This window comes from Notolepis coatsorum (genome assembly GCF_963971535.1).
Source record: "Notolepis coatsorum genome assembly, chromosome: 17".
In the NCBI taxonomy this organism is placed as follows: Eukaryota; Metazoa; Chordata; class Actinopteri; order Aulopiformes; family Paralepididae; genus Notolepis; species Notolepis coatsorum.
The window spans coordinates 19,998,080-20,070,168 of record NC_140181.1 but is presented as its reverse complement, the minus strand read 5'-3'; the positions used below and the strand labels follow the sequence as shown (position 1 = coordinate 20,070,168).

At 43.1% G+C, this 72,089-nt stretch overlaps 2 protein-coding genes across 2 annotated transcripts; one reads left to right on the top strand and one right to left on the bottom strand.

Annotated features, from left to right (window-relative positions):
• Window positions 1-3,825: 3,825 nt before the first annotated feature.
• LOC311243639 (renin-like) lies at window positions 3,826-16,148 on the top strand (the record flags this gene model as incomplete). Its single annotated transcript, XM_084332942.1, has 9 exons — window positions 3,826-3,902; window positions 5,497-5,644; window positions 8,485-8,608; window positions 8,751-8,869; window positions 11,872-12,068; window positions 13,125-13,247; window positions 14,442-14,583; window positions 14,931-15,029; window positions 15,987-16,148. 9 exons carry the CDS (start codon window positions 3,826-3,828, stop codon window positions 16,146-16,148), a joined length of 1,191 nt encoding a protein of 396 aa, XP_084189068.1.
• Window positions 16,149-24,365: 8,217 nt separating this feature from the next.
• LOC311243512 (transcription factor CP2) lies at window positions 24,366-67,036 on the bottom strand. Its single transcript, XM_084332753.1, has 19 exons — window positions 66,752-67,036; window positions 66,018-66,215; window positions 62,009-62,160; window positions 57,656-57,732; window positions 55,839-55,944; window positions 50,476-50,582; window positions 48,190-48,342; window positions 46,055-46,165; window positions 43,569-43,654; window positions 43,384-43,473; window positions 41,617-41,665; window positions 38,450-38,491; window positions 37,997-38,026; window positions 34,606-34,699; window positions 32,346-32,436; window positions 31,270-31,379; window positions 30,175-30,317; window positions 27,603-27,654; window positions 24,366-24,606 (listed from the first exon to the last, which is right to left on the bottom strand). The coding sequence occupies exons 2-19, from the start codon at window positions 66,137-66,139 to the stop codon at window positions 24,569-24,571; spliced, it is 1,653 nt and encodes a 550-aa protein (XP_084188879.1). The 5' UTR covers window positions 66,140-66,215; window positions 66,752-67,036; the 3' UTR covers window positions 24,366-24,568.
• Window positions 67,037-72,089: the final 5,053 nt, after the last annotated feature.

Below are 72,089 nucleotides of genomic sequence, written 5' to 3'. Positions count from 1 at the left end.
GGGAGGCCTCTCAGAGGGTCTGTTCTCGGGGCCAGGGGAGGCCTCTCAGAGGGTCTGTTCTCGGGGCCAGGGGAGGCCTCTCAGAGGGTCTGTTCTCGGGGCCAGGGGAGGCCTCTCTCAGAGGGTCTGTTCTCAACAGTTAAAAGGTGAGGCTTAATAAAGGGGCACTTCACCAAAAAACAATGCTGATTTATGTTGCCCATAACCTCACACACGTCCAAAAAACGTGTGCACACATTTATTTAGTTTATTATTGAGAGTGATGTAAGCTCAATGCAATGCAAAGGTAGCAGTACCCTATAAGACAATGGTCAATGGTCTCTAACTACACACCCTCAAGACCCCTACGCTCTGCATCTTCTGGCCGCCTCAGACCTACTCCTATCCGAGCTCCGGGAGGGTCATCAAAGAGAAGTCGTCTATTCTCAGTCCTTGTCCCACAATGGTGGAATGAACTACCCACCCCAGTTAGGACAGCCGAAACACGTCCAATCTTTCGCCGTCGACTAAAGACGCACTTCTTCAACCATTATCTGAATTTTTTGAAGGAAAAAAAAGAAGAAAAAAAATATCTAACCCTAACTAACCTTACTGTCATGCACTTGTCCTAATATACTAACCTACACTGTAGCACTCAACACTTTGATGAACATTGTTACTCAAGCTGATAGAGTTGTGCCCTTCCTGATGACTTGTCGTACAGAACTTGTAAGTCGCTTTGGATAAAGGTGTCAGCTAAATGACTAAATGTAAATGTAAATGTAAGACAAGGTATTGCTATTTAAAAACAAAATTACATCATTTCATGGAGCTGTAATTACACAAGGATCACTGGTGGCGAAAAACTCATTTACTCTCAGTAACTGTCAAACTAAATTAATGTGTGCAAAACAGTTTTTGGATGTGTGTGAGATTATGTAGAAAATAAATCAGCATTGTTATTTTTTGCCCTTTTAATCCTTTAGGGGAGGGGGGCCCGGGGACACATCTTGTGAACAAGGCCCATCATTTCTTGCTATGCCCCTGCCTTATACCCACAGCCTTGTTTGTCCACAGTATAGTCAAGCTGGAGCGGTCTTTTGTTGTGGGGATGTATATACATTCTTACTGAAAGGTTTTCTCAGGTAATATAAACAGCAGACCACACTTGGACCTGACTGCTGAATGGAAGATGTTTTGGTCTGATGTAAAAAAAAATATAATAATAATAATAATAATAATAATAATAATAATAATAATAATAATAATAATAATAATAATAATAATAATAATAATAATAATAATAATAATAATAATAATAATAATAATAATAATAATAATAATAATAATAATAATAATAATAATAATAATAATAATAATAATAATAATAATAATAATAATAATAAAAATAAAAAAAAAGGCCTCAGAGTAAACACGGGTGAGATTCTTTACAAATAATATGAAGTTCAAGTAAACAGACCTCCAAGCTGGTGGTTGAGGTTTCCCATGACCACTGGTGGAGCCTGGCGTGCGTCAGAGAGGTGGGAGGCCAAGCAGGGGTGACGCATGGATATCTCGCTAGGCAGTGTGGGAAAGAGGCTGCAGGGCATCCATTTGACCCCACAGGTCCAAGTCAGGTGTATCCCTGAGAGTATGGAAACACGGCAAGACGTGCAGGAACACACTGGGCCTGTAGAATGCAGAGTACAATGCTACGCAGTGACAGGAGATCAAATCTAAACCAGATGATGATCAAAACCGCCATTAATCATTTACTGCTCAGAAACCCAAATGCAGGAGACGTTCACATTGTAAACAAGCATCAATGACATCAATGACGTCTTCTCATGACATCATCACCAGTGATATAATTTCCAATCAGCGTGCAGTCAAACCCAGGCTGCGATACAGAGCTCCCTACTGCCCCTATAAGCTGTAGCTGACCATGCTATCAGTGCCCTGGCAGCTCCATCCACTGGGAATATCTCAGGGGCCGACCTATGACCTCTGACCCCAGCCCACTATGGCTTGTCTGAGACTGTGCCTGACATGGGCTCACATATCTCTTGGCTTGACTGGGTGGTCAGTACAGTACCACGGCAACGTATGACCCCCATCCTGACAGGACAGATACTGTGGGAATCCTTTCTGAGCTATATGGACAATATGCAGCCAACAGAAAGAGATTAGGGCTAAGACCTCGGTTACCCTATAGACCTCAGCGAGAGCTATGAAGAACTGAATCTCTGCCAAGCCTCCCCCTCCCAACCGAGAACTGAATACCCTTACACAAGTACTTCTGTCTGGGATATGGAATGAAATAATAATTACATTTTAGAGACAGGTGTTATCTTGTCCCCATGGTTTAGTGTACTGAGTGCTTACATGAGAATCAATACTGAGTGAGGGTGAAGTGTGAGTTAGCTCTGCTGCTTCGCATGAGAAGAGGTGGCTCCCAGGAGCGTGTTGACAGATGCTCCACAGATACGCCAAAGGGCCGCGTGGCCGTGGGAAAGCTTGGCTCGTGGACGAGACAAAATATGAGGCCATAAAAGATTATCTGATTGAGTCTAAAGTGTATTATGGATTCTTAATTGATGTGGAATAATGGTGTCAAGCTTTAGTAAATGATTCATGGAGGCGGACAACCGAGTCTTTGGTTGAAGATGGAATTGAATGAATGAATGTGTGTGTGTGTGTGTGTGTGTGTGTGTGTGTGTGTGTGTGTGTGTGTGTGTGTGTGTGTGTGTGTGTGTGTGTGTGTGTGTGTGTGTGTGTGTGCGTGTGTGTGTGTGTGTGTGTGTGTGTGTGTGTGTGTGTGTGTGTGTGTGTGTGTGTGTGTGTGTGTGTGTGTGTGGGGGGGGGGGGGGGCAGCCCCGGGAAAACAGATATGCTCCAGATAAGGGATGTGTGGCTGTGGGAACGGTGGGCTCACAGACAAGACAAAACAAGAGGCCGTCAAAGTAGTAGTTCCACAATGGAGGAACGAACTTCCCACCAGTTAGGACAGCTGAAACCCGACCAATCTTTCGCCGTCAACTAAAAGCACACTTCTTCAATCAATATCTGAAATGATGAGAATTTTATTTGATCAAATAACCTTTGTACCGTCTTCTACTATCATGCTATCAATGCTACTATCAATTCATGTCTTCCACTAATTAATCTTCCATGTCTATATTACTACCTACTATAATATGTCTCTGCTATACTATGCACTCAACACCGCAGGGCCCGAGTTTCAACACTGTGTGATGAACGTTGTCACTCAGCTGAAAGAGTTGCACCCTTCCTGCTGACTTGTTGTGTAGAACTTGTAAGTCGCTTTGGGTAAAAGCGTTCGGCTAAATGACAAAATGTAAATGTAAATATAGTAAGTCTGTCCTCAGAAACCTCTGGGGTAGTAAAGCACCCGTTCTGTTCCTGTACAGCCTCTCACAGACCTGCAGCTCAGGGTGCTGCTCAGTATAGCCAACCTTCTCAAGGACCACTTGCTTTCTGTCTCCAAGACTCTTTTTTTCTTTTAGAGATCAAAGGTCAAAACCTCTCTCTGGGACCAGTTTATCAGGGAAGGGGTTGTGAGACCAAAACGAGAGGGGGGGCTTGTTTTTGGTGGTCACTTCTAGGAGAGCTCCCAGTCACACAGGCAGTGGCCCATGAAGGTATAAAAGAGTACAAGAAGAGAGCTGCTGGAGAGAGAGAGAGAGGAGAAGCGTTCACCTACTCGTAAAAGCGCAGAGAGATAACGTGACTTGGTGTGAAAACCTCTACTGTATATAACTTGCTCCGCTCGTTCACCGTGTATAACCTGCTGCTTTTCCCCGCCTGTCATCACAGAAGATCTCCATGGCCCAGTTGATGAACTACTGGATGTATGTGGTTGTACTGTCACTGACGACCACCATCGGGCATGCTTTGCGACGGTAAGAATTTTCTTTGTCCATATATAGCGCTAGCGCGTCTGCCGTGATGATATAAAGGTTACGGGTGGAGAAAGAACCCAAACTGTGTTGATCCATCGCTATCTGAATAGAAGGGTCTGCTGTGCAACATGATTGCTTTAGCTGCGCCCACAGAGGAACCCCACATGTTTGTGTTCATAAAAGTTAAAATATGTGTTTTATTCACATGTCAACTCTTTGATAACCTTTTTTGAAAGAAAGAAAAAAGTTGTCCTTTTATAAATTGGACACTTTTTTTGTATAATGTTGCAAAAATAATGTTGGTTCTGGGACGATGGTGGAATAGTTTATTATTGTCAGATTCTCAGCAGGAGAAAATGAAGATACCCCCCCTCACAGTGAGCTGTGGTGTTCCACAAGGAAGCATACTAGGACCATTACTGTTCCTAATTTATGCAAATGCAATGTCATCAGCTTGTGACTGGAACTTGTTCCTGTTCGCAGACGACTCAGCCCTGCTGGTCTCTGACAAGAACAAGTTACAGGTTGAACAAACCCTCAGCTCAGAACTCGGCAGAATCTGCATATGGCTCGCTGATAACAAATTATCATTACACATGGGCAAAACAGAGTCCATTCTCTTCGGATCAAATAACAAACTCAGCAAAACCAACGGCTTCTCAGTTACAGTGGGTGACAATATTGTCACAAGGAAAGATGAAATTACATACCTGGGTTCCATCCTAGAGGAAAATCTTTCCTGTGACGAAATGGCATCCAATGTAATCAAAAAAGTCAACCAAAGAACAAGATTCTTGTATCGGATCTCCTCTCTGGTAAACAAGAATACCCTGAAGACTCTGGCACTCATTCAAGGGTACTACGACTATGCTTGCACCTCATGGTACCAAAGCACCTCAAAGGCACTAAAAACAAGATTACAAACATCACAAAACAAACTGGTCAGACTACTGTTTCTCCTAAAACAATTATGCCACATCAATGTGGAACGCCCTACCCACAGCCGTAAAAAAAGATTGAATCCCTACCCACCTTCAAAACCACTCTCAAAGAGCACCTACGGGAGGCTGCAATTCGAAACTGGCCCCCGTAAATGTCTGAACCCACCCACCCCCTCCTAATGTACAGTTCCCTCCCCCTCGTATGTATATATTTATTGTTAGGATCTCTGTTTAACAGTACTGTATATTTGCATATCTTGTATGTCACAAATGTAACAGTACTGCATATCTGTATGTCATGTATGTCATAAATGTCATGATTAGTTTAGATTAGATGATTAGATTCGATTTGTATATCTGTATATTGTGTATGTCATAAATGTCATTATGAATTGAAAATAAAGGGGACCCTGATGTAAAGAAGACGAAAGTCTTTCTCTGGTCTGCACCCCCTTAACAATTGTGTGTATTGATCTGTACTGTATTGTACCCATTCTGCAATCTGTTAATTAAAGTTTTCAATCAATCAATCAATCAATCAATCAATCAACATCTCCCAGAGTACTGTATCCCCTGACTCGTAACACTTCTTCTGCACACTGACTGCTACCCACCGGGGGAGGTGCTTCATCCTGCGTCTGCTTTGTCTCCAGGGTCACCCTCAGGAAGATGCCGTCCATCAGGGAGACTCTGGTGGAGATGGGCGTTTCACCCGACCACGTGTTGGCCGAACTGGCCCAGAGGAGCGGAGACGACCCGAGCAACGGGACGGCTCCCACGCCCTTAATCAACTACCTGGACGTGAGACACTAATACTTCATGACCTTTATGACCTGTGTGATCCGTATGAGAATTAACCCTTTCACTGCCACACGACAGAAGGTTAGCCCTTTACTATCACACAACCGACGGCGATGCTCCATCATTAGCATCATTTACTATCACGGTTGTGTGATAGTAAAGGGCTAACCTTCTGTATTGTCACAGTGAAAGGGTTAACCGGCTGTCGTGTGGCAGTGAAAGGGTATTAAGGGGGAAAAAACGTATATATATTTAAATATCATATTCTTTAAAGGCTCAATCTGAGATACCATCTGTAAACAAAATGGTTGTCATACTAGAGAAGAAAAAATTAAGTTTAATTCTGATGCTGATTGACAGACCTCTTGGACATGAGTTTTATAAACATTATGAAACCGAGAAGGGTTAATATAGGCCACTGTTGATAAATACATTGGGCTACGAAAGTTACAGAAAGATTGTTTTTCATCTACAATTCCAACTGTCAGCTACTATAAAACATTCATGTGTAACTAGTAGGATTTTCTTTACCTTGACGTTTCGACGGTGAACTCCAGTGATGCTTCTGAGGAAGAAGGTAAATGTCACGGTAAAGAAAACCCTATTCGTCTACACATTATGAACGTTTCATAGTAATTTAAGTTAACTTAGAATAACCTTTTCCAGATGTTCAAGGAAGTGTTTCAATAAACACATAATGTATCTGCTGAAAACAACAAAAGAAGAACATTTCAGTCGATTCCTCACATCTCGTTGCATAAATGAGTCGTTTTAAAATGTCTCATGTCTCCCTAAATGAAACTTGGAATGAATGAATGAATGAATGAATGAATGAATGAATGAATGAATGAATGAATGAATGAATGAATGAATGAATGAATGAATGAATGAAAACTTTATTTAACAGATTGCAGAATGGGTACAATACAGTACGGCTCAATACACACAATTATTAAGGGGATGCAGACCAGAGAAAGACGTTTGTCTTGTTTACATCAGGGTCCCCCATTTTCAATTCATAGTGACATTTATGACATACACAACATACATGACATCATGACATTTATGGCATAGGGACATACATGACATACAGGTATATAGTACTGTTACATTTGTGACATATACAATATGCAAATATACAGTACTGTTACCCATAGATCCTGACAGAGTATATACATATGATGGGGAGGGGACTGTACATTAGGAGGGGGTGGGTGGGTGGGTGGGAGAGAAATATACATACGGTGGGGAGAGAATATATACATACAGTGGGGAGGAGACTGTACATTAGGAGGGGGTGGGTTGGTGGGAGAGAAATATACATACGGTGGGGACGTGTCCCTGTTTTATGGAGAGGTTTATTATGTGTGTGATTTGATTTGATTTGATTTTATTTTATTAGGGATCCCCATTAGCTGGTGCGATAGCAACCAGCTAGTCTTCCTGGGGTCCACACACAAAAAAACACACAAAAACAATCACTATTGCAAAAAACAAAATTATTAAAAGTCAGTACACACAATGCATAATGAACCTACTGTAACAATTAATATAGCTAAAATTACATTAGTGTAAAACAAAAACAAAAAATTACTTTACAGTGTTAAAAACAATTTAAAACAATTTAAGATTCTTTTTAAAAGTGAATCTACTGTAAATGCAGCAGAGGTTCCGAGGCAGGCCATTCCACAGAGTTAATGCTCTAAAAATAAAAGATCTCCCCAGAGCGCTGGTTCTAGGACCTGGCAATTCAAGCTGCCCACTACTGGAACCTCTAGTGTAATGCTTGTGCACAGTATTACTAAAAACAATCTGATTATGTATAAAAACAGGAGTCTTACTGCTCATGACCAACTTGAACAGCACAAGTATATTAAAAGACAATCTATTTTCAACGTTAAGCCAAGAGAGGCGGGCATGCATACGGCTCACATTAGACCTTAGTGAGCAGCCCAGTACCAACCGTGCTGCCCTGTTCTGGACCACCTGGAGCTTCCTAAGGTCACCACTGGCAGCAGATGACCACATCGCAGAGCAATAGTCAAGATGACATAAAACTAAACTTTTCACTATCTGACATAAAAGGGGACGGGCAACAAAAGAAGCACATTTCCTGGAAATACCAATTGCTCTTCCCATTTTTAAAACAATATAATTAATATGCTGAGACCAAGACAGAGTGCAATCCAGCATCACTCCAAGGAGTTTAGTACTTTCAACTTGTTGAACTGCTGAATTACACAAGTTTAAATTAAGCTTTGGATTTGTAGATAACCTGTGCCTTGTTCCCAGCACAATACATTTAGTCTTGGAGATATTAAGGACAAGTCTATTACATACAGATACTACCCAGTCATGCACAACTTTAAGTTCTCTACTCAAAACTTCATTAAGTACATTGCATGATGGTGCCGCGTAATACAATGTTGAATCATCTGCATAAAGAACTGTTGTAGCACATTTGGTAGCCCAAGATAGTGATGACTGGGGTGATGGCAGCTGCTGAGTCTCTGAGGAATTTGGAGGGGATGTTAGGTTGGAGGGCGCTCAGTTTTTTGAGTACCTCATCAATTGTTACCATTTCCAGTTTGAAGTCGTCTATGTTTGTGAAGAAAATGTAATTGCCTACATCCAGCTTGTCTGTGATGAGCGTGTTGTCCGTCTTTATGTTTATGTTTTTTTTTTTTACTGCAGCCTAGTTGATTATTGAGTAATTTTCACGTGGTTTGTTTTTGTTTTCCTCAGTTTAGTCATTGATGAAATTGGTGCATTATATATATATGAAAATCAGACCTGTGTTGTGTATTAATATTAAAACGTTTTTTGTTTCTCCATGTCAGACGCAGTACTTTGGGGAGATCTGTATCGGCTCTCCTCCCCAGATGTTTAACGTGGTGTTTGATACGGGCTCTGCTAACCTGTGGGTGCCGTCGCAAAGCTGCTCACCTTTCTCTACCGCCTGCTGTGAGCACGCGCGCACACACACACACACACACACACACACACACACACGCACAATCATACAGACAAAAATTCAAAGTCGCACAATATGTTTTCCCAGATACAATGTGATATTTACGACTCAAGTGAATTTTGAACGTCTCAGTCACTCACAACAGGTACGATGCCTCCAAATCTCGGACTCACATTGACAACGGGACGGGGTTTTCCATCCAGTACGCTTCTGGGAATGTTCGGGGATTTCTGAGTGAGGATGTAGTTGTGGTGAGTTTGAAATTAAGGACCTTTTCCAACGAGGGGTTTGTTGTTGTTGTTGTTGTGGTTGTTGTTATTTATGTCCACCACGGTAGGCGGAGCAGGAGGAATTAATTTACTGCATTTTCCATTGACTTTCATGTAGTCATTGGTTTAGTTCACCTTTTTACCACCAGAGGGCGACAACAACAGCTTCAAATGCTGCCACCGAGACCACTGCAGGGGGTGTGAACAATGAATGAATGAAAACTTTATTTAACAGATTGCAGAATGGGTACAATACAGTACGGCTCAATACACACAATTGTTAAAGGGATGCAGACCAGAGAAAGACGTTTGTCTTGTTTACATCAGGGTCCCCCATTTTCAATTCATAGTGACATTTCAAAATGACAACTTGTTCTTGTTCGCAGACGACTCAGCCCTGCTGGTCTCTGACAAGAACAAGTTACAGGTTGAAAAAACCCTCAGCTCGGAACTAGGCAAAATCTGCATATGGCTCGCTGATAACAATTAAACTATCATTACACATGGGCAAAACAGAGTCCATTCTCTTCGGTTCAAATAACAAACTCAGCATGACCGACGGCTTCTCAGTTACAGTGGGTGACAATATTGTCACAAGGAAAGATGAAATTACCTACCTGGGTTCCATCCTAGAGGCTAATCTTTCCTGTGACAAAATGGCATCCAATGTAATAAAAAAAGTCAACCAACGAACTCGATTCTTGTACCGGATCTCCTCTCTGGTAAACAAGAATACTCTGAAGACTCTGGCAGGAGCACTCATTCAAGGGTACTACGACGCATGGTACCAAAGCACCTCAAAGGCGCTAAAAACAAAATTACAAACATCTCAAAACAAACTGGTCAGACTACTGCTTGACCGTACTCCTAGAACCCACCTCACCCCTGCCCACTTTGACAACCTAGGATGGCTTAGAGTAGACGACAGAGTACAGCAACTTGCAATGGGTCTGGTCTACAAGATACACTACACGACCAAGGTACCCATGTACATGTCAAAATACTTCCCAAAGGTCAGTGAATACCACGATCACAACACCAGAGGGAGCTCCACAAATCATGTTAAACCCAGATTCGGCTCAAACAAGGGACTAAACACGTTTCGCAATTATGCCACATCAATGTGGAACGCCCTACCCAAAGCTGTAAAGGAATGTGAATCACTACCCACTTTCAAAACCACTCTCAAAGAACACCTACAGGAGACTGCAATTGTATGTAACAATAAATGTCCTAACCCAACCCCCTCCAATGTACAGTAAATGACCAAGTATGGTTTTGTCAATATTCCAATGTACAGTTTTGCTTGTACAGTTGTACAGTGTTCCCCACCCACCCCTCCTCCAACCCCCCCACCCCACCCATGAACCACCTCCAATGTACAGCCCCCCCCCCACCCACCCCACCTACCCAACCTCCCCACAATGTACAGTTTTTACGTCAAATGTATATACTCTTTTCTGGACTCTTTTTGTATCACAAACAGTACTGTATTTGCAAATCTGGTATGTCATAAATGTATAGATGTAGCAGTACTGTCTATCTGTATGTCATGTATGTCATATATGTCCTGATGAATTGAAAATGGGGGACCCTGATGTAAACAAGACGAAAGTCTTTCTCTGGTCTGCATCCCCTTAACAATTGTGTGTATTGAGCCGTACTGTATTGTACCCATTCTGCAATCTGTTAATAAAGTTTTCAATCAATCAATCAAATCAATCAATCACTTTAGGACATACACAACATATATGACATCATGACATGTATGGCATAGGGACATACATGACATACAGGTATCAGGGTCAGCACAGAGACATTGCAATACTAGACAGTTGGCCACTCCCTCCGTCCCAGCATGGTTTGGGCTTGCAGCAAAATGTGTGGTTTTAGTTGTTAAGTGTTGCAGATGTTATAATTGTGTGGTTTATTGTCTCTTTCCATGTGTTTACTTTAAACCCAGTTACACTGAGTTGCGTTTTGATGAATCAAGAATCAAGATGTTTATTTTGTCACATACATACCAGGGCATACAGTGAAATGCGGGTGGTCATGCCCGCATTGATTGTGCAAAATACAATAATAAAAAATAGGCATAGAAAAAAATAAACATAGAAAAATAAAATAGGTAAGACACAAGATATGCATGGGCTTGAAATATTGATGTGCTTTTCTTTGTATCCTTTATTTAACCAGGGTAACCACATTAATATGTAACCAGGGTAACCACATTGATATGTAACCAGGGTAACCACATTGATATGTAACCATGCAGGGTAACCACATTGATATGTAGCTAACCAGGACAATCACATTGATATTTAACCAGGGTAATAACATTGATACGTAACCAGCGTAACCACATTGATATGTAACCAGGGTAATCACATTGATGTTGTTTAACCAGGGTAATCACATTGATATTTCCACCTCTTTTTCAAGTGGACGCTGGCCAAGACATTTTAAAACAAACAAGATAGTGAGAGCAGACAGATACTAAAAAGAAAACATCATGCAAACAGGCAATATTAAACTACATGTCAAGAAGGTGTCCATTTCTTTCTTTAAAACGATCAATTCTAAAGAGGGACTCTAGCTTCAAATCAAAAGGCCACAAGAGACAACATAAAACGTATGTGTACATGTCATACGTCCTTCATTCATTGGGTGGAACTATTTATGATGACCCACTATAACATGTGGACATAATGAGCTTCAATGAGCACCCATTCTAGTTGTTGTTGCTGTAGTGGTGATAGTTCTTGTTGTTGTTGTTGTGGTGGTGATGGTTGTTGTTGTTTTTGTTGTTGTTGTTGTGGTTGTTGTGGTGATGGTTGTTGTTGTTGTGGCAATGGTGGTTGTTGTTTGTTGTGATGATGAATACATGATTTGACAGAATGTATAATAAACCATGTTCTCACCATGGCTCTCCACCCCCAACAAGCTACATTCCTTTGACCTTTCAGCACCTTCTGCGTCCCTAGGTTGGTGGTATCCCTGTGGTTCAGGTGTTTGCTGAAGCCACCTCCCTCTCCGCCATGCCCTTCATCTTTGCTAAGTTTGACGGCGTCCTGGGGATGGGTTACCCCAACGTGGCCATTGATGGAATCACTCCGGTGTTCGACCGCATCATGTCCCAACATGTCCTAAAGGAAGAGGTGTTCTCCGTCTACTACAGCAGGTGGGTTGAAGAACCGGTGCCAACTAACCCCTTACCCCCCTGACCTGAACCAGCGTTCATTTGATTGATTATTCAGATCCCCATTATCATCATCAGGGTCAAAGAAACAACTGTTCATCCTGAGGTCCATGCACATTAATGTTACATTGAGAACTCAGTAGAGCTCAGATGTCACCACTATGCTACACATGCTACTGAATGTGTGTTTACACAGCAAATGGTTTTTTTCCCGACCGCCGTCAAGTGCAAATCGGCAATAGTGTTATTTGTTCTAAAACGTTCCCCCTGAATGAATTATGATGATTCATAACTTCATCATTTGTTCCTATCCATCTTATGGGCAGTGGCCATTTATCCATAGTACAAAAAAACACTGACTAACCGAACGCATCTGGCAGCTGGGAGGGTGTTGCCTCAGGTAATGTGATGGTCTGTGCGGGGTCATCCCTATGTTCCCCGGGTCCTATGTTCCCCGGTAGCCGAACATAGGACCCGGGGAACATAGACATGTTCCCGTCTGTGCAGTCCCAGGCATTGTTTCAGCCCCCCACTGCATCTGAATGACTGAAGCACATTTAGCTGATTATCTTCTGTGTAATATATCAACAGTTGCATTTTATCCATGTCTGCATCCAAGTCTTTCCCGATGTACATGTCTGCTTAACCAAAAAATAAATATATAACCCCCCCCCCCCCCCCCCCCCCCCAAAAAAATCTCACCTTAAGCCTTACATAAGATAAGCTGTATAGGTATATAGCCTAGGCAAGCTGAACACCCTCCAGTTAGCTTAGCTGGATACCAGGACCCCTTCACCATGCTGTAATGTTAGTTTGACTGAATAACAAGCCACAATCGTCTTACGGGGGAGGAATATTTCCAAACTATCCGCAATGTAAAATGTAAATTGAGAGCAATATCTCCTAAACGTCTAAGTCAAAATGCCAACAACAGAAGGGCTGAAGTAGTCTCTGTGGCAGCATTTGATGATATGCAGCCATTTAATATACACTGTATCCTGGTTCTACATTGTGGTTTGAAGGCTGTTGTTTCTTCAGGGACCCAAAGCACTCTCCAGGTGGAGAACTGGTGCTGGGAGGGACAGACCCAGACTACTACACTGGAACATTCAACTACATGACCACCAGCGAGACCGGCAAATGGCAGGTCAACATGAAAGGGTGAGGGGTTCAGTCTACACTGTGTGTGTGTGTGAGTGTGTGTGTGTGTGTGTGCGTGTGCGTGTGTGTGTGTGTGACAGTCTGTGCCCACATCTTTGTACTGCCATGCAGCTGAACGACAAGGACATTCAAGTTTCTTTATTCTCCGCTTTACTCTCAAAGCCAGATTACAAGTGTTCCCAACCAAGTACAACTTGACCTTATGGTCGCCTGAGAACCATAGAAGGTTAACACTTTCACTACCACACTACAGAAGGTTAACCTTTCACTATCACACTACAGAAAGTTAACCTTTCACTACCACATTACAAACGGTTAACTGCCTATAGTGTAGTAGTGAACACGTTAACACTTTGTAGTATGGTAGTACAAGGGTTAATATCCCAAACTCCCCTGCAGTCCCTTTTGTCTATTAAGATCATAAACTGACCCAATATGAGCCCTCAAGGTGTCTTGGCTGCAGGGTGTAATACCGGTCAAAAAACTCCACCCCCGTCACCACCTCTGTGACCATTAGATCACAGCATTGATTGTCAAAGTAGGGTCTGAGGACCCCCAGGGGTCCTTGAGTGTGTCCCAGGGGGTCCCCCGGAAAGTTTAATTACAATTAATTGAATTAAGTAAAAGTTAGGCCATGAGCGAATATTTAAGAGTGACTATTGTGTTTTACTTCATCCACTGTTATCTCCTCAACTATAGACACAGTTATGGCAATACAATTATAGTACAGTAGAAGTAAAAAATAGGCAGTGTAAACAATATAATTAACTCTGAATATATGCATTAAATAAGAACATAAAATCTGCTCAGTCCCAGAGATGTCATCTCATCAAATGGGCGTCAGCTGCCTTATGTGTATCAATTCAGGTGTCGCCTCCCATCAACTATTGATATGCACCTCTGCAGAGGTTGTGTCCTGAATGCACACTCACACACACACACACCTACACACACACACGCACGCACGCACACACACACACACACACACACACAAACACACCTACACACACACACACCCACACACACACGCACGCACACACACACACACACACACACACACACACACACACCTACACACACACACACACTACACACACACACACACACACACACACACACACACACACACACACACACACACACACACACACACACAGCACTTCTCTCACTCTTCCTCTGCTCTTGTTCCTCCAGTGTGTCAGTGGGCGTCGAGATGATGTTCTGTATGGAGGGCTGCACTGCAGTGATTGACACTGGCTCCTCCTACATCACAGGCCCCGCCTCCTCTGTGTCTGCACTGATGAAGACCATTGGAGCCCAGATGGATGAGAGTGGGGTAACAAGCCACATATTGCCTTGTAAAAATGTGTATAGTGCCGCAGACAAAAAACCATATAACTCTGTTTTAAGTTTTTCACTGATTTCAAACGTTATCATCTAAAGATGGTAAGTAACAATATTGTCTTCATTCATAATTAAAAACAGTAGAGGTTGAGTATTGCGATATACCACATCCACACAAGTGGTTTGAATTTACTTTACAACTGCAAATATACACAAGGCTGTCCGAAGAAATGTAAAAACTGAGTTATATGGTTCTTCGGTGCAAGGGTTAATTTATTCCACCGTAATACATGTTGTAACTAAGTGATCCTAAATGGGTTGTTTTGTTCTCTTCTCCAGTACAAAATAAACTGTGATATAGTGCAATCCTTACCAAGCATCACCTTTCACCTGGGAGGCCAGGAGTATGCACTCACTCAGGAGGACTACATCTTATGGGTAGGTAGGATGAAAACGTTGCCAAAACGTTTTTACCTCATATAAATACCCAATCTGTAATTCAAATGTAAACCAGTTAGCCCCATCACATGAAACAAAAACTCAACAAAGATAGGAGACGTTTTCATTCTAGTTGATTGACTGAGCTTTTGATACAATGACTAACTTTAAACAAGAGGTGGATGTATTTTTAATTATATTTCCTGTGTTCTATTTCCTATGTTCTGATTTACATTAGTAGTAGTAGTAGTAGTAGTAGTAGTAGTAGTAGTAGTAGTAGTAGTAGTAGTAGTAGTAGTAGTAGTAGTAGTAGTAGTAGTAGTAGTAGTAGTAGTAGTAGTAGTAGTAGTTCAGTCATCATCACACATAATACAATAATGCACAATCATTCAACAACCTTTGATTTGGCATGACTGAAAAGGTACAGACTGAATTATAATGCTTATACATGCCTGTCCTATATTCTTAACAAAATGAAGACTCCAAAACAGTATTCTAAAATAAAATACCAAAAAAAGAAAATGTATTCACATTTGTAATCTTCAAAAATAGCTATACAAACCATTTTCTTAAAAACCAAAAGTGAATGACTCATTCTTAAATATATATCAGGATTGTTCCACAAGTTAACCCCAACAATAGAACCTTTGCACACCGTCCGGGAATACCTTTGCTTTAGCTCTGTACATTATTTGCATAATTTTATAATAAACCAAATCATAAAATTTCATAACATGAGACTTTATAAACAGTGGATTTGTGTGGTCATAGTAACCAGCCTTATAAAGGCTCCGAATGGCCCGAATGGCATTGATCTAAAGAAAGTTCCAATAAGCTTATTTTAAATTAATCGACAACTTAATTGTTGAAACATGTACCGTATATATGAATATAACCTGGCTATATGGTATTCAGATTGCATCTGGGCTTTACCCAAACTGTTCCTGTGTTTCTCAGCAGTCCCAGTTTGAAGGGGACGTCTGCACGGTCACCTTCAGGGGTTTGGATGTGCCGCCCCCTGCAGGACCTATCTGGATCTTGGGAGCCAACTTCATTGCCCGCTACTACACTGAGTTCGACCGCCGTAACAATCGCATAGGCTTTGCCACTGCTGTCTGACAGAACATCGCCCACCTACACTCTGGGCTTGTGTTCACTTGCCTTCATGAACACTTCCCTCATAATCAAACCAATCCCATTCTTCTAATTAGATAGTGGGGAATGCACAGGTGCACTACAAGGGGAAGAGGATTCGGATGTAGACTCATCATCGTTGTCCAACAGTTTTCCAATCCCTCTTTCTCCATCAATTATGGGAATGACATTTTATACCAGTTGCACTATTTTACTCACTGACTTCCTTTTCAACTCTTATTTTTGCGGTTTAAGTTTGTAAGCATTTTTTGGGAAATCACAAATGTCCTCTGTGCATGCTGATATTGACGACACGATACAGTAGCGTTTTGTTATAGTACCAATTAACTCCATTCTGTATTTGTATTGTGTTGTTGACGTAACAAGAATAAACTTGTTTAATGGAGTCAAAATCATTGCTGGCTGCAGAAATATTATTTCCAATTTGCTTTTATTTGAGGATGAAACACCACATATAAAATGGAAAACAGCTTGCTAGATACTCAGCTTGATAGGAACTCAACCTGCTAGATACTCATCCTGTTAGGAACTCAGCCTGCTAGATACTCAGCTTGCTAGGAACTCAGCCTGCTAGATACTCAGCCTGCTAGGAACTCAGCCTGCTAGATACTCAGCTTGCTAGGAACTCAACCTGCTAGATACTCATCCTGCTAGGAACTCAGCCTGCTAGATACTCAGCTTGCTAGGAACTCAGCCTGCTAGATACTCAGCCTGCTAGGAACTCAGCCTGCTAGATACTCAGCTTGCTAGGAACTCAACCTGCTAGATACTCATCCTGCTAGGAACTCAGCCTGCTAGATACTCAGCTTGCTAGGAACTCAGCCTGCTAGATACTCAGCCTGCTAGGAACTCAGCCTGCTAGATACTCAGCTTGCTAGGAACTCAGCCTGCTAGATACTCATCCTGCTAGGAACTCAGCCTGCTAGATACTCAGCTTGCTAGGAACTCAGCCTGCTAGATACTCAGCCTGCTAGGAACTCAGCCTGCTAGATACTCAGCTTGCTAGGAACTCAGCCTGCTAGATACTCAGCTTGCTAGGAACTCAGCATGCTAGATACTCATCCTGCTAGGAACTCAGCCTGCTAGATACTCAGCTTGCTAGGAACTCAGCCTGCTAGATACTCAGCCTGCTAGATACTCAGCCTGCTAGGAACTCAGCCTGCTAGATACGCAGCCTGCTAGATACTCAGCTTGCTACAGTAGATAGGCAGCTTGCTAGATACTCAGCCTGCTAGATACGCAGCTTGCTAGATACTCAGCCTGCTAGATACTCAGCCTGCTAGATACGCAGCCTGCTAGATACTCAGCTTGTTAAGTTGTCAAACTAACACATGTCAATGATGTCCTTGAAATAATCAATTGAATCTTCTTTCAAGCTGAGCTTAAGATAAAACACTGAGACACAGTTGGTAATAATAATAATAATCCATTTAATTTATAGAGCGCTTCTCAGTAACCCGAAGTCGCTAACAGTAGGCAGAAACAAAAGAAACAAAAGAAACATAGAATAACAGGGGAAACAGGGAACAATATGAAATACACAGGAACATAGAGCCACAATAACAACAGGATGGAGGAGGGTGGTTATGGGTAGGGAAGGTTAAATGCTAGGGAGAACAGGTGGGTTTTGAGACGGGATTTGAAGGTGGCGAGTGAGGGAGAGTCTCTGAGGGAGGGTGTTCCAGAGTCGGGGTGCGGCACGTGAGAAGGCCCGATCACCAAAACCTTTTAGTTTGGATGACGGGACAGTGAGGGAAGCAGTGGAAGAGGACCGGAGGGAACGGGTGGGGCGGTAGGGGAGAAGGAGGTCAGTCAGGTAGGGGGGGGCCAGGCTATGGAGGGCTTTGAAGGTGAGGAGTAGTATTTTGAAGTTTATGAGTTCCTTGATCGGGAGCCAGTGGAGGACAGGAGTGATGTGGTCACGGGACAGGGTGTTTGTGAGGAGGCGGGCAGCTGAATTTTGGACCATCTGAAGTTTATGGAGGGAGCGGGAGGTGATGCCAGTGAGGAGGGAGTTGCAGTAATCAAGGCGGGAGGAGATGAAGGCGTGTATGAGGGATTCAGCGGCAGGTGGGGAGAGGCAGTGTCTAATTTTGGCGATGTTGCAGAGGTGGTCGAATGAGAGGGTGGGGTCCAGGATGACGCTGAGGTTGCGAACTAGGGGGGAGGGGGTGATGGGTCCGGATCTGATGGGGATGGAAATATATAAGCTTTGCTTCTTCCATCTCCTTTTCAAACAGTGTATAGTTTTTGGCTGTTTTATTTTTAAACTTTTGGGGGGGGGGGGGGGGGTTCCTCTTTTCCCATTTCATTTATTTTCAAATGTTGTTTTGCCGGAAAATGGTAAATGTAGCCAAACTAACACTGTGGTTTGAAATAAAACGATTGAATCTTGAATCTTGAATCTTGATCTCCTGAGGGTGGTTTTGGTGCCGATGATGAATAGTTCCGTCTTGTCACTGTTGAGTTGTGGGGGGATTGTGTGCTGATGTAGATTTGGGTGTCGGCGGCGTAGCAGTGGAAGTTAAGGTTGTATTTTCGGATGATGTGACCAAGGGGGAGTATGTAGCAGATGAAGAGCAGGGGATACTGTTACTGTGGGACAGGATGGTGAGAACTATAGCCAGTGATGTACCTGAACGCGTTCAATGAACGATCGTTCATGAACTCGTTCATATTTTGGGCGAACGTGAACTGAACGTACTGTGTTTCCGCTAGAATGAACGTAATTGTGAACGCGTTTTTGAAACCATGAATGTTAGTTCAAAATGTTTTATTATGAACTATGAACTGAAACTGAACTAGTTAATTTTTTAATTTGTGAACTGTGAACTAAACAAGTTTACATTTACATTTAGTCATTTAGCTGACGCTTTTATCCAAAGCGACTTACAAGTTCTGTACGACAAGCCATCAGGAAGGGCACAACTCTATCAGCTGAGTAACAATGTTCATCAAAGTGTTGAGTGCTACAGTGTAGGTTAGTTTATTAGGACAACTAATGGTGTATGGTTAGTTAGGGTTAGATTTTTTTTCTTTTTTTTAAATTCAGATAATGGTTGAAGAAGTGCGTCTTTAGTCGACGGCGAAAGATTGGACGTGTTTCGGCTGTCCTAACTGGAGTGGGTAGTTCATTCCACCATTGTGGGGCAAGGACTGAGAGAAAGTTCATGTAGAAAGTGAACTTTCCCAACACTGACTATAGCCCATACTGTTACTGTGGGACAGGATTGATTGATTGATTGATTGAAAACTTTAGGGGAACTATTTTACTATTTCTTTCACTATTTGGGCAATTTTACACAATTCCTGTGAGTTTATGGAACACATCTGTAAGGTTTCTTTCAAAAAAATTCATTGTTTTGTATTTTTAATCAAGTACTCAAAAACAGCATTTTTCTACCTCAAAATGTTAAGCCGTTTGAGGTGGAGTGTGAGGGAGAGTCTCTGATGATGGTCTGTATTATCTACTTTCATTATACTACCGGTACTTATATTCAACCTCGATATGTAGACCCTCATCTGCACCTTTGTTTACAGTTTTTTTTCTCTCGTATATTTTATATTCAGATTTAATTAAATAGTTTACCGTTTATTTTTTCTCATATTTTTATATTCAGATCAAATTTTATTGCCTATATATATATAAAATATATGCCTATATTGTCTTTCTACTATTCCCCTGCCCATACCTGTACCTCCCATCAATAAAGGAATATCTTCTCTTCTCTACATCTTCTACAATATATTCAGATTTAATACCAGTCTATAGTCTAGTAGTGTTTAGTCACTGTTCATATCTATAGTTCATACCTCATTTTAAACACTGGCTACATTGGTTATATTATCCAGTGTATTCATTTACACCATTGTCTATAATGTGTATAGCTGCTATTCACTCTGTTCATACTGTACACATCAATAGTTAGTACTGTATATACCCCAGCTTTTTCATATCGTCTACATTTTGTACTCAGTAATACATTATGTACATTACTAGGTTAGATTAAAATGTATCGTCATCGTACAGCGCAACGAAAAGAAGTTTGGAATCCAACCAGAGTGCAAATGTAACAGTAAAGTGCGACAGTAATATACAATGTACAGTTGTATAGAATATATAAATTAGTACTAGTTAGTGTCATGCTAATCAGATGTATGTAGAGTTGTAGTATTAATATGTACAGTGATAGACACTATAGTAGTAAGCCATACTGGCCACTGGCCAGCAGTGTAACTAGTAAGAGTAGGTAAGGGATATGTACAGATGTACATATAGTATCTACAGATATGTAAAAGGATTATGTGCAGGTATGTAGACAGATGTGGATATATATATATATGGTAAGAATAAATATATATACAGTGTATACAGCATTTACAGTACAATGCACAATTGTAATGCACTTTACTGATCCTTTGCACACTGGTTACCCGCCAAATACAATTAGTTGTACTCTGTACTTGTACCTCGTGATGATAAAGTTGAATGTGTACAGAAGAAATAAAGACAAATGCCGACGTATAGATAAGTATTTTAATCAATCTGATGAGACGGGGGGTGTGAGGATGAACATCTAAAATGTCAAGCTATCCACGTCACGTTAAGTAGCACAGCCTGATGGAACAGAATCCTCGACAGCGTTCCACAAGCAGGCCTGGTAAACCAAACAACCCACTACATGTATTAGTATTTGGAAGTGACGATAGTGGTGACGGACTCAGATCTCTCGATCTGATATCCAAAAACAATGGAGGAGGAACACACGTCTTGTTAAAAAGGTGATAAAAACAAACAAAAAAACAGCCAAAGTAAAACATGGTTTCATCACAAAATATTTAATCGATTAGCGGGTGAAAATGGCCAAACCGACGTAATGACACTGTTCACGTAAGATAGCGGGATGGCGTGTAGACGCCGGGAGGTGTCAGTGGTGTCGTCACGGTGATCACTGATGTAGACGGCGTTCAAATTCATGAGTGAAAAACCCCAGCTGGGGTGAGATAATGACAAACAACACATACGAGTCTCTTACACAAATATGTGCCACGTCCAACAAATACGTCGCAGGTAACATGTACTGTCTGATGCCTCGTCTCCATTGGTTATGTTCAGCCTGGCTGGGCTATATAGCCATGGTCTAGCATGGTACGGTATGGTTGGGTTTGTGTCTCCATTGCATTTCTTGTAAACTCTCCGGCTGCTAGGCAACCTTTCAAAATCCACACCACCGTGGCGTAGCGGAGATTGCGCTCGTCACCAACGCAGGAGATGCTGGGTTCGAGCCCAGCTCTCGGCGTTGCTACCAGCTTGGCTGGTCGTTCATACTAATACAATTGGCAGTATTAGGGGGTGGGAAGCTGGTGGGGTCTCGCACAGGTCAGGTCTCGGCGCTTGCTCAGCGGGGGCAGGACTTGGTGGAGATAGCGTGCCCTCCCCAAGCGTTACACTTCACCAATGACGTCACTGGCAGTCGCCGCACGTATCGGAGGAAGCGTGCGATCGGCTTCGGGACGCCCTTGTACCGACTCGTAGGAGAACATGCGTACAACGACCAGGTAGGGGAGGGGGGGGAATTGGCACAATGACTAAATTGGGACGGGGAGAAAAACAGAGAAAAATTGGAGAAAGAGAAGGTAAAAAAATAAAAATCCACACCACCAAGCTTAACACATCCTGCGCCAAAAAACGTTGCACAACGTGATTCAAGTTCATGCTAATTCTGCCATTCCACGGCGTACAACGTTATTGAGATCATATTTAATTTTTTCGCCATGGTATTCAGAATGCCCTCACGGAGCCTGGTCTGATACAGTGGGAGCCTGCACAACTCTGCAACGCTTCAATACTGCCGCCTGGTGGATGATCGGCGAGTTACAACCGGAAATGGATCGAGTCGATCTCGGTGCACCGGGGAAATGCGTCCGGCACTCACATAATGTTGCGGGACTCTAGACACACGTCCGTGTGTAGCGATCGCTGCCATAACGCAATAATCGATATGATTTGGGCGTTTATTATGATTATACAAACCGGAAATGGATCTAGGAGATCGCCGTCAAATAAGTGGGATCTTTTTCCTCCAGTCTCATCGGCGAACAGTAAGAGGACAGTAACGTCATTTTCAGCGCGTTTGTTTATTATTATTCATGCAAACTGCTCTGATCAATATATCACCCATACTACATAAAGCATTTACTGACGATCACGGAATTATAAACGACCCCCCCCTCCCCCCGTTCATCCGCGCATGATAAGTCATAACGTTTAGGATCATGTACAGTTGAAATTTTTAAGATAGCGTGTATCGCCAACAAACGGCAGTAATCTATATATGGGTTTATGCCTATAACTAGCGTTCTAGGAATTACTGCAGAAAACGATAAAAACATATTTATATTCTAGGCGGTATTTTCGTATGAATCTATGAATGAAAAAGTAAAACGTTCCTACATCCTGAACGATAGATAATCGATGTTGAATGGGCCATAGTAATGTCAATTTAGCAATACAACTTAAAAAGTTATAGCCCTGCAAAGAAGGTAAACATCTCCATAGGCTTAGACTGGTGGCAGTGATCATACATTGATGGATATAAGCGTGGCAGTTAATGTGTTAACTATGACGACGAGACAACAGTCCCAGCTGCGTGTTACTGTTCCGCAACAGTAAGTTACTTCCGGGGTAGGCCTGATTGGCCCCGACAGGCACGTGACGCAGCAAACTCAGGACGCGCAACGAGGCTGCTGAGAGCTGTCGCGCGGAAATAGGCTGTCTATTGCCATTCTCTAACACAAACTCTAACCTTAACCAGCTCCTTAACAGCGCCTAAACTTAACCGTTCTAACCTTAACCAACTCCGAAACAATGCCTAACCTTAACCTTAACCATGCCTAACCTTAACCATAGAAAGAATATTGCCATTCTCTAAGACAAACTCTAACCTTAACCAGCTCCTTAACAGCGCCTAAACTTAACCGTTCTAACCTTAACCAACTCCGAAACAATGCCTAACCTTAACCTTAACCTTAACCATGCCTAACCTTAACCGGCGAAAGAATACACGTTAAAAAAAAAATCATGTTAAAAAAAAAAAATTTGATGGGATTCGAACTCGTCAACAACGGACCGCAGGATCGCAGGACCGCTGCTCTGCCAGGTGAGCTGAAGCGCCGAATGAAAATCATGGCGGATTAGGACGGTTACATAATTCCGCAAGCTCTGCCGCTCCGCGGAGCGTGCCGCGCGGCAGAGAAAGTTGCGCGTCACGTGCCTGTCGGGGCCAATCAGGCCTACCCCGGAAGTAACTTACTGTTGCGGAACGGTTAAAAGCGTCCCAGCTGGCTTTGGCTCAAGTCTGACCAGGTTGTGAAAAGGGGTCCGTCTCTGTGTGCAGCACAGCTCAACCCTGGCTAGTGGAGACAAGGCCACCGCACGGCTGAACCCTGGCTAGTGGAGACAAGGCAAAAGAGACTATATACATATACCACGGTGCTCTGGTGTGTAGAAAAACACAGCTACACACAGGAGCGGGGTGGACAGCGAGGTTGACAGTGACACCACTCAGCTTTCAGCGGGGCAAAATGTCCCTTTTGTATGTCCCAGTCGTCGTGGCAACACCGCCTCTCGAGGTTCAGTCTGTGAAGAACGTTTCCATTCAGGCTCCGTTGGACCCGGTAAGGCAGCCTAGCAGGAGGAGGAGGTGTGTGGGGGGGGGGGGGGGATCCATGCTACACCGCAGGTTGAGGGTTAAATTCCAAGCACCATAAGACTGATAATAATACAAATTAAAAAAAATATTAAAATAAGGGATGAGCAAAGTCTTGATTCTGAGAGCTTTGGCACGCCAGGTAATCAAACGGACAGAAAGAAACAGTGGTGACCTGTGGTGCTTCCATTCTCCGTCCTGCGGGCGACACGAGAGAGAGAGAGAGAGAGAGAGAGAGAGAGAGAGAGAGAGGAGAGAGAGAGAAAGAGACAGAGGAGAGAGAGAGAGAGAGAGAAGAGAGAAAGAGAAGAGAGAAAGAGAAAGAGAAGAGAGAGAGGAGAGAGAGAAAGAGAGGAGAGAGAGAGAGAGAGAAGAAGACGCGACCTTTCAAGAGAGACGTCGGGGGGGGGGGGGGGGGGGAGAACGTCGCTCCGACACGGCGACTCGGAAAACGGAGTCGCTCCTTTGCGAAGTAAGACAATAAGGTACAGGAGAGGAGGGAGGACCAGGCGCTTCGGCCCGGGCAGGCGGTCTCTGGAGAGCGTGTCGGGTGTGCCGGGGGGTCGTCGGATGATGAGGTCATCTCTCCCTGGCGCGGTCCGGGACGAGCGGAGGGAGGCTGATGCTGGGGTCTAACAGGGAGAGAGAGAGGAGGCTATGCCGTCAGCCTGGTCTTCACTTCAAGATGATGTGGTAGCCGTCGTTTGCCTCGTCTGGTGACAGAGAGGGGGAAACAGGACACGCTGGTTAAAGGGGTTATGCACTGCTATTCCTAGCACTATTTGGGCAACTTTACACACTTCCTGTGAGTCTATGTAACACATCTGTAATTTTTATTCCAAAAATAATCATTGTTTTATATTTCTAATCTTGTACTCAAAACCAGCATTTTTCAGCCTCATGAAAGCAGGCTATTATTGGCTTGGCTCCACCCATTCTGGCAGAATGCTTTGAGTGACAGCCACCCACCAAATAGCTCCGCCCATCTCCCCGTCAGAGATTAGGTTTCAGGTTACATACAAATATGGTATGTCATAAATATAGAGATGTAGCAGTACTGTCTATCTATATATATATAATATGTTACCATGCATTGAAATTGGGGGACCCTGATGTAAACAAGACGAAAGTCTTTCTCTGGTCTCCATCATAGCAGTACTGAGCAGTACTGTAGCAATACAAATATGGTATGTCATAAATATAGAGATGTAGCAGTACTGTCTATCTATATATATGTTACCACTATTTGTAAAAGCCACAACCACGTTACCATATTTGTAATAATGTAAATCATTGTGTCGTTGTACATATTGTGTATACACCGTTAGAAGCTAACATAGCTTAGCTTGGTAGCTATTGTGCTAACAACATATCCCGACGTCCGGCTCGCTGGCCGGCATGCACGCCCGACACAAAATGGTTCTCTCCTCTCTGTACACCCCCGTCCCCACGGGTACCCTGCCGGGGAGCCCATGGACGCGACAACGGCGGCAGCCGTAGGGTGCTCGAGCCCGCCGTAACGCTAGTGGTACACAATAGCTATGAGCTAACTAACGCTACGGCCGCCGCTGTTGTCGCGTCCACAAGCTCCCCGGCAGGACACCCGCGAGAACGGGGGCACACAAGGAGGAGAGAACCACCCCAAATCGAGCACTCATGCCGGCCGACAAGCCGGACACCGCGGTTGTTGTTAGCACAATAGTAGCCCACTGTGATGCACCGAGTGGGCCACCATTGATCAACATGCAGCGATGTGTAGCTTGCATGATGCGTGTGCAGTGCTTTGCCACACAGGTCTGAGAAGAGGACCTGCACATGATAGCAACCGGGAGCGTCGCGGAGCATTCAGCCTGCTGGCTACCTAGATCCACTTCAACCAGCCGAGCGTCGGGAGCTCCAGCAGCTTGTCGATGTGCTAATAGCCTGGAGCGAGCTACCGTTAGCTTGCAGAGGCTCCAGCACACCGACAAGCTGTTTAGCCAGCTACCGTTAGCTTGCAGAGGCTATTAGCACACCGACAAGCTGTGTAGCCAGCAGGCTGAATGCTCCGCGACGCTGGTTGAAGTGGATATAGGTAGCCAGCAGGCTGAATGCTCAACGACGCTCCCGGTTGCTAACGCCGGCCCCGGCTGGTGCTAAGTAGCTAGCGATCGCTCCCGAGTCCCGAGAGCTAACGCCGGTCTGTCTGTCGAAGACCGAGGGAACCGCATCAGGCTTCAGCTGATTAGTGATCTTCTGGACAAACCTTCCACCCTGCAGGTAGCAAGAATGGAGGCGGGCATTACTAAAACCACAGAGCCAATCACATCACCGTGCGCTATAAACAGCGCCCTGTGACGTGCACCAGGTCGTCAAATCAACATGACCTGATTTACTAGAGGCAAAGAGGGGATGGGCTGTAGCTGAGGAATTCGCCAATATAGTATTTAGGCCCAAAAACACATTGATACGAACTCCTATTACTATAATACAATGCTAGAGACTGAAAAATGACATTTATAATGCATAGCACCTTTAATAGAATAGAATAATAATAATAACTTTATTTGTATAGCACTTTTCATACAGAAGTTGCAGTTCAAAGTGCTTCACAACAGTAAAAATACAGGCATAAGCAAGCATAAAAAAGAGAGGTAGCAAGGTAAGGTAAATCACAGTGTTTCACATTAGGATCTAGCATCCCAATAGGCCTCTCTGTTTAAAGTTTCATTCAGTAATACAAATAATAATAGAATAGAATAGAAGTACTTTATTGATCCCGAGGGAAATACAGCACCACAGATCGCTCACAGTAAACATTTAGGTAGTAAAAAAATCTAAAATCACGAATAAGAATAAAAAATAAAATACAGTCAGGGATATACATTCTGATTCTGAGAATGTACATTCTGAGATAAGGGTGCTGCTGTAAGTGGTTTTCTTTTCAGTTCACTGATGGTGGCGCTGACCTCTCCTGTTTAATGTAGGCCTACTTATGCTGTTGTTTTGTTAAAGCTTAAGTAAGTGCTCCTGGTTGGTGCAGACCCCCATGAAAATCCAACCCCCTTTAAGACTTGGTTCCCGCTATGGGTCTGACAATAGGTTTCCCCGTCTGTCTGTCTGTCTCCCTCTCTTTTTGCACGGATATCCTCAGATGGATATTCTCCTGGAGAGGAGATCTGATAATGAATGATTTGTAATTTATCAGTGATTTTCTAGCCCCTTTTTTATACTGACAATATTTATACTGGTTTGAATAAACACATTGATTATTTTTCCACTTTTTGTTGAACAAAGGTTTAGGAAAAGGAAAGAATTAAAAAGGTACTGTAAGTGGTATTTCTTTGTTAAACTATGTGTTAAATAGCTCTACATTCTGACAGCCATCACTGATATAGAGTGTGTGGTTAGTAACATGGGTCTCCCAGTCCCTCTGCTCTGACACAGGAACTACAGTTCTGACCCATAAGAACTACAGTTCTGACACATAAGAACTATGGTTCTGACCCATAAGAACTACAGTTCTGACCCATAAGAACTACAGTTCTGACACATAGGAACTACAGTTCTGACACATAAGAACTACAGTTCTGACCCATAAGAACTACAGTTCTGACACATAGGAACTACAGTTCTGACACATAAGAACTACAGTTCTGACCCATAAGAACTACAGTTCTGACACATAGGAACTGCTGCTCGGTCACCCGTCGCTGTCGAGCTCTCATACCTTTCATTGTGTCCAAAACAAAACACACCTCATCCTGGAAGTTCTGGATCATCTGTTGAGAGGATAGAAACGCCACGTTAGAGGCAGACAGTCCATACTGATACTTCACTGCCACTATACCAAATGGTTAAAGGGGAACTCCACTTTTTTTGGAAATTAGCTTATTTAACATCTTCCCTGGAGTTAGACAAGAAGATGCATACCTTTTTTGTCTCTGTGCGTGCATTTTAGCTTTGGGAATAGACGCTCCGTTAGCATAGCTTAGCTTCATCACTGGAAGTGAGGCAGGACAGTAGCCTTACAGTGCCTTACAGTGTATTGCAAGGTCTGACATTGACCAAACTTGACATGCATGACCTTGGTGGGCTCTAGGTCAACTCCTGAAAAGGGGGTCAATGTCAGACTTTGCAATCAAAAGTTAGGGGGCTAATAACCCTTGCCATAATTTCAGTGCGCCCCCTAACTTTTGATTGCAAGGTCTGACATTGACCCCCTTTTCAGGAGTTGACCTAGAGCCCACCAAGGTCATGCATATCAAGTTTGGTCAATGTCAGACCTTGCAATACACTGTAAGGCACTGTAAGGCTACTGTCCTGCCTCACTTCCAGTGATGAAGCTAAGCTATGCTAACGGAGCGTCTATTCCCAAAGCTAAAATGCACGCACAGAGACAAAAAAGGTATGCATCTTCTTGTCTAACTCCAGGGAAGATGTTAAATAAGCTAATTTCCAAAAAAAGTGGAGTTCCCCTTTAACCCTTTCACTACAACACTACAGAAAGATAACCCTTTCACTGCCACACGACAAAGGGTTAACCCTTTCACTGCAGCACGACAAAGGGTTAACCCTTTCACTGCCACATGACAGAAGGTTAACCCTTTCACTACCACACTACAGAAGGTTAACTCATCACTAACGAGCACATGGATCCTTATCTCATCACTAACGAGCACATGGATGCTTACCTCATCACTAACGAGCACATGGACCCTTACCTCATCACTAACGAGCACATGGACCCTTACCTCATCACTAACGAGCACATGGACCCTTACCTCATCACTAACGAGCACGTGAATCCTCCTTAGCTCATCACTAACGAGCACATGGACCCTTACCTCATCACTAACGAGCACGTGAATCCTCCTTAGCTCATCACTAATGAGCATGTGGATCCTCCTTACCTCGTCACTAACGAGCACATGTATCCTTACCTCATCACTAACTAGCACATGGATGCTTACCTCATCACTAATGAGCACGTGGATCCTCCTTACCTCATCACTAACGAGCACATGGATCCTTACCTCATCACTAACGAGCACATGGACCCTTACCTCATCACTAACGAGCACATGGACCCTTACCTCATCACTAACAAGCACATGGACCCTTACCTCATCACTAACGAGCACATGGATCCTTACCTCATCACTAACGAGAACATGGATTCTTACCTCATCACTAACGAGCACATGGATCCTCCTTACCTCATCACTAACGAGCACATGGACCCTTACCTCATCACTAACGAGCACATGGACCCTTACCTCATCACTAACGAGCACATGGATCCTCACCTCATCACTAACGAGCACATGGATCCTTACCTCATCACTAACGAGCACATGGATCCTTACCTCATCACTAACGAGCACATGGACCCTTACCTCATCACTAACGAGCACATGGATCCTTACCTCATCACTAACGAGCACATGGATCCTTACCTCATCACTAACGAGCACATGGACCCTTACCTCATCACTAACAAGCACATGGATCCTTACCTCATCACTAACGAGCACATAGACCCTTACCTCATCACTAACGAGCACATGGACCCTTACCTCATCACTAACGAGCACGTGGATCCTCCTTACCTCATCACTAACGAGCACATGGACCCTTACCTCATTACTAACGAGCACATGGATCCTTACCTCATCACTAACGAGCACATGGACCCTTACCTCATCACTAACGAGCACATGGATCCTTACCTCATCACTAACGAGCACATGGACCCTTACCTCATCACTAACGAGAACATGGATCCTTACCTCATCACTAACGAGAACATGGACCCTTACCTCATCACTAACGAGAACATGGATCATTACCTCATCACTAACGAGAACATGGATCCTTACCTCATCACTAACGAGAACATGGACCCTTACCTCATCACTAACGAGAACATGGACCCTTACCTCATCACTAACGAGAACATGGATCCTTACCTCATCACTAACGAGAACATGGATCCTTACCTCATCACTAACGAGAACATGGACCCTTACCTCATCACTAACGAGAACATGGACCCTTACCTCATCACTAACGAGAACATGGATCCTTACCTCATCACTAACGAGAACATGGATGCTTACCTCATCACTAACGAGAACATGGACCCTTACCTCATCACTAACGAGAACATGGACCCTTACCTCATCACTAACGAGCACATGGATCCTTACCTCATCACTAACGAGAACATGGATCCTTACCTCATCACTAACGAGAACATGGATGCTTACCTCATCACTAACGAGAACATGGACCCTTACCTCATCACTAACGAGAACATGGATGCCAGTAGGACCCTGTTTAAAGATCTGACTGATCTGTCTGGACGAGATGTTGAACAGCTGCGCGATCTTCTCTGTGAGCTCGGACCCCGTCAGCTCCTCCAGGTAGATGGCGTGATAGACTGCGGACGGGACAAGAAGACCAATCATGTGACCCTCTGGTTTCGATCCTGTCCAATCACAATCGTCGCTTCCCTTGGACAAACAAAGGTCTGAACTGTATGTGACGCTCAAAGACATGTTGTGAACGTGTCATGTCTGGGCTTCAGACGAGAGCTACCAGTGTGACCGTCTCCGTGTCTGTGTGTGAAAACTACGACCGTGGACAATGGAATTCAGACACAAATCCCCTTTAATGGGCAGCATTTCTTCAATTCTTTTCAGTTCCGATTTGGGACACTTTCATATGCGGTCCTTTTTGCAACGTCATATCAGAATTCATGCGACTCTTCGGTCACGTTAAGTTAAGTGCTTTATTGACAGGACAGAGATAAAATGGGAGATAGATGGGGAGGACATGCAACACATGTCCTGGGCCGGATTCGAACCCAGGACGTTGCGATTACGCTGCAAGCGTATTTGACGTGGTGCGCCACCGGGGCGCCCTGTATCGAATCGAATCGAATCTACATTGTAAGGAAGGACAGAATGACCGGCGTTCCATATACTCCTAGTGAGAAACCTTTGCTTTTGTCATGAAAAGACTGGGCATTGTTAATGTTTTGTATTATTATGTATGTATGGGGCGACAGTGGCTCAGGAGGTAGCGCAGTCGTCTGGTAGTCGGAAGGTTCCCGGTTCGATTCCCGCTCCTCCCGGGCAGCGTGTCGATGTGTCCTAGAGCAAGACACTTAACCCATAACTGCTCCTGATGTGCAGGTTGGCACCTTGCATGGTCGGCTACGCCAATCGGCGTGTGAGTGAATTGGTGAATGTGAGCAACAAAATTGTAAAGCGCTTTGGATAAAAGCAGCTAAATAAATACACCATTTTATTTCATTTAATTTGTATTACTCAGTGTATGTATGCATTATGTTGCAGCGGATTTGCAGGCAAGCAGACTGCCAAACTGACCAAAGAAGGTGTTGTTACTGGTAGCATCTCCGTTTTCATGCTTCTGTTCCTGCTCTCGCGCCTGCTGGGACTCCTGGCACACATAGACAGTCAGCCTGGGCCGTACCACCCTGTAACACACACATAGACAGTCAGCCTGGGCCGTACCACCCTGTAACACACGCATAGACAGTCAGCCTGGGCCGTACCACCCTGTAACACACACATAGACAGTCAGCCTGGGCCGTACCACCCTGTAACACACACATAGACAGTCAGCCTGGGCCATACCACCCTGTAACACACGCATAGACAGTCAGCCTGGGGGCCGTACCACCCTGTAACACACACATAGACAGTCAGCCTGGGCCGTACCACCCTGTAACACACACATAGACAGTCAGCCTGGGCCATACCACCCTGTAACACACACATAGACAGTCAGCCTGGGCCGTACCACCCTGTAACACACACATAGACAGTCAGCCTGGGCCGTACCACCCTGTAACACACACACAGACAGTCAGCCTGTGCCGTACCACCCTGTAACACACACACAGAGAGTCAGCCTGGGCCGTACCACCCTGTAACACACACACAGACAGTCAGCCTGGGCCGTACCACCCTGTTACACACACATAGACAGTCAGCCTGGGCCGTACTAGGGCTGGGCGATACGGCCTCTAAATGATATCACAATATTTCTCGTCTCCATCACGATACACAATATATATCGCAATATTTTGACATTTCCTCTAAAGCACTTAAAAATGCTTGATTTAACCCTTTGATGGATACAGTCATGGCCAATATGATCATTATAATAGTCCCTGCAACATATGTCTGCATTAAACCATGAAGATGCTTTAAAAAATTATGAAATGAAAATACATAATAATACACAAGAAGATGAAAAACATTGCGATGCATTATAAAAAGGACATTTCACAATTCATTATTCAACCTCTGAACCACAAGCACCCAATTAAATGATGCACATTAGCGAGAACGCTCCATTTGTAAGCCTAATGCGTTTTTTTTTGCACACAGCATCTTTCGCGGCGGCACAGCAGAGTGATGTGAACCGGTGACCTCACCGTCCCTTCAGTGCGTTAAAGAGCCGGATCCCGTCCGCCGGGCCGCAGATCTGAATGACGTCTTCCCTGGTGAGCTTCAGCAGGTCGGCCCCTAGGGGGAGACAACACCATTGTTTGTTTGTTTGTTTGTTTATTAACCCTTTCACTGCCACACGACAGCCGGTTAACCCTTTCACTGTGACAATACAGAAGGTTAGCCCTTTACTATCACACAACCGACGGCGATGCTCCATCATTAGCATCATTAGCTCCGCATTTGCGGAGCTAATGATGCTAATGATGGAGCATCGCCGTCGGTTGTGTGATAGTAAAGGGCTAACCTTCTGTCGTGTGGCAGTGAAAGGGTTAACACAGTTAAACAGAAGTAAAAACAATACATAATAATAAGTTATAACGATTGTGAAGGAGAAGTCAGAAGCCTAGAGGCTTATCAAGAACTTCCCCCGTTTTATAAAATCAAACATACAAAAATACAAAAATATGCATATTATAAAATACCAGAATACATTAAAAAGATTTGTGTTAATACAAACATACATACACACACACAGTACATAACTGCATATACTGTGTACATAATAATATATAAAAACCCACCCACCTGCCTACAAACCTACCCACCCACATAACCAAATGCATACATACCTACATGTATGACCTATTATCTATCTACTACTTTTGGATGAGAATTCTTTTGTAGTTTGCTTTAAAAATAAGCAGAGATGGAGATTTCCTCAGCATAGGATCAGCTGCATTCCAAAGATTGGACCCTCTATACCTCACTGAGAACTGCCTAAGTGAAGTACCACAATAAGGTATATGCAGGTCCCTGGACTGACGTGTAGCATATGAATGAACATCTGAATTAAAAGAAAAAAAACTATTAAAACCATTTGGTAGGTTAACCCTTTCACTGCTACGCGACAAAGGGTTAACCCTTTCCCTGCCACACTACGGGAGGTTAACCCTTTCACCGCCACACTACAGACGGTTAAGTGAGTAAGTAAGTAAGGCTTTATTTCTATAGCACCCTTCCCAGCACAAATGCACAGAGTGGAATGCCTTGAAAACAGCCCATTTTTTAACAAGGTGCTCAAAAAGTCCCTGAAATTCAAATCAACCATTCGCATTGAATGTTTTGTTCATCCATGATACAATTGTTCTGAATCAAGAAAGTATTTTTTTTTGTTCTCTAGGACTAGTGGTGATGTCTGTCCTCCTCTAGGTGGCATTAAACCTGCTGGTCTCTAGGACTAGTGGTGATGTCTGTCCTCTAGGTGGCATTAAACCTGCTGGTCTCTAGGACTAGTGGTGATGTCTGTCCTCCTCTAGGTGGCATTAAACCTGCTGGTCTCTAGGACTAGTGGTGATGTCTGTCCTCCTCTAGGTGGCTTTAAACCTGCCGGTCTGTTGGAATATTGACAAAACCATACTTGGTCATTTACTGTACATTGGAGGGGGTTGTGTTAGGACATTTACAGGGGCCAGTTTCGAATTGCAGTCTCCCGTAGGTGTTCTTTGAGAGTGTTTTTGAAAGTGGGTAGTGATTCACATTTCTTTACAGCTTTGGGTAGGGCATTCCACATTGATGTGGCATAATTGCGAAACGTGTTTAGTCCCTTGTTTGAGCCGAATCTGGGTTTAACATGATTTGTGGAGCTCCCTCTGGTGTTGTGATCGTGGTATTCACTGACCTTTGGGAAGTATTTTGACATGTACATGGGTACCTTGGTCGTGTAGTGTATCTTGTAGACCAGGCCCATTGCAAGTTGCTGTACTCTGTCGTCTACTCTAAGCCATCCTAGGTTGTCAAAGTGGGCAGGGGTGATCAAAGTCCTTTTAGCTTGGCCCTCAGAGCCCACCACTTCTAAATATTCTATATATTTTTTAAAGTGACATATAAAAAATCGCCACTGTGCGTGCGTGCACGTGTATGTGTGTGTGGGGGGGCCTCCACAAGAATCTGGCCCAGGGGCCTCTGAAGTCTTAATCTGGCCTTGGGCCTTACAAATACATTTGATTTGATTTGATTTGATTTGATAAAAAAAATATATATATTTGATTCAGAATAATTGTTTTGATTCAGAACAATTGTATCATGGATGAACAAAACATTCAATGTGAATGGTTGATTTGAATTTGAATTTTAAGCACCTTGTTAAAAAATTGGCTATTTTCAAGGAATTCCAGGCCTCCACTTTTTTGGGTCAAAAATCAAGCACTTTAAGCACTTCAAGGACCTTGTGCGAGCCCTGCTTACCGGAGAAGTTGGTGAAGAGTCGGCAGTAGGGCGAGAAGCGGTTTCTGTGGAGCCACTGCTGTGCGTCTTGCGGCGTCGCTGCAGGCAACAGATTCTGAGGGAAGGGGACGAGGCAAAAGGTTTCGTCACAGCGATCTCCTCGATAACACCTTTAAAAAGGAACACGCCAACATTTGGGGAAATCGGCTTACCGTCTTCTCCAGAGAGAAATGAGAAGATCGATACCAGTTTCCTCTCTGTGCGTTCAGTAGAAAGCTATCTGGCTGCACGTTAGCCTAGCTTAGCACAATGAATGGAAGCGGACAGTGCCGGTTAGCCTAGGCATTGTCCAACTAACACCTCTCCCCCGAAGGCTAACCGGCACTGTCCGCTTCCATTCATTGTGCTAAGCTAGGCTAACATGCAGCCAGATTCTTTCTACTGAACACACAGAGAAAACTGGTTTCTATCTTCTCGTCTCTCTCTGGAGAAGATGGTAAGCTAATTTCCCAAAATGTTGGCATGTTCCTTTAACATTTCATACATGTATTTTCAAATGTGCCATGTCTCAGGGTAATAACAATGTGCTTTGTTTTATTTATCAAATGCATATCGTTTCCGTTAAAGAGATATTTCTGGAATGACCATCGTATAAAATCTCATAAGCAGAAAGTCAAAATAATGAATTCCAATTTCCGATTGGCCGATAGATTCACACCGGTCTGAGCGGGCGGGAAAAAACCCTCTCCATCGAACACGATCGACCGTATTCACACGGCGGGCCATGTCGCTCTCTTATGTCCTGGGCCCCGTTCCATGTACGTGGTTCAACTAAGTCGATCAAGATGTCATTATCCAGCTTCAGTTAACCCGATGTTCAAAGCCGGGATTTTCCTGTTTCACAAAGGAGGATTCAGTCTCGTTAACTCAAGCCAGACTTGAGAGTCAGGCTCAAGTCAGGCTAGATGCGCGCTCCCGTTTTAGGTGGAAAGCCAGCACGTATCGATGGCAGAGACCCTGATTCTCAACGGCATTGATTGATTAATTGATTTAAGACTTTATTGACAGATTGCAATAGGCTCAATCGCCTCGCCGACAAGTTAAATGCGTTATCTATAGGCTAATTCTAAGTCCCTCATTACCTCAATCAATCAGATTATATTTCTTTAAACTTGCCTGCTGGATTGAATAATCAAATGAGATCTTGCTAGCGAAAATAACTAGTTAACTGTTATACAGAATTACGAGACGGCTTTCTTGCCCATTGATTGATGTATAGTCAATGTTTAACTTATCTCCAATGTGGTCCAACGGGTTGTTCTTTTGACTTCCACACGGACGTCCCGGGTTCAAGACCGGGGTGCGGCGTCCTTCTTTTTGCAATATAGGAATAATTCAATTTGGTGCACGTTGAGAGCTATATAAAGAATGACATCCTCAATGCATGTAGATTTATAATATTTTAACTTAAAACCAGGCTACTTTGGCGTATAATCATTAATATTATATTCAAAAAAATCATATTGGAAACACGGGGATTTGAACCCCGGTCGCTGAACTGGCAGGGATGAGCACTACCGCTGGGCCACTGGGCCAGATGGGATAAATTCATTGTTTATACATTAATGAACGAGAGACCCGTGTTTAGAATATCCGTTGTTTTGAATGAAGTTTATCCCTTTATCCTCATTCATTAATGTGACGTCAACGGCTCATTCAATTTCTCAAATCCGTCAAACAGCGCATCTCATCAGACATCTTAATCCCAGTTACAATTAAAATAACCACATCATGTGTACATCGCACGAGCGAGCGCCACCGTCGCCACGGTATATATAACGTGCATTATTTAGGACAAAGTGAATTTAATATCAGCATTTTGGGTCTATTTTACATTTCAAAAGCCCCCTCTGGAAGAATGGAGCACAAAAACGTAATTCAGAATGGTATAATGCAGATCGTAGACTGTGGGAATAGTTTCAGGAAACGGGCTGTCACTTCTTTGCGGGGGCGTGGCGATAGTTCAGGCTAACTTGAACTTGAACTCTGCTTTCGAGCAGGCTCAAACTTTTGGATATGTTGTCATGGTGATTTGGGAAATCCAGGTACATGAAATCGGAAAGTCAGGCTAACACAGTTAGCCTGATAAAGTTATCCGGCTAACTCGGTTATCCCGGTACATGGAACGGGGCCCTGCTCTCTGGTTGGGTTCCCTTCCCTGAAGGAACCTAACCCGATCGTGACATAAGAGTAAAATGGCCAGCCGCATGAAGGCGGTCGATGGGGAGCGAGGCCGCGAGCGCAAAACCTCACCTTCCGCTGCGGTGCGAGCGTCGCTTTAGGCCAAGATACAGTATGTATTATATTATGTTATGATGAATTGAAAATGGGGGACCCTGATGTAAACAACACGAAAGTCTTTCTCTGGTCTGCATCCCCTTAACAATTGTGTGTATTGAGCCGTACTGTATTGTACCCATTCTGCAATCTGTTAATAAAATTTTCAATCAATCAAACAATCAATGTGTCAGAACTACAGACGGGGAGAACAATTCAGCAGCTCTTTGGAGGCCGATGGATGTTCAAAAAAGAATGCTCTTTATTTATAAGATAAAAACCAAGGCACTTCGACAACATGCCCCCGTAAATGTCCAAACCCCGCCCCCCCCCCCAACCCCCTCCTAATGTACAGTTTTCTCCCCCTCGAATGTATATAGTTTCTGTTAGGATCTCTGTTAAACAGTACTGTATATTTGTATGTCATGTATGTTATAAATGTCATGATAAACATCCATCGGCCCGCCAAATAGTTGCTTAGTTCTTCTCCCTTGTTTCATCCGGTTCGTGCACCTTAGTTGAAGGACAAAGTTGTGACAGATCTTTTGTTTCTCTAGCACTACAGATAGGAATTGAAAATGGAGGACCCTTATGTAAACAAGACGAACGTATTTTTCTGGTCTTCATCCTCTTAGCAGTTGTGTGTATTGAGCTGTACTGTATTGTACCCATTCTGCAATCATTCTGCAATCTGTTAATAAAGTTTTCAATCAATCAAGTAGCCATGGAGATAGGATGTGGGTGTCACTTTTGTCATTAACCTTCTGTAGTGTGGTTGTGAAAGGGTTAACCCTGTATTGTGTGGCAGTGAAGCGGTTAACCTTCTGTATTGTCGCAGTGAAAGGGTTAACCCTTTGGTAGTGTGGTAGTGAAAGGGTTAACGACCAAAAAGAAAGGCCCTTCTCTTTTGAAGCACATCTGTTGTGCCCACACTGATTCCAGCCGGATGTGAAATGAGGAGGTGTTTTCTAACAACATGCTTCAAGCCTGCAGTGTTAAGTGTTTTCTAACAACAGGCTTCAAGCCTGCAGTGTTAAATGTTTTTTAGTGTTAAGTGTTAAGTGTTTTTTCTTACATTTTCCCCCCACGAGGTTGAGCAAATAACCTGAGAAAGTAAAGGGGAAGACGTCTCAGGATCACAAGTGAAACTGCCAGTTTGGACTGAAGACACATTCTGTTAGAGTAAGATAAGATAAGATATTCCTTTATTGATCCCCTTGGGGGAAATGTCATAGCAGCATGGGGGAGGGGGGGTACAGGTATGGACAGGGTAATGGTAGAAAGACATCAATATAGGCAACTCATTTCTTTTTAAATAAACGGGGGCTGTCGTTAGCTTATACACAGTGCATTGCAGAAATACAGAGAATGAAACCAAAGAAAAAGCATGTCTTTGTAATCGTATTTGTCCACATGCATACATACACACAGTGAGACAACAGACAGGATCAGAGAAATACACATAATCTTTTACATATCCCACCTTTGCTCGTGAACCATTCATACAAAAAATAAAAAGCATATATACCTGGCTGCTCTCACTGGGTCCTCTGAGTAGATGAGTCGTCAACTGTAAGGCAGAACATCTCTAAATTTTACCATCTGTGTTTTTCAAACATCCCAAAGTTCAAAAATACTTTGCCTACTCTAGAGGGGAGTGAAACATGCAGGTGACATACTGGACACACACACACAACGCTACTGGTTAAACACACAGGCGACATACTGGACACACACACACAACGCTACTGGACACACACAACGCTACTGATTAAACATGCAACTAACACAAAACACTCAAATAAAAAACAAATAGGTCTAACAAATATTTTATATCAGGGTATCTGCAGGTTTCAACAAGTTAAATTTAAGACTTTTAAGAACTTTTTAATACTACTGTGGCAGACCGGCTGGCGTGGTAATAGAAGGCCGCTATATGCATCAGCCAAGGTACTGGGGCATATGCCCATATTAGGAGATCCGAGGAGACTCCCGACAGAGCAGAGCGCATCAGCGCCGATACAGCGCACCTGTGCCAGACGTGCCCGAGACAGGTGAGCGCAATCACCACACAATCAAGCAGCATAGAAAATGGAGACAGAGATACAGAATCATTGGAGTAGCTGATGCGAAAACGGATCGAGAGAGGAAGTGAGTAAGAGAAGAGAGAGAGCGAGAAGAGGAGGAAGAAGATTAACGTCTGTGTGACCAATGCTGTGTTTATCTGCTTTTGGAAGGAGGACCCTGCTGTGTGTTATAACCCCCAATCGTCTGAGAACCCGCATGTGTAACGACCCCTGCTTGCCTGATGTCTCTTCTCCCGGATCAGCCCCCTGCCCGCATGAGAACCGCTTTCTGTGTACCGGACCCCGCTAACGGACCAAGACGCTTCTCGAGGATTACGGACTGGCTGACGATCTCACTAACCTCTCCTTTTCCCCCAAACAGCAATAAAACTGCTGTTAAACTTGCTTCTACCTTGTGCCGTGTGTATTTAGTTAATTCCAATCTGGTGACAGCTCATAACCACACGCAATGTTATCAATAGTAATCATAATAATCATAACTTCATAAATCATAATGGACAAGGTCGAAGCTAAAGAAGACAGCGCTCACGTTGTAAACACACATACAATGGGGGAAATAAGTATTGAACACATCAACATTTTGTTCAGTAAATGTATTTCCAATGAGCGTATTCAAGCGAGATTTGCACCAGACGTTTGTATTAACTCAAGAAATCCAGACAAGAAATCTAAACATTAAAGTCCATATGTAAATAAAGTTACCGGTATGTGGAATGAAACAGGAAAAAAGTATTGGACACACTAAGAAAAACCAGTACACCACAGCAAGGAAAGGCAAGGAACTAGCTTAAAACCAAAACTAATTAGGAGGCAACTCTACCTCCTATCTGTGCTAATTGATTTGATTTGATATTTTTTATTTTCGTGTCTTACATACAGATGTATGGCCAGCCCATATGCTAATAATGTCAACTGGGTTAGAATATATTGATGGGCTATAAAATGTTTTTTTGTTACCAAGGTGCCACACAAGAAACATCAAATGATGGGTAAAAGCAAATAGCTCTCAAGACCTTCACAAACAGATTGTTGCAAATCATGAAAATAGAATTGGCTAAAGACGCATTTCACAACTTCAGAATCTTCCAGTAAGCACCATTGGGGGCATTATCCATAAGTGGAAGCAACATCCCTCCATCATCAACCGGCCATGCACAGGTGCTCCTCGCAACATCATACAGAAAGCATCCTTGGAGCTGTCATTATAAACAAAGGCTTCTCCACTAAGTATTGAATTAATTTCAGTTAGTGTGTTCAATACTTTTTTCCTATGTCATTCCACTTTATTACACATAACTTTATTTATGTATGGACTTTAATGTTTCGATTTTTTTTCTGGATTCCCTGAGTTAATACCAAAGTCTGGTGAAAATTTCACTTGAATGGCCACATTGGAAATATATTTACGGGACAAAATGCTGATGTGTTCAATACTTATTTCCCCCATTTGTAACTCCTCTAAGCTTCAAAGGTCTTTCATTCAGATTTGGCACACTGATACAAAAAGCAGATTCAAGCTTTTAAAAATACGATATACAATATTGAGCTAATTATTCACTTTTAGAGTGGGACGCTGAAAGCGAAAGATTTGTGAGTGTTCGCTAGTGATCTCAGTAGCGCAGTAATTGATGCTCTCGTGACTCATTTGCACAAATCATCCCTCCATTTGTCTGGAAGTCATTTAATCTCATTCGTACTTAATTTGTAAGAGAAAAGTATTTAACATTAGCAGTCCAGTCTATTCGCAGTCAATTGTCCTTGGGCTGGAAAGATGGAAGAAGCCGGCTTTCAACGTATTTCCTCTCCCTTCATCCTGCAGACCACCTGACCCCCCCCCCCCCCCCCCCCCCCCCCCTCTGCAGCCGGGCAGCTGCCCAAATTTTTTTATGCAGGAAAAACCTGAAGACGCAACTGTTCAAAGTGAATTTGCCCCTTTGATAAATGGGATGTTCATTTTTAGATAATAATAAAAAAGAAATAAAAAACTCAGACAGTTGGGCTACGTTCACACTGCAGGCAAGAGTGGCCCGAATCTGATAATTTTTTACTCATGTGACTCAGATCTGATTCTTTAACGACAGTGTGAACAACACATGGAATCCGATCTTTTCAATTCTGATTTGGGCCACTTTTATACAGTATGTGGTCCTAAATCAGATACAGGTCTGATCTTTTGCAATGTGACCTCAGTCTGAACAGTCATGTGACTTTAATGCGACTTTTATGTCACTCTAGATTGACATGTGTCACAATCTTTTACAACTATTTTCTTTATTGTTCATTTGTGCATGCAGGTCAGTTCAGGAGCGTGCGGGTCAGTTCAGGAGCATGCGGGTCAGTGACCGGTTCACACTGGCATCTGATATTGGCCACATTAAAAAAAAAAAAAAAAAAACGTGAAAACAGCCAAACAAAATAATTTGATTAATTAGATAAATCAGAATTGAGCACTAAGGGTCGCAGTGTGAACGGAGCCTTTGGATCTTGAGGATGAGACGCAGGAAGGCGGAAAATCTCAAGCCCCACGCGACAGCTGTGATAGGAGGATCAAGAAAAGAGGGCGGGGTTTAAGATGGAGCGGGGTTTGAGATAGGTCCATTTGACTTACATCTGCTACCTGAACGACAGGCTCAGGTTGATGATTGGGCGATCCGTTTCTGCAGGGAAAACAAATGGAAGATGTTTAAATCAGGGAGGGGCGAGTAACCCGTCACTCCAGTCCCGGCCGCTTCAACTGAACTTGAGTGTTCTTTGTGACGGAACGTTGATTTAATATATTTATTTATTTATTTTTATTTGATTACCACCAAGTATGTCCACCAAAAGTGCTTGTTTTGGCACTGGAACTGAAATATCGCTCTCATGTTCCAACGTGAATCAAGCAAGAAATGTTTGACCGCGGTTTTCTGTTGTTGATGGTTAAAACCTTTGGCTGCAGGTTATGGTGTGGCATGGCATGGTTGTGGTGTGGCGTGGTTCTGGTGTGGCGTGGTGTAGTCACCTGCCTGAAATGGTTAGGAACTCCTGCCATAGAGGGATATGCTGATATAACTTTGTACAAAACAGTGCAAATCATAGCGTGGGTGGACATGGTTATTATGTACGACAGTGTCATCCATCCCATTTATCATCAGTACTCAAGAGGAAAGTCGGGCTCCAACAACCGGAGCAGAGGTGCAACCAGATGGTCACAACACTCTCTGCATAAGCATCAGAGTTGATTTAATTAGCATATTATAAATAGCTCTTGAGTGCAAGATAGACGGGCACAACTCTCTCCATAAGCATCAAAGATGCAAATTGTAAAGCGCTTTGGATAAAAGCGTTATATAAAAAAGCAGCCATTTACCATGATTTAATTAGGAAATTAGAAATAGTTCTGAAGTGCAAGACAGGTGGGCGGAACGCTCCCTCCTTAAGCATCAGTTTTCTTTTATTAGGATATTAAAAACAGGATGTTTCGGCCAAGGACGTCTGACGAAGACCTCCTCGGCCGAAAGGTCGTGTTTTTAATATACTAGTTAAATAAACTGAAACGCATTGGAGAGATCGCTGCGCCCATTTAACTGTCCATTTATCATTACAGACAGACAGACGGACAGCATTACAACCCGAACAGGGCTTTGTTAGTTGTTGTTGACCACAAAATGAACACACTTGGAAGACATAGACAGGTCATATTGCAGTTTTTTCACCTGTGCATGGCAAATCATCCACTCACCCACCCACTCACTCACTCCCACACTCACTCACTCACTCACTCACCCACTCACTCACTCAGGCAGGGACGATCAGGCAGGGACATTAAAGTCAGACACCATGCTGTGCATGGCAAATTGTGGTCACTCATCGACCACTGCACTTCCGCGTTACATGGAGCTCATGGGAGAGTGCGGGGGAGAAAATGAATGAATGTTGATCAGAGCCTTGTCGATTAGAGCCTTGACGTAAGTGGTTGTAGCTACGTCGCTGGATCCTCCAGAGAGAATAAGCGATACAGACCTGCACCTTTATTTTACAGCTGCGAATGTGCCGGTTGGGGCGTAGGTGCGGCAAAGTGACTATAGCTCGGCCGAGAAAGTGCCGATCGACTTGGGGTCGGTCTCTCCGTGTTCAGGAGACTCAGCCGTATAATAAAAAGGTCTATTGGATCATGTCTCCAGCTCCCCCACAGCCGTAGCTACAAGCACTTAATGTCAAGGCTCTCATCAACGTTCATTCATTTGATCCCCCGCGCTCTCTCCCATGAGCTCAAAATACCGGAAGTGTTGCGGTGGTCTATCCGCTCCCCCACTCACTCACTCACTCACTCACTCCCCCACTCACTCAGTCAGTCACGGATGATCTGGCAGGGAACGTTTTGTCACGCACTCACTCAGTCACGGTCGCTCTGGCAGGGACGCTTTGTTGGACGCAGGCGTAGGCTGCGCTGTGGCTCTGCGTGGTTTCATGTTGCGTGTTCTGTCTGCAATAATAAATCTCTGTGAAGCAATAATGCCAACGTACGTATGATTTGAAAATAGCCCTTGTGCGGCGGATAAACAGTGCAGCAATCCTTACCCTTCTGCCACAGGGAAGTTCAGCGTGCTGCTGAAGCCGGGAGACGGGGAGTTCGTCACGTACGTGATCTCGGGCCAGGGGGAGCACTGCAAAACAGCAACACTTTGGGTTTTTGTGTGTGACTTGTGTGTGACAATACATTTCAAATTATTTGAGGAATCTACCTATCTCAAACCCCGCCCTCCTTTCGTGATCCTCCAATCCCAACAAAGTTTGTCTGAGGGAAGCGACAGTTGTGATTAGAGGATAGAGGTTGGGTTTGAGATAGATATAAACGGTCAATAAAGTGCCATCTGATTTTCTGTATCCTTGTACTTGGTTGGCCCTCTCTGACAAACACTGGTCTTTGTTCACTTTTAAAGCCCTTATTGGTAAGCTAGCTCCTTATACTACATCATTATTGGTCAGCTACCTCCTTATACTACATCATTATTGGTCAGCTACTTCCTTATACTACATCATTATTGGTCAGCTACCTCCTTATACTACATCATTATTGGTCAGCTACCTCCTTATACTACATCATTATTGGTCAGCTACCTCCTTATACTACATCATTATTGGTCAGCTACCTCCTTATACTACATCATTATTGGTAAGCTACCTCCTTATACTACATCATTATAGGAATGGAATTTTGGAACCTATGGAACCCATTCTAGTGACTGGCAAATATATATTTGCCCCTGGTCCTTAAGGTCCCCTGAGTTGACCTGAACAGGGTCAATCTGCATTTTGCTACGATGCTCCTCTAGCTCATGGAATGAACTCCAACAGTCCTTAAAGCTTGAGATTTAAAACCTTGATCTTAAACCTTTGTCAATCAAGTTGTAGATGTTTTAATTGATTTGTTATCCTTGCTTGATTTTATATGCTTTTTTTCTTTGCTCATTTCTGTATGTACACTTGACGCGACTGTAAATGAGGGAAACCTCAGTTGCCTTTCGAGTTTAAATAAAGGTTTCAAATTAAACTTCTGACAGCGCCTTTATTATTATTTAGATTTATCACCTTGTACCCGTCTGTGTTCAGTGTAATAATTTGATATATTATTAATTATATGATATATTAAATACATTTATCCATAGACTCTCAATCGACCCACTTAATTAAATAAAAGTAAAACTATTTTGTTCTACTACAACATTTCTTAAGATTAGATTTTCTCTATCTTTCATTTCTTTTTCACCTCATCACACTCAAACGCGTGAATACTTTGGGCAACCAACATGTCCTTCCGCGTTGCTCTGATTGGCCAGCGTTGGCCAGCGCTCTCCTGCGTGAATACCAGCGCTCTACGCTCGTTTACCGCCTACGCCGCGCATGAGGCTCCCCCCAGGTGCTCGTTTCATGAGGCTCCCCCCAGGTGCTCGTTTCATGAGGCTCCCCCCAGGTGCTCGTTTCATGAGGCTCCCCCCAGGTGCTCGTTTCATGAGGCTCCCCCCAGGTGCTCGTTTCATGAGGCTCCCCCCAGGTGCTCGTTTCATGAGGCTCCCCCCAGGTGCTCGTTTCATGAGGCTCCCCCCAGGTGCTCGTTTACACGCTATCGCCCTGGTTAATAATCACAGAACACGCCATATTAGCAACGCTGGTTAATAATAATAACAATAATTTGTGAAACCTGTGGTGCTCAAGTGCAACATCCCATGGGACACCGTGAGCCTTCAGAGCTGCTCTTATTTGTAAATGGAAGAAAAAGGAGTTTTTCATTGTTCAAGAGTGGATATATTGTTGCAGAACATGCCTGTTAATTACCTTTTAAATATCTGTTATGTGGTTAGGGTATGTATGTTTTTTAAATAAATGCCCAGTCTTGTAAATAATAATAACAATAATTGCGTTGTGAAACCTGTGGTGCTCAAGTGCAACATCCCTATATACTATATACTCATGTACCATGTTCTACAGTAAGTGGGGAGTGTAAACATTTATAGTTAAAGACAGTAGAGCTTGAGTACTTTCGATAGGGCTTTGATTCAAACCGGTGCATGAGATGAGGTTCTATATGTAGAACATGGTACAGTAAGTGGCGAGTGTAAACAGGGATTCAAACCCCCTCAATGTACAGTGATTCAAACCCCCTCAATGTACAGTTTCTGACAGCTGGGCTGTGTTGTCACGCGAAATAACGTTATGAATAAAACGCGAAATAACATTATATACCGTTATGTTATACAACGTTACAATGTACAGTTTCTGACAGCTGGGCTGTGTTGTCACGCGAAATAACGTTATGAGTGAATCTGGTAGTTGTTTTGATAAATATGTATTCTACTGATTAGAACATAACATTACATTTCCGTGATTAGCCTCGCTTGGCGTGTGAGTGCCGTCAAAAAGAAAATGCGCATGCGCGCGTTACCGGCGTAGGGGGAAAGAGGGCTGGCCGATCGCTGGCCAATCAGAGCAACGCGGAAGGACATGTTGGTTGCCGAAAGTATTCACGCCACCCAAACCCCCCCCCCCTCACACAGCAGCACGCTGACCTCAGTCAGGATGGTGGTCTCGTAGGACGGCTGGTACTTCTCCTTCTCCTGCGGCGCTCTCTTCTCCATCTTCTCCCGGTCAGTCTTCTGCTTCCTGTCGGCGCCCTTGGGCTGGAAACGGAGGGAGCAAAGATAATTAACCCTTTCACTGCCGCACTACTAAACAGTTAACCCTTTCACTGCGACATTCAACACGTTCAATGTAAGACCTTTTTAATAACAGTTAGAGCAAGATTTAATACCAATTTCACAACCATACTAGCAAAAAATTAACACATAGCAAAACTGAACTGGCGGCTGCACTTGCTCGCCAATTTAAATAAAAACAAACTTTTTATATATAAATAAATATAAATATAAATGCACCATTTATTTATTTAATTATGAATGTAAGACTTTAAGAACTTAAATGGAGAATTATGAATTTAAGACTTTTTAAGGCATTCAATTGAGAATACCTTTTAAGACTTTTGAATACCTTTTAACACTTTGATTGCCACGCAGTATGCCCATCCTTATGCCCAGTCTGCCAGCGCTGTAACCCTATGGAGATGTTTACATTTACATTTACATTTACATCTCCCTATGGAGATGTTTACCTTCTATCTATCGTTCCGGATGTGGAAACGTTATATTTTTTCATTCATACATTGTTGTGTTAATACCGTCAAGAATATAAGTATGTTTTTAAGGTTTTCTGCAGTAATTCCTAAAACACGAGTTATAGTTAACTGACGCATATGATAGATTATCGATTGGCATTTCTTTCCTATACACGCTATATTAAAAAATGTAAATGTATATGATCGGTATACATTATGCTTCATCATGCGTAAAGGAAAGGGGGGGGGGGTCGTTTATAATTCCTTGATCGTCAGTAACGGCTTTATTTAGTATGGGTTGATATGTTGAGCAGATGGATTGCCGTGAAATGAATAAACAATCGGGCTGAAAATAACGTTATATTCCTCTTACCATTCGCCGATCAGACTGGAGGAAAAATATTCCAATTATTTGACGTCGATTTGCTAGATTCATTTCCCGTTTGTATGATGCAATAAACGCCAAAATCATATTGATTATTGCGTTTCGAAAGCGATCTCATGCACTCGAGTGTTTGTCTGGATCCACGTAACAAGATATTACTGCCGGAGGGATTTCCTCGATGCACCAGCGCCACTTCCGGTTTGGTTTGGAGTGTAACTCGCCGGACATCCACCAGGCGGCGGTATTGAGGCGTTGCAATATCAGACAGGGTCCAGCTGCAGTCCCAGAGGGAGGCTGGATGAATTATGAATGCCATGGCGAAAAAATTTAATATTGATCCCAAAAACGAGTTAACTCGTTTCTGGCGCACAGCGCATGGCGGGCAATAACGAGTATACTTGTTTTTGGCGTCCAATGTGTTAAGGTCTTCAAATGAGAATTATGAATTTAAGACTTGTTAAGACTTTTTAATACCCGCAGATACCCTGTATAGATTCAAGATTCAAGAGTTTTATTTGTCACATACATACACGAGACATGTAGTGAAATGAAGGTGGCCATGCCCGCCTCGATTGTGCAAAAATACAAATAATAAAATAGAATAATAAAATAGAATAGATAATTAAATAGAATAGACATGATAAAAAGTTATAAGAATAAGACTTTATATATCATAAGAGTATATTCCCTCTTCCTGGTCTCTCTGCGCTCTCCTCCCGCTCACCTTGAAGACCTTGACCTGGCAGGAGGCAGAGTGCAGGTGCTCCGTGAACTCACCTTGAAGACCTTGACCTGGCAGGAGGCAGAGTGCAGGTGCTCCGTGAACTCACCTTGAAGACCTTGACCTGGCAGGAGGCAGAGTGCAGGTGCTCCGTGAACTCACCTTGAAGACCTTGACCTGGCAGGAGGCAGAGTGCAGGTGCTCCGTGAACTCACCTTGAAGACCTTGACCTGGCAGGAGGCAGAGTGCAGGTGCTCCGTGAACTCACCTTGAAGACCTTGACCTGGCAGGAGGCAGAGTGCAGGTGCTCCGTGAACTCACCTTGAAGACCTTGACCTGGCAGGAGGCAGAGTGCAGGTGCTCCGTGAACTCACCTTGAAGACCTTGACCTGGCAGGAGGCAGAGTGCAGGTGCTCCGTGAACTCACCTTGAAGACCTTGACCTGGCAGGAGGCAGAGTGCAGGTGCTCCGTGTACTCGCCGCTGTCGTTCTCCTTGAAGGTGTCGATCTGGATCCGGAAGGGCACGCCCTTCTCGCCGCCGTGCTTGCGCATCGTGAACTCTGTGCTGATGCAGTGAACCTAAAACAAGCAAGTGCATGTCGTATTGTAACCTATACAGGACAGGATGACAAAACATATGACTTGTGTTCAATGAGATCGATTTCTTTTACACTAAAAAATTTTTGAGCCGAGAGATAATCCGGTGAAGGATTTGCACGGCGACTCCTGATTTGGGTTTTGTGTTGCGACTTGTGTGTCCGTTTCAAAAACTTGTTTTGAGGAGTTTACTCATCTCAAACTCCACCCTGTTTTCTTGATCCTCCAATCCCAACAACGTTTGTCAGAGGGAAGCGACAGTTGTGATTAGATGGATCAGGAAAAGTGGGTGGGCCATGTAAACGGACAATAAAGCGTGATTTGATTTTCTGGATACGGAAGAGAACCCCTTTCTCCTAAAAACAAGCGCATGTCGTACCGTAACTTATACAGGATAGGATGACGAAACATAGAACTTTTGTTCAATAAAATGTATTTGACACTAAAAAACTTTTGAACTAAGAGCTAATCCGGTAAAAGGATTCACACAGTGAATCGCGCTTTTTTGTTCAGCCTATGGTTTGCGTATCCCGGACGGATCGGTACGGTGAATGTCTCTAATTCTTTAGAATGACAAAAGACCGCTGGTTCCACTGCCATTAGTCCAATCCATCTCTGAAGACAGAACAGAGTCGGTATTACAGGGGAATAGGGCTGTCCCTCCGCATTCTACGCTAGGCTCGTAGATCAGGACATTTCAATGACTCTTTTCAACCACCACCTCCACCACTGTAAACTACAGGCGTCTCTGGCATCACAACTAATGTCACCACATGCTTTGGTGTTTTATTACGAATAGACTGAAGAGGCCATTTTGTGCCTCTCTATTCATACATATGCAGGGGGACAATAATATGGCATTTTACCAGACTGTCAATTAAATGAACTATTTGGCTGATTAGTCGATGAAGACCTATTATTATTCGATTAAGAATTAATTTTTAAAAAGGGCCACTTCGCTGATTTTCTACCGTAATCCTATCGTCATGTTGTGAGGAGGACATGTGAAGAAACCTACCCACATGTTCTGCGTCTCGAGAGCTCAGTCACACTGCCTGCCCCCCCCCCCCCCCCCCCGGACAGTGCCGGTTAGCCTAGGCATTGTCCAACTAACGCCAAATAACTAAGCCCTCTCCCGAAGGCTAACCGGCACTGTCCGCTTCCATTCATTGTGCTAAGCTAGGCTAACGTGCAGCCAGATAGCTTTCTACTGAACGCACAGAGAGGAAACTGGTATCCATCTTCTCGTCTCTCTCTGGAGAATTCCCAAAATCTTGGCGTGTTCCTTTAAGTCTGGACAAACCTATAGGGAGGTGTAGTGGTTACGTCATTGTTGTTTCCGGCCGGTACACCTCGCTTGAAATCGCAATGTATTTCCCCATTGCCCATTTCTAAATCGTCTCGTTTAAAACAAATAAAGCGTGAACATTTGCATGGTGTACCTTTCATCCACAATCTATAGCTCAACATGAAAATATTCGCAATTAATCGTAAAATAATTACGTCAAATTTTATTTCAACCAAAAATGCTTAAACAATAATGTTAGTGATAGAAGGGAACTCCTTTTGTGCAAAAATGGAAAGCTTGCCAATGTTATTACAATAGTCGATAATTAGGGATGTTCGGTATTGGCTTTTTTACCGATATCCAATATACCGATATTGTCCAACTCTTAATTTCCGATACCGATATCAACCGATACCGATATATGTGGGGTCCCCCCCCCCCCCCCCCCCCCAAAAAGGAATAATTTCAGGTAATTAACATTACATATCACTTGTCGTGGAATTAACACAACATTATGCATACTTAAGAATAAAATAAGAATTTGTTCTTACTTGCTTGCCTGGGTAAATAAAGGTTAAATAAATGTAAACTTTTTTTAATACTTCTTTTTTTACCGATACCGATAATTTCCGATATTACATTTTAATGCCAATATCGGCCGATCAGAATCTCCCTATCGATAATCCATTTTCCCAATGATAAATCCCTAAACGGGTGGACCGCGCGGGCGGTCCAAAGTGACGTCAGACTACACCTCCCTATAGGGGAAGGGGAGATACAAACACGTTGTCATTGGAGAGTAACGGTGTACGTTTTCATCACACTACCTGGATGAAAACGGAGGTTCTCTTGGACGGGTCCCAGAGGAACTCCACAGTGTTGAGCTGAGTGGGGTTGGCCCTGGGGTCCACCATGCCCACCGACATGGGGATGTCTGCAAGGGAGCGACGTGAAACAAGAGGTTATCGACAAGTGTTTTAGGCCACGTGTGCCCCGAGACAGTGTAGTGTCTCTGGATCATAAAGAACCTACTCTGCTGTGTCTCCGCTAGGCAGTCTCCCCCTCTCAGCTGCCCTACTGTCTCAATAAAGAACCTTCTCCCCTGTGTCTCCCTCTCAGCCGACCTACTGTCTCAATAAAGAACCTTCTCTCCTGTGTCTCCCTCTCAGCCGTCCTACTGTCTCAATAAAGAACCTTCTCTCCTGTGTCTCCCTCTCAGCCGTCCTACTGTCTCAATAAAGAACCTTCTCCCCTGTGTCTCCCTCTCAGCCGACCTACTGTCTCAATAAAGAACCTTCTCTCCTGTGTCTCCCTTTCAGCCTTCCTACTGTCTCAATAAAGAACCTTCTCTCCTGTGTCTCCCTCTCTCAGCCGTCCTACTGTCTCAATAAAGAACCTTCTCTCCCGTCTCTCCCTCTCAGCCTTCGTTCTGTCTCAATAAAGAACCTATTCGCCTGTGTCTCTCTACTCCGTCTCCCTCTCAGCCTCCCTACTGTCTCAATAAAGACCCTTCTCTCTTGTGTCTCCCCTACTCTGTCTCCCTCTCAGCCGTCCTACTGTCTCAATAAAGATCCTTCTCTCCTGTGTCTCCCCAACTCTGTCTCTCCCTCTCAGCCTTCCTACTGTCTCAATAAAGAACCTTCTCTCCTGTGTCTCCCTCTCAGCCTTCCTACTGTCTCAATAAAGAACCTTCTCTCCTGTGTCTCCCTCTCAGCCGACCTACTGTCTCAATAAAGAACCTTCTCTCCTGTGTCTCCCTTTCAGCCTTCCTACTGTCTCAATAAAGAACCTTCTCTCCTGTGTCTCCCTCTCAGCCTTCCTACTGTCTCAATAAAGAACCTTCTCTCCTGTGTCTCCCTCTCAGCCTTCCTACTGTCTCAATAAAGAACCTTCTCTCCTGTGTCTCCCTCTCAGCCGTCCTACTGTCTCAATAAAGAACCTTCTCTCCTGTGTCTCCCTCTCAGCCGTCCTACTGTCTCAATAAAGAACCTTCTCTCCCGTCTCTCCCTCTCAGCCTTCGTTCTGTCTCAATAAAGAACCTATTCGCCTGTGTCTCTCTACTCCGTCTCCCTCTCAGCCTCCCTACTGTCTCAATAAAGACCCTTCTCTCTTGTGTCTCCCCTACTCTGTCTCCCTCTCAGCCGTCCTACTGTCTCAATAAAGATCCTTCTCTCCTGTGTCTCCCCTACTCTGTGTCTCCCTCTCAGCCTTCCTACTGTCTCAATAAAGAACCTTCTATCCTGTGTCTCCCCAACTCTGTCTCTCCCTCTCAGCCTTCCTACTGTCTCAATAAAGAACCTTCTCTCCTGTGTCTCCCTCTCAGCCTTCCTACTGTCTCAATAAAGAACCTTCTCTCCTGTGTCTCCCTCTCAGCCTTCCTACTGTCTCTATAAAGAACCCTCTCTCCTGTGTCTCCCTCTCAGCCTTCCTACTGTCTCAATAAAGAACCTTCTCTCCTGTGTCACCCTCTCAGCCGTTCTACTGTCTGAGATTCTGGTATTTTATAATATGTATATTTTTGTATTTTTGTATGTTTGATTTTATAAAACAAGGGAAGTTCTCGATAAGCCTCTAGGCTTCTAACTTCTCCTTCATAATGGTTATATATATATATATTTTTTTTTTATCCACTTTTTCACCTTATTTTCTATTTTTCTCCCATCCCAATTTCGTATCGCCAATTCTCCCCTCCCCTGTCTTGAACGTTGCTAGACTATGCCTCCCACTGGTCGGCTGTAGTGAGGATAGAAGCCTTGCATCATGTGTCCCCTCCGGTACACGAGGAGGCAGCCTGTCGCATCTTTTCACCAGACAGCGCAGACTCTCAGTGGCGAGGAGTAACGCGTGGGAGGCTCACGCTGCCCCCGATACTTCCTGTCTCTGCTGTACAGGCGTCACCCAACCGACCTGTAAGAGTCGCTGTCCACAACATCCAATCCCCACCCATCGACTTTCCACCCGCTACCTCTGCCAATTGAGATAGTATGACGACTGGCCCAAGCCGCAGGCAATGCTGACTCGGGGAGTCGAGAACGGAGTCTCTTGCATTGGTGACGAGCACAATCTCCGCTACGCCACCCAGCCGCACAATGGTTATAACTTATTATGTATTGTTTTTACTTTTGTTTAACTGTGTTAATAAATAAATACAAAAAATTAAAATACTCAGCCTTCCTACTGTTTCAATAAATAACCTTCTCTCCTGTCTCTGTAGCACTCAACACTTTGATGAACATTGTTGCTCAGCTGATAGAGTTGTGCCCTTCCTGATGGCTTGTCGTACAGAACTTGTAAGTCGCTTTGGATAAAATCATAAAAAATTATTACCATTGCCTGCTTTCAACCCGCCTCCCAAGCAGTCAGGCAAGCGCTAAATATAGCCCCAGAATGATCAAACGTTAAAAGGTCTCTAATGTCAAGTAACCCTTGCAATAATGTCTCATCCAGTTCACCTCTCAAGTTTCAAGTTTCTCAAGTTTCTTTAATAGTTGTCATACAGAAGTACAGAATACCTTTATACAAAATGCTTCTTACTGTTACGCTCCAGAGACTGTGCAAGACAAGATAAGTATGAAATATAGTATAGCATGTAAATTAGAAGTAAAAAAAGTAAAAAAAAAATGAGGTCACAGTGTTCAGTATAGACATATGTACAATGTTCGATGCAGAATAGACGTAACTGAGTTACCATATAATATACAATACTATGCAGTGTACTAATATACAATACTATATAGTGCAAGGCAGAAATGGGATGAGGTGCAATTTAGGTACAATTTACAGTAGGTGTACGAGTTGTAGTGCAAATCCTTTATCAATAAATATAAAGTGTGTTTGTGTGATCTAAAGTGTGGAGAGTGGGTGCTGCAGTGTGTTGTTTGTTTAAGTGAGTGTGTGGGTGTGTGTGCTGTGTGCATTTGATGGTTGTTGCATAGTGTTTATTGTTCGTTTAGCAGCCTGATGGCCTGGGGATAGAAGCTTCTTCTGAGTCTTTCTGTGCTCGCCTTAAGACTCCGGTATCGCTTGCCTGACCGCAGCAGTTCAAAGAGGCAGTTGTTCGGGTGGCTCGAGTCCTTAATAATTCTCTTAGCCTTCCCCCTGCACCGCTTGTTGTAAATGTTCTGGAGGGTGGGAAGCCCCCCTCCAATTGTGCGTTCGGCTGAACGTGTCACTCTTTGTAGTCTGCTACGGTCTTGTGCAATGCTATTCCCAAACCAGGAGGTGATGTTGCCAGTCAGGATGCTCTCTATTGTACATGAGTAGAAGTTCCTAAGGATCTTCTGACTGACTTGGAACTTCCTTAGGCGCCTGAGGAAGTAGAGGCGTTGTCGTGCCTTCTTCACAACACTGTCAATGTGTGTGGTCCATGTCAAGTCCTCGGATATGTGGGCTCCGAGGTACTTGAAACTGTTCACTCTCTCAACCGGTGCCCCGTCGATGCTGAGGGGGCTGTAGTCCTTGACCCCCGACCTCCTGAAGTCCACAATCATCTCTTTTGTTTTGCTGACGTTCAGGGAGAGGCAGTTCTCCTGACACCACTGTGACAGATTCTCTACCTCTTCCAGGTAGGCCCTCTCGTCGTTGGCAGAGATCAGGCCCACCACTACTGTGTCATCAGCAAATTTGATGATTGTGTTGTTGTTCCGCTGTGCCACGCAGTCATGTGTGTACAGGGAGTAGAGGAGGGGGCTCAGAACACAGCCCTGGGGGGCCCCTATGTTGAGCGTGATGGATGAGGAGGTGCAGTTGCCTGCTCTTACCACCTGGGGTCTGCCCGTCAGGAAGTCCAAGACCCACTGGCAGAGGTCATAGTTCAAGCCCAGGTCCCTGAGCTTGGCTATGAGTTTGGAGGGGACTATGGTATTGAATGCTGAGCTGTAGTCGATGAACAGCATTCTCACATAGTTCCCCTGCCTCTTGTCCAGGTGTGATGCTGCTGTGTGCAGCACATGGGCTATGGCGTCCTCCGTGGACCTGTTGGGGCGATATGCAAATTGCAGGGGGTCCAGGTTGATGGGGAGGGAGGAACAGATGTAGCCCTTCACTAGCTTCTCAAAGCACTTCATGGCTATGGAGGTGAGGGCTACAGGGCGGTAGTCGTTGAGGCAAGCGGGTGTAGATTTTTTGGGTACAGGGATGATGGTGGACTTCTTCAGACAGGTGGGGATGACAGCCTGTTCCAAGGACAGGTTGAAGATGTCAGTGAATACCGGGGCCAGTTGATCGGCACAGACTTTTAGGACGCGGCCGGGGATGCCGTCCGGTCCTGCTGCCTTCCTGATATTCACTTTTTTAAAGATCCGTCTCACCTCATGCTCTGTTACCCTGAACACTGAGTCTCCATCAGCAGACCCCCCCCCATTGCCGTGGTTTGTAGGCTGGTGTTGTTATTCACAGCCTCAAACCTCGCATAGAAGGAATTGAGATAATTTGCTAAGGAGATGTCACTGTTCAGTTTGAGGGAGGTGCCTTTGTAATCTGTAATTGTTCTGAGGCCCTGCCACATGCCTCTAGAGTCAGCCTGTTCAAACTGAAGTTCAACTTTATCCCTGTAACGCCGTTTTTCCTCTATTACTGCTCTCCTGACGTTGTATCTTGCCGTCTTGTGTTCTTCCATGTTGCCTGTCACCAGCCCAGTGTTGTAGGCTGATGTGCGCACTTTCAGAGCCTGTTTCTTCTACCAGAGTACAGACAAAGTCAAGCACCGTTTCAGTGTATTCGTTAATATTGGCTGTGTTATCACAGAATACACTCCAGTCTGTGCATTCAAGTGCAGCTTGGAGTGTCTCCTCTGACGTCACGGTCCATCTCGCCCCCGATATAACCTAACACCTACTGCGCGTACTGAGTTAATACAATCACAGCAACCTCTCCTCACACACAGACACAGGGCTAGATCCACAAAGAATGGATTGCACGGGCTAATTACTTACAATTCATTATGAATTTAAAATGGGGGACCCTGATGTAAACAAGACAAAAGTCTTTCTCTGGTCTGCATCCCCTTAACAATTGTGTGTATTGAGCCGTACTGTATTGTACCCATTCTGCAATCTTGTTAATACAATTTTCATTCAATCAATCACCGCGCAGGTAATTGTAAGTAAGGGTGCAATTAGCACCGTGCAATCCAATCTTTGTGGATCTAGCCCACAGTACTGTACTGCCAGGCCCCTCTGCGGCTGCTCACCCAGGTCGAGGATGCGGTCCCCGGGTCTGTTCCAGCGCCAGCCCTCCAGCTGCTGGTGCTCCGTGTACTGAAGCCGCCTGTCGTGGAACACCACTCGGATGATGCTCTGGAGAAACACAAGACGACAACAACGTCACTGAACTAAAAGCACTGTTCTTTTTTCTTCATCCGTGCTTTATTTCACTACTAGAGAGACCCAGGCCAAGAAGGGCAGCGGTATGGTTTCAATTAACCCTTTCACTGCCACACTACAGAAGGTTAACCCTTTACTATCACACTACCGACGGTTACAGTAAAGGGTTCACCTTCTGTAGTGTGGCAGTGAAAGGGTTAACCTGCTGTTGTGTGGCAGTGAAAGGGTTAACTTTCCGTGTATTGTCACAGTGAAAGGGTTAACCGTTTTGGTAGTGCGGCAGTGAAAGGGTTAAGACACAAGTTCAGTTTCAGCCAAGAAGGGCAGCGGTATGGTTTCAATTAAGACACGAGTTCAGTTTCAGCCAAGAAGGGCAGCGGTATGGTTTCAATTAAGACACAAGTTCAGTTTCAGTCAAGAAGGGCAGCGGTATGGTTTCAATTAAGACACAAGTTCAGTTTCAGTCAAGTAGGGCAGCGGTATGGTTTCAATTAAGACACAAGTTCAGTTTCAGCCAAGAAGGGCAGCGGTATGGTTTCAATTAAGACACAAGTTCAGTTTCAGTCAAGAAGGGCAGCGGTATGGTTTCAATTAAGACACAAGTTAAGTTTCAGTCAAGAAGGGCAGCGGTATGGTTTCAATTAAGACACGAGTTCAGTTTCAGTCAAGAAGGGCAGCGGTATGGTTTCAATTAAGACACAAGTTAAGTTTCAGTCAAGGAAACTATAAACGAATACTAATATTATACTAACTATAAAGAAGAAAGGGTCGTCACGTCACATGTGTACATGTGAACGCACATTCAAACCTTTTTGACATTTCAATTTTAAACTCATTTCCCTCATTTACAGTCACGTCGAGTGTACATACAGAGTTAAGTATAAAATCACACAGCATATACAATCAATTAGACAAGTAAGGATAACAATCAATTAAAACATGTACAACTTGATTGACAAAGGTTGGAGATCAAGGTTTTAAACCTAAAGTTGAATGGGATCAGCCATATCCTCGTTTATGTCATTTAAACAGGCTATTATTATTATTTTTTTTTTTTTTTTTTTTATTGTTATCTTTTTTCCCCCTCCTTTTTTCTGATTTTTCTCCCATCCCACTGTTAGTCGTTATGCCAATTCCCAACCCCCTTCCTGGTTGTTGCGCACTCCCCCCTACTGTTGGTCCGGGAGGCCGGAGACTGTCGCATGCTTTCCTCCGACACATGTGCAGCCAGCCGGCAGCCAGCCTGGCAGCGCAGATTCTCACCGGGAGAGTGTAACGTGTGGAAGGTCACACTACCTCCCTCCAGATCCTACCCTCGCTGTGCAGGCGCCCCGACCGAACTGTAGGGGTCGCTGTCCACAACGCCCAGGACCCACCCATCAGCTTTCCCACCCCTAACACTGCCAATTGTGTTAGTATGAACGACCAGCCAAGCTGATAGCAACGCAGAGAGCTGGACTCAAACCCAGTGTCTCCAGCGTTGATGGCGAGCGCCTTGCCCACTACACCACCTAGCCGCCCAGGTTATTATTTGATATATTGGTTGGTGTATATTTCCTTAAATAGCTGGTATATTTTGCTTCTCCATGCATCTCCCATAGGCTTCAATCGAACTGGCACCAAATTCCGGCACCAAGCCTGTGAGGTTAGTCTGCGTTGTGGAATAAAGAAGCCATGATCTCACCTTCACCATTTTACCAGTCATCTCAGGTAGCTCCCCCATTTTCCGATTATCAAGCATTCGAATTTCATACGACTGTCCTGTTAATTCCAAACAACATCGTGATTAAAGGTCCACACGTTAGACATCAATATTATCAAGTCAAGTGTTCATTTAAAAAATTGTTAAAGGGTCATAGTTGCATGGGAGGGGGGGGGGGGTGGAGTACAGGTAGGACAGGTACATGTAGAACATAGAACAAAGTGCAAGTAATAATGACAATAGTGATAACAGTAGTAGTGAACAGTAGTGAGTGGCAGGATTAAATCAGACAGCAGTAATAGTAATGATGGTCCAAACCGTAGTAACACACTGCACCAGAGTCCGTGCAGTGTTTATTATTAAGAGTCAGATAGTCCTAACAGTGTTTATTATTAAGAGTCAGACAGTCCTAACAGTGTTTATTATTAAGAGTCAGATAGTCCTAATACTAGTGTTTATTATTAAGAGTCAGAAAGTCCTAACAGTGTTTATTATTAACTCATTCCCCGCCGGGAATTAGACGGAGCCCGTCATAGCACTGCCACACTTTAAAAGATAGGAGTGCGTCACCTTGTTTGTAGAGTTATAACTATATTCTATATTATAGCTATGGATACAATACTATGGCCCATTTGACATCACCTATCTATCGTTCAATATGTGAAAAAGAATAAATGTTTCCATCCATACTAGGGCTGCACGATTAATCGATGCAATTATCAAATCGCAAAAAGAAAAAGAATCGCAATTATTATTATTTTTTTAAATTTGTTTAACCAGGAAGTCCCATTGAGATACAAGATCGGTTTGGGAGAGGGAGGTAAGGGGTTTTAGATTGTGTGTTGTGAAGTTTAGACTTCAGAGAGGGAGAGTAAAATACAGAATTATTATTATTATTATTATTTTTTTTATAATCGCAAATTTTATCACAATCGCAATATCTGTCAGAAAAATCGCAATTACATTATTTCCCAAAATCGTGCAGCCCTAATCCATACGTTCCCGTGTTATAACGTGATGAATATAAGTATCGTTATAGCGTGGTCTGGGGTAATTCCCGAAAGGCTGTGTTATAGCCTCATACGTGAATCCTACTCTAAGCGATGCCGTTTCTTGCCTGTACACGCTATTATTCGCAAATCAAATCTATATCATAGGTATTATGTTCCATCATGAATGCATGAAAGGGGGGGGGGTCGTTTGTGATGGTTTGATTTAGGCTTGGGCGGTATGACGGTATTACGGTATACCAGGGTATTTCGAAATCCCGTCGGTATGATTTTCAATAACGTGACGTCACAGACTGTGCGCCAAATCACAGATGCGTTTCCTTCCATTACGCTGACACAGAGAGTTATATAACAGGGACGGCATTGCTTGTAGTGCACAGCACGCGCCAGCAGAGGGCAGGGCAGTCTGTCTTTCCCTCTCTCAGTCAGAGTTTAGCAGAGCTGGGCCCCGTTCCATGTACGTGGTTCAACTAAGTCGATCAACATGTCCATTATCCAGCTTCAGTTAACCCGATGTTCAAAGCCGGGATTTTCCTGTTTCACAAAGGAGGATTCAGTCTCGTTAACTCAAGCCAGACTTGAGAGTCAGGCTCAAGTCAGGCTAGATGCGCGCTCCCGTTTTAGGTGGAAAGCCAGCACGTATCGATGGCAGAGACCCTGATTCTCAACGGCATTGATTGATTAATTGATTTAAGACTTTATTGACAGATTGCAATAGGCTCAATCGCCTCGCCGACAAGTTAAATGCGTTATCTATAGGCTAATTCTAAGTCCCTCATTACCTCAATCAATCAGATTATATTTCTTTAAACTTGCCTGCTGGATTGAATAATCAAATGAGATCTTGCTAGCGAAAATTATTAGTTAACTGTTATACAGAATTACGATACGGCTCTCTTACCCATTGATTGATGTATAGTCAATCTTTTACTTATCTTCTCTGTGGTGTAACGGGTTCTTCTTTTGACTTTCACACGGACGACCGGGGTTCAAGGCCCTAGTCTTTTCCTTCTTTTTGCAATATAGGAATAATTCAATTTGGTGCACGTTGAGAGCTATATAAAGAATGACATCCTCAATGCATGTAGATTTATAATATTTTAACTTAAAACCAGGCTACTTTGGCGTATAATCATTAATATTATATTCAAAAAAATCATATTGGAAACACGGGGATTTGAACCCCGGTCGCTGAACTGGCAGGGATGAGCACTACCGCTGGGCCACTGGGCCAGATGGGATAAATTCATTGTTTATACATTAATGAACGAGAGACCCGTGTTTAGAATATCCGTTGTTTTGAATGAAGTTTATCTCTCTATCCTCATTCATTAATGTGACGTCAACGGCTCATTCAATTTCTCAAATCCGTCAAACAGCGCATCTCATCAGACATCTTAATCCCAGTTACAATTAAAATAACCACATCATGTGTACATCGCACGAGCGAGCGCCACCGTCGCCACGGTATATATAACGTGCATTATTTAGGACAAAGTGAATTTAATATCAGCATTTTGGGTCTATTTTACATTTCAAAAGCCCCCTCTGGAAGAATGGAGCACAAAAACGTAATTCAGAATGGTATAATGCAGATCGTAGACTGTGGGAATAGTTTCAGGAAACGGGCTGTCACTTCTTTGCGGGGGCGTGGCGATAGTTCAGGCTAACTTGAACTTGAACTCTGCTTTCGAGCAGGCTCAAACTTTTGGATATGTTGTCATGGTGATTTGGGAAATCCAGGTACATGAAATCGGAAAGTCAGGCTAACACAGTTAGCCTGATAAAGTTATCCGGCTAACTCGGTTATCCCGGTACATGGAACGGGGCCCTGAGCACTGAGCAGGATGACGCAACGCGCGTGTTCCTGTGGGTCTTTCATCTCGCATGTGTGTTAATCTGCACGACAAATAAAGACTTATTCTTCTATAGAATGCGGTTATGGACCGATGGCAGTCCGTTTATTAAGGTTGAATGGATGGACCATGGGTTCTTGGCACTCAACGCATGGCATGAACTAACGAGATTTCTCGTGGCTGGCACTCAAAGTGTTAAGAGTCAGATAGTCCTAACAATGTTTATTATTAACACTTTGAGTGCCAACAACGAGATTAGTCGTCCTAACTGGCCATGCGTTGAGTGCCAATGACGAGTTTTCTCGTTATTTAATCGTTATTTCTTTTACTAGCAATATGCATTCATTTTTCATCCATCCAGCCTGACGTTATCATTGTGAATGGGTCTGAGCTCGAAAAGGGCAAATACCGCTGCCTATCGTCTCCCGGATAGTAATGCACATCATTGGATTGGATTGGGTGGCCATGTGCATCAGAAAAAAAGTCCGGTCCAGGGTTTTCCCATCTCTGGCAAGGAGTGTCGATCTGGTCCAAGAGGCCCCAACAGGAGTACAAATATACATATATACATACATACATACATATTAGGGGTGGGACAATACATCGATCCAGATCGATATATCGATCTATTATCAATAATCAAATAGGATCGACGCAACGTAAAAAGATCGATTCATATTGCGATACTCTTATTTTGAAAATCCCCGCGAGTCATATCCGCCGGCGCCCAGTATTGTGAAACTCTGTGTATACATTACAGCAGTGTTTGCGTCTGCTCTAAAGCACTACAGAGCGTCTATTTTGCGAGCCGATATAAGTCTGTGCAGTTTTTCCCCGCAACGGGTCAAATGCATATAACAAGCGTTGCATCGTCGCCATTCCTTTATGCCAACGTCGCGCTAAATATCTAAATGAACGTCGCGTTGGCTGCTTAAAAGCTAAGCAGCTAACCGTGAGAGAGAACAGGAGAGTGAAGAGGGGACTTGGAAGGAGGAGGGGTGGGGGCTGTGGGGGACTGTGTGTGTGTGTGTGTGTGTGTGTGTGTGTGTGTGTGTGTGTGTCTGTGTGTGTGTTAAAGCTCAATATATAAAAACAAAAGTGAACAGGAGGTCTATTTGTATTAAAAACAATAGATTGTTTTTCATTTAAATGTCTGGAAGAGCTCAAAAATAAATACATCAATTGATATTTCCGTAGCCTTTTTTTAGTTGATCTAAATGTGACTGATTGTGTTAAATGGGCACATAATATCGCCTCATATCGATCGCAGGCACCTAAATTGAATCGTATCGTATCGTATCGTGGCAGACTTTGTGATATCGGCAAATATCGTATCGTTGTCCAAAGAATCGATATCGTATCGTATCGTGATGCAACTGATGATTCCCACCCCTAATACATATATATACACATATACACCAATAACAAAATAAAAACACAGATCTTGTCACTGGGCTGGAGAGACTCACCTTGGTTGAGGTAGGTGAGGGTCTCATCGTGCAGTTTGACGGCGGGAGAGGTAGCGGCACACAGAACATACTGAAAGGGAAGGATCTTGTTGTCGTTGTCTGGAGGCAGGTTGGACTCCTCCTGCTTGAAGATGGGGAGAGCGAGCACATCGCTGGGGCGAGGAAACAGTAGAAAGGTGTTGGTCAATAATAATAATAATAATAATAATAATACACTTTATTTGTAGAGCACCTTTCATACAAGAATTGCAGCTCAAAGTGCTTTACAGCAGAAAAAGGACAGGCACAAAATGAGCAAGTGCAGACATATAAAATCACAGTTGTTCACGTTAGGATCTAACATCCCAATAGGCCACTTTGTTTATGGTTTGATTCTATGGCGCATAAAATTATATATAAAACATAAAACAAGCATACAAAAAAGATAGCAGCAAAGTAAGGATTTAGTTTTAAAATAGGAAGTAATAAAAATAGAATAGACAGAGTAAAAAAGTGCAGTAAAATAGAATTAGACAGTAAAATGCTACAGTGCAATAAAATAGTTCAGAACAAAATAGAAATAAGCTCGACGAGTATTTTTTTAAACCACCTGATGGTGAGAACGGTTTCGCCACAGAAGACAAATCCTTGGCAGTTATAACTGTTGGCTGAAAGTTATTACTTTCAGCCTTATTAGATAGATCTCACACTAAATCAAGTGCATTACCCTAAGCTATGAACCATCACCAGAAGACACTAAACAAGCCAAGAACCATCACCAGAAGACATGTTACGCTGCTATATACTATATTACTAATCTATACTCATACAAGTCTATACTGCAATGCTATGCTATGTTATCCTTTTATGCTAAACTGCAATATTATACTAAACTGTGCTATACTGTCTATTTATCTTTTCTTTGTACAACCTTTTGAAGTGAAGTATATTAGTAGAACTCTTTTCATCATTCTGCAAAGAGTTCCATAATTTGATACCTAACCTATAACCATCACCAGAAGACACTAAAGCTATGAACCATCACCAGAAGACACTAAAGCTATGAACCATCACCAGAAGACACTAAAGTTATGAACCATCACCAGAAGACACTAAAGCTATGAACCATCACCAGAAGACACTAAAGTTATGAACCATCACCAGAAGACACTAAAGCTATGAACCATCACCAGAAGACACTAAAGTTATGAACCATCACCAGAAGACACTAAAGCTATGAACCATCACCAGAAGACACTAAAGCTATGAACCATCACCAGAAGACACTAAAGCTATGAACCATCACCAGAAGACACTAAAGTTATGAACCATCACCAGAAGACACTAAAGCTATGAACCATCACCAGAAGACACTAAAGCTATGAACTATGAACCCTCACCAGAAGACACTAAAGCTATGAACCATCACCAGAAGACACTAAAGCTATGAACCATCACCAGAAGACACAAAGCTATGAACCATCACCAGAAGACACAAAGCTATGAACCATCACCAGAAGACACAAAGCTATGAACCATCACCAGAAGACACTAAAGCTATGAAATATGAACCATCACCAGAAGACACTAAAGCTATGAACCCTCACCAGAAGACACTAAAACTATGAACTATGAACCATCACCAGAAGACACTAAAGCTATGAACCATCACCAGAAGACACTAAAGCTATGAACCATCACCAGAAGACACTAAAGCTATGAACCATCACCAGAAGACACTAAAGCTATGAACTATGAACCATCACCAGAAGACACTAAAGCTATGAACCATCACCAGAAGACACTAAAGCTATGAACTATGAACCATCACCAGAAGACACTAAAGCTATGAACCCTCACCAGAAGACACTAAAGCCATGAACCATCACCAGAAGACACTAAAGCTATGAACTATGAACCATCACCAGAAGACACTAAAGCTATGAACTATGAACCCTCACCAGAAGACACTAAAGCTATGAACCATCACCAGAAGACACTAAAACTATGAACTATGAACCATCACCAGAAGACACTAAAACTATGAACTATGAACCATCACCAGAAGACACTAAAGCTATGAACCATCACCAGAAGACACTAAAGCTATGAACCATCACCAGAAGACACTAAAGCTATGAACTATGAACCATCACCAGAAGACACTAAAGCTATGAACCATCACCAGAAGACACTAAAGCTATGAACTATGAACCATCACCAGAAGACACTAAAGCTATGAACCATCACCAGAAGACACTAAAGCTATGAACCATCACCAGAAGACACTAAAGCTATGAACCATCACCAGAAGACACTAAACTAAAGCTATGAACCATCACCAGAAGACACTAAAGCTATGAACCATCACCAGAAGACACTAAACTAAAGCTATGAACCATCACCAGAAGACACTAAACTAAAGCTATGAACCATCACCAGAAGACACTAAACTAAAGCTATGAACCATCACCAGAAGACACTAAACTAAAGCTATGAACCATCACCAGAAGACACTAAAGCTATGAACCATCACCAGAAGACACCAAAGCTATGAACCCTCACCAGAAGACACTAAAGTTATGAACCATCACCAGAAGACACTAAAGCTATGAACTATGAACCATCACCAGAAGACACTAAAGCTATGAACCATCACCAGAAGACACTAAAGCCATGAACCATCACCAGAAGACACTAAAGCCATGAACTATGAACCATCACCAGAAGACACTAAAGCCATGAACCATCACCAGAAGACACTAAAGCCATGAACCATCACCAGAAGACACTAAAGCCATGAACCATCACCAGAAGACACTACGAAATTAGCGGTGGCTTTCTATGTTCTCTAAACTTTGCACTTCATTAGTTACAATGGACGTAACCAGGGCAGCTAAACTAAATGCCTGGGTATCCAGCCTGTGTTCCTCATTCTTCCTCTCGACAGAAGAATTTCAGTAACGAAGAGGCACTTTGCAGGCTGTACAGTATCGTGTATCAGAGCACCTACTAAACCAACAAAAGGGCTTCTCTGAAAGAGAGTGCTGTGTATCCCTAGCAAAGCACTGTGCCTGAGTCAGTAAATGTTCACAAATTAAGAGAAAAATGTCTCGAAGCACTCTCAAAACAACAGAACCGAAAAAAAACATTCAGGAATAAATCAGATGATTTGCTCTAAAGCGACCGTGGCGTGTTGAATAGTAATCCTTGTGCTCTGATTATCAACCCCTGTCTTTGCAAAGCAAAATATTCAAGTGATCTGCGTCACCTGTTGGATCCTCAAGCAGTGTGTTGTTCCGTTGTATTTCATCTGCGATTTATGATTTACGTCAAATTCTAACATTACCACCATTATCTCAACTATTTGCAGATCAATCAAATCAAAGTAAGTATTAAGCCATAATAACAACAACAACAACAATAATAATAAGTTATAATAACTGCCCATTAAACTTGCCAAGACAATATGTCTACCTGTCTGTCTCTACCTATATTGTACAGGTATATTAATAAAGCAAAGAGGATCACTATAGGCTGATTGCATCATATACTCTGTGATTGACATTAGCTCAAAAAATCCCAATGTATATGCTGCTACATGAGATCTACAGCAACTCAGCAAGACATTTCTAATGACATGTACAAAATGGACTGAGAGGCCCCTAGGCAGCAATGCAGAGCAAAAAAATATTGTATAGGATGGAAGCATGGTTTCATGATCTGCATTGCGTAACAACTAACTACCCAACAGAACATGGTCATTATTTGTGAAACATCTTTGTTATTGTTCTGGGTCATGGAAAATCAACACACGCAAGTAAACAAACACACAGACAAACAACAACAATAAACAAACAAGATACTATATCTGTTTGAAACCGCCAAAACATACCCTACAAGATGTTTATCAATATGAGACAAATCAACCGTTTTTTTGTTAGCACGCTCTAGCAAAGAGGAAATCTGTCTCTATTCAATTAAAGTAGAATACAGTAGATGGTCAAAGTTTGGAACTCATATACTGTACCTCATACTGTACGCCCCAGCTCCAAGCTCTTGTCCGATGCCTGAGAGGCTGGCATCGAAGTCCTGGACCAGACCTGACTCAATCACCTCGTCAGTGAGAGGCAACTTCAGTGCCCAAGCCATGGTGACGGATGTGCAGAGCGTTGCGAGTGCAATTCCTGTCAAAACTCAAGCCTGCGTGGTCAAAGAATGCCCAGTCCTTTGGAGAGAAAGTGGAAACACCTGGAATTATTAACTCATTCACGGGAAGCCACTGTGATTATACTGTACATCTCTCTCAACTTGTGTCTTAAATAATAAATGAAATAATACTACAATGTGTAGGCACAAATGTAGCTGCATTGTGTTCCTTGAACAAAGCTACAGTCAGAGCAAGACATCAATGAAGGACAGGTATGTCGTACATTATTCACTGACAGCTGTCGGCTGAGCTAGTACAGAACAGACAGTGCATCATTTGGTGACTGTGCCTAATGCTGTATGACATGGGTGATTGATTGATTGATTGAAAACTTTATTAACAGATTGCAGAATGGGTACAATACAGTACAGCTCAATACACACAATTGTTAAGGGGATGCAGACCAGAGAAAGACTTTCGTCTTGTTTACATCAGGGTCCCCCAGTGTGCAGGGTGCGAATGTGCTCTCGCTGGTGAACAGATGCCAAGCAATAGTGTATTATTTAAGCGTAACACAAGAGAGCTGTACTTTAATACACAGTATCGTTACATACCTTTGCTAGTGAAGTATAGCTAGTTGCTTAACGTTACACTGCGACAGTTTCATGGCATCACGTCTCTCTCGCTGCCTCGTCCCAGCACTAAAATAAACAACATGTCGAGCTGACGAGTTAACGCGTTAGCCGCACAGCTAACTAACGCAAGCTGGCTATTCTTCGGATAAATAATATTATAAGTAAGCGCTTCTTTGTCTTAGTTATTGGAAATTAACGAACACAAATGTAATATGGCAGATATATATCCAGCATCAATCAAATGTGAATCAAAATTCAACAAGATTGAAAACTGTGAATTATACTAAATTTATTTTTGTTTGTTTATCTATCTTTGCCAAGGAAAAGAAGCTTCCGTCATTTCCGGTTTGGAGCTGCTGCTGCGGTAAACATTTCCGGTCCAGCATTTTCAAAGTAAAAGCACGTATACGTACAGTACCTGATTGATTTATTTATTTATTGATTGATTGATTGATTGATTGATTGATTGACATTTTTATTAACAAATTGCAGAATGGGTACAATACCATACGGCTCAATACAAAACAACTGCTAAGAGGATGCAGACCAGAAAAAGACTTTCGTCTTGTTTACATCAGGGTCCCCCATTTTCAATTCATCAGGACATTTATGACATACAAGACATGCAGATATATACAGAACTGTGTAGTAAAAAGAGATCATAAAAAATATATGTACGACAGAGTTGCTGTAACGTTACAGTATTGTTTCCCTTAGACAAATTAAGAAGTTGGAAGCCACTAGAATGGAAAGGTGAAGATTTTATAAATGGTAAAGACCCCTCCAGATGTATTTGAAACCCTTAACATAATAATAACAATATGCCTATAAATAGTGGTCCCCACTCCCCGTCAAGATAAGGACCGGTTTGACTACTGTACTCACCAGAAGCCTAACACAGTGAGACCATGTAATAATAATAATAATAATAATAATAATAATAATAATAATAATAATAATAATAATAATAATAATAATAATAATAATAATAATAATAATAATAATAATAATAATAATAATAATAATAATAATAATACATTTTATTTATAAAGCGATTTTCAGGAACCCAAAGACCCAAAGACGCTGGGTACTGCATAAGAATAACCTATGCGGATCAATTGAGTTAGCTATTAAATTAGGCGTGTATGAACATAATGTGTGGGCATATAGTTGTGTACAGTTAAGTATTCTTAGTATAGCTATTGCACATTGTTCGATTATTGGATATTGGATATTGGAGCTTGTCTGTGTGTGTGTGTGTGTGTGTGTGTGTGTGTGTGTGTGTGTGTGTGTGTGTGTGTGTGTGTGTGTGTGTGTGTGTGTGTGTGTGTGTGTGTGTGTGTGTGTGTGTGTGTGTGTGTGTATGTGTGTGTGTGTGTGTGTGTGTGTGTGTGTGTGTGTATTTTTGTACATGACTATCATACAGTGTTACATGGGTAGACTATAGGTTGGGGTAGGTGGTTATGACTACAGTACAGTGTAAGGCAGTTGTCGGCAGTGAAGGCAGGAGATTTGTAAACCGGTTCCTAACACTTTTTTGCTGTATGGAGGCCGGCAATAGTGATATATCATTTAGGAGTAGGAGTAGTGTTGCTGCCGTAAGTGGAATTGTCAGGTTACATATGTTTGAAAGTTTAGTTGTTATAGATTTCCAAAAACGAGCTACCGGTGGGAATTCCCAAAACATGTGCATATATAAGTGCCAGTGGCCCTCGGAGCGCACAAAGTGCACCGAGAGTCGGCCACCAACCCCATAGCGCACAGCTTCCTAGGCGTGATATACGTCCTATGAATATAATTAAAATGTATTTGCTGGTGATTAGGGTTGCGGGAAGCTAATGTAACTGTCATAATCACGGCGAGAGCCTTCCTCACCCCTCCTCCTTCCACACCCTTATATGGGCAGCATCCGACCCCAGCATTCCCACGCTGCCAGAGGGACATCAATCAGCGCGGCTGTGAGGGATTCCCTCATCAGCAGCCCCTACATCAGCCCACGGATCCTGCTCTACCCTCGTCACAGTGTTAACCCAACAACCTAGGTACGACGACGCACACTATAGCCGTGCTACTCTATCCTTGTTGCCTGCCTTGTCCTAATCTTTTTCTCCCTGTGCCCAGGACCACAGCTCCCGAGCTACGCCGTCTCCCGAGACACCACCCACCTGGACGCTCCTGTGCTGCACGAGGAGTGCACCTGCTCGCGTCTATTTGCACATTCCTGTTGTCATACCTGTCTGCCTGGTGCCTACATTAAAACCAACCTAAAACGCTCCATTCTCTCTCCTCCTGTGTTCTGCTATTGGGCTCCGTCACTGCTGCCCTAACAGTAACATTAGTCCAAATATCATCCCAGTCAAACCCAGGGTCTAATTCTGGGATGTCCCCTCGCCAGACTATATCTAATTCTAGTTTTTATTAGTGCTGTCAATCGATTAAAATATTTGTGATTGTCCATAGTTAACTCGAAATTAATTTTTTCAATTTCTTTTTATCTACCTTAAACGGATCTTTTTCAAGTTCCAAGTTGTAATACTCTTATCAACATGAGAGTCAACAAATGCTTGCTTTATGCAGCCATTTAACACAAAAGGATGACCCTCATGCATTGCAAATTTGCATCAAATTCAAAACAGAGTGATGCACAAAATAACTTGAAAGAAAATTATAATTTAAAACAATGAATAAAGTGTGCATGAAATAATAGGGGAAAGAAAACGTTAGGAACTTGTTACATTCACCCACACAAGGGCTGAGTAATCACACACACCCCCCCTCTCTCTCTCTCACACACACACTCTCCCAGCTCTCTTTCTCTCTTGCCCCTTCCTCATCTCTCTCACCCCCCCCCCCTCTCTATATATATATATCTCACACACACACACACACACACACACACACACACACACACACACACACACACACACACACACACACACACACACACACACACACACACACACACACACACCTACACACACACACACACACACAACACACACACACACACACACACACACCTACACACACACACACACACACACACACACACATTGTGAGTTAATTTTTTTTTATATATATGGATTTGATTAGGAGTGTATACAAATCTGAGACAAACCGCCTTGAGGTTGTTCTGTCCCTGATAAGCTTAATAAAAGGGTGTGGGTTGCAATTTAGTTAATTCTATTGGAAAATACAACATCAATTAGTGTCGATTTTGAGAAGTCTTTCAAGTTTGGTCTAGTTGGTTCTGTTATCATCTGGGTCAGGTTTAGGTTACCGGTACCACTGACTTCCTTTAGGTGATCCGAGTTCCTATTTAGCCCGTTCAGGTTCAAATCTCCCACCAATAGTTCATAATCCTGCACCCTTACACCCCATCACGGTCTCTGAGGTCTGCTGACCAATCCCTTCTTGTTGGCCCTAAATCCAGGCTAAAAAACAGGGGGGACCGTGCATTTGTGGTTGCAGCCCCCAAACTGTGGAACGAGTTGCCCCCCCCCCCCCACATTAGGCTGGCCCCCCATGTATGTTACTATGTCAGTGTTTAAGTCCCATCTTAAAACACATTTGTTCTCCCTTGCTTTAAAAAAAAAATTTGTTTGCTGCTGTAATTTAGTTTGTAGTTCTGTGTACTCTGTATTGTGTTTATGTGTGTTTTACTATATTATAATAATAATAATAATAATAATAATAATAATAATAATAATAATAATAATAATAATAATAATAATAATAATAATAATAATAATAATAATAATAATAATAATAATAATAATAATAGATTCAATTTGTACCGCACTTTATATTCGCGAGAATCTCAGAGTGCTACAGGAGATATAGACAAAAAGTTAAATGAATAAAACAATTAAAATGAATAAAAACAATTAAAATTAATAAAACAACCAATGAAATGGAAGAACATAAAAGTAAAATAAAATAATAATAAAATGAATAGAAGTAAAAATAAAAGTTATGGTTTTTACTATCATCTCCTTCGTCTTAGAGATGTTTAAGAGCAGGTCGTTCTCCGTGCACCATACAGCAAAGCTATCGACTTCAGCTCTATAGGCCGATCCATCCCCGTTCTTCATTTTTTTTTTTATCCACTTTTTTCTCCCATTTTCTATATTTTCTCCCATCCCAATTTCGTATCATCCAATTCAACCCTCCCCTGTCACGAACGCTGTTTCTTGCCTCCCACAAGCCGGCTGCAATGTAGACTAAGTCATACATAGCACAAGTCCCCTCCGGTACTTGAGGTAACAGCAGTCGCATCTTTTCACCTGCGCAGCTCGATCTCTCAGTGGCGAGGAGTAACGCGTGGGAGGCTCACGCTGCCCCCGACACTTCCTGATTCTACTGCGCAGGCGCACCAACCGACCTGTAGGAGTCGCTGTCCACAACGCCCGATCCCCACCCATCAGTTTCCCACCCCCTAATACGGCCAATGTGTATTAGTATGAACGACCAGCTAAACTGAAAGCAATGTGGAGCGCTGGGCTCGAACAGGCAAGCCCAGCGTCTCCGTCATTCGTGGCGAGCGCCTTGCCCACTACGCCACGTAGCCGCCCCCATCCCCGTTCTTAATTAATCCCACTACTGTTGTGTCATCCGCGTATTAAAAAATCGGACAGAATCAGAGTGGGAGGCACAGTTGTTAGTGTATAGACAGTACTACTATGCTACTATGTCTATACTATCTACAATGCTACTATGTCTATACTATCTACAATGCTACTATGTCTATACTATATGCTACTATGTCTATACTATCTACAATGCTACTATGTCTATACTACTATGCTACTATGTCTATACTATCTATAATGCTACTATGTCTATACTATATGCTACTATGTCTATACTATCTATAATGCTACTATGTCTATACTACTATATAGACTGTCTTTGCTACTATGTCTGCTAGCCAAACGATACCATCGACGCCAGAGGTGAACCCTCTTGCTGACTCGTTGTACACAATTTCTAATTCGCTTTGGATAAAAGCGTCATCAGCTAAATTACTAAATGTAAACGTAAGACAAGCAGATCAGAAATTATGACTTGTAACACATTGTTATCTGTTGAGCTATCTTGTAATGTATTGATCAATCTGGCTAATAAATCGTATTAACCGGATCCATTTGACTGAGTAAGTTATTCATGATATTCGTTATCCACAACAGCAGATAGGAGTTAAACCAAACAATATAGAGTTTTTTAAGGGGAGACCACCCCCCTAGATAGGGAAAAAAAATAATAAAGGATGAAATCATTTGCAAACATCTTAATTGTTTAGAATAGTCAAAAAAAG

Coding starts and splice junctions, on each gene's coding strand:
- LOC311243512 (XM_084332753.1), bottom strand. CDS start 66,139: ATGGCTTGGGCACTGAAGTTGCCTCTCACTGACGAGGTGATTGAGTCA. Junction 38,027..38,449: donor GACCCAGTGAGAGCAGCCAG/GTATATATGCTT, acceptor TTACTTTCTCAG/GTTATTTGCTCAACCTCGTG. Junction 24,607..27,602: donor TGTTTTGGACACAATGAAAG/GTATGAGAGCTC, acceptor CTCTGTCACCAG/ACGAGGCAAACGACGGCTAC.